Source organism: Cryptomeria japonica, chromosome 11 (genome assembly GCF_030272615.1).
Source record: "Cryptomeria japonica chromosome 11, Sugi_1.0, whole genome shotgun sequence".
NCBI lineage: Eukaryota > Viridiplantae > Streptophyta > Pinopsida > Cupressales > Cupressaceae > Cryptomeria > Cryptomeria japonica.
Window position 1 is genome coordinate 153,884,572 of NC_081415.1, and position 72,089 is coordinate 153,956,660.

Consider the following 72,089-nt stretch of genomic DNA (forward strand, 5'->3'; position numbering starts at 1 on the left):
GGTACTACAATGCTTATTTTTACTTTTTCTTTCACTTCTTCATAAGTTCCATATCTTAGTTCGGTAGCATGCCTTGGCAATGAAAGATAGGAATCAATTTGTTGTTGTGTGATATCATAGTCAATCTTATAACCCATTGGTGGCAAAGATTGAGTCCTTGGTTCAATAGCATTAATATAACAATAATCGATGTCTACCTCAAAACATATATCATCCTTATATTTCTCTACCAGCTGTGGTGGAATCCGATACCTATTGTGCATCTTCTCTTGAAATTTGTTGAAATAGTCATCCATGATATCATTAAAGTTATCTCCCAATTTCTTGATAAAATCATTGATTTGATGGGTGATAGGTCGGTGTAGCTCCCAAACTACTTTACCGACTGAGGGAAAGAACTTCTCAAAGTAGAAAAACATGCATACAAGAAGTGAACCAAACTTTAGTGTGTTTGCCAAGTTGTTCTTCTTCGGCTTCCTTATTGTGTTCACGTTCTCAAACAAGTTCTTCAGTAGCACTTCACATAAATCTACTTTCATTCCCTTTTTCACTATTTTGTAGGATAAGTCAACTATGGCACATGGTACACTGTTTTCCCTTGCAGATTGGAAGAAACAGTAACCAATTACTCTAATTGCAAACTTAAGTTCTCCATCAGTGACATTGTTTAATTTCAGTCCTCGATAATCAGATTCTACTCCAGTTACACTAATTAGCTTCTTCTGTGATATCATTTTTTGTGCTCGTGCATGATCATAGATAGGATACCCAGTGATCACATGAATGATTTCCTTAGTGATTTTGAATGGTTGCTCCTCTAGCCACATAAAATCATCATGAACTCTGCTTAAAACAAACTTAACCCACTGGGGTTTGAACACACAGGGATAGGATAGGGCTTCAGTTAATCCCTTGATTTTGATATTCTCGTACTTGCTATCCATTTTTCCATCGGTACAAATTTCATCATATGTGTCACTAATCTCAACATGACCGAGTTCTTCAACATGACATTTGGTGAAGAATCTAACATCTTCAACTAACAAGACTCGATCCGAGATGAGTGAAAATGCAGTTTTGTCACCCGGTTCAGAGGTGACTTTAGGAGTCAAAGAGTACTTCAGTGAGGGCTTCTCCACAATCTTGACAACTACGAGATCTTGGATCTTGGGTGCCATTGTAGATTTAAGGTAAAAACTTAGCAAACTATCCTTAGGGTTTGATGGTTTACAAACGACTGACGCTTCACACTTGGTAGATAATAGCAATTTGACAAGATCAGAAACCAGCTTAACAGTGTGATGAGATTTGATTAAATACCTTGAAATTCGCTCTGAATGAAGTTTGATCGCCTTGATTCGCTCTGCTCTGCTCTCTTGAAAACTTGGTGAATGAAAATGACTGCGAAAATACCTTTAAGTACTCAAAATACCTTATTGGACTTCGTGTGAGTTAGGTCAAAACATTAAATGCACTCAGTTCACCTTTAACCGATTTACTCCCTTTTTCATTTTAACCGAGTAACCAAATTTCCTTCATTTACTAACTTGACAGGCTTCCTGTATACACTGACTTGACAGGTTTCCTATAAAGTACTTTTGATAGAATATCAAACTTACTAATGCATCTTAACTATGCAGATTTTGAATTTTGTACATAATAGAATAGAGATTGTTATGATTTAACCTTTAGAGAATGCAGTCCCTTCATACCTTTTCTGATTAATTTGGAATAGGTGCACCTAACTCGGTAGGTAAGGTGCTTTCTTCATCTGACATGATTTCCTTCTTTTTCCAAATCATCTTAAATTTTTCTTTTATCTCTTTAGTGTCTCTTCTAGGTTGATCTCTGAAATCTCCAGCTAAATGTCCAACTTTGTGATAATGAAAACATGCCATACCAGGATTTCTCCATGATCTTCAGTTGTTCATTCCAAACCTTATAAAACAGTTGGCACTAATATGTCCATATCTTCCACAACATTTGTACCATATCCTTGTATTGGAATCCCATGGTATTGTTGCATATTGTCGATAAGGTTCTGTGTGAGTTTGGTAACCTCTAGTGTTTGCTCGGTGTGGACACCGCATATAGTTCTTTTGCTTAGACCAACACTTCTTGGTATTATGTTCATATCTATTGCAATTTCTACAAAACCCTTTGAATTTTACCTTCTGATAGTTGTTAAAAGACTTTGTCCTACATTTATTAGGTGTGTGACCATATTTATTGCAATTGTAACAATATCCATTGGACTTAGTGATATTCGGTTGCTTACCTTTTCTAATCTAGCATATGTCGGCAGTATGGCCTTGATTTCCATAGTAGTTGCAAATAGGCTTCTTCCTTTTGATGTTATTCCTGTTTCCAGCTTGCTTTGATGATTCTCGTCTCTCAGTAGTATGAATTCCTTTCTCGGTTAATTCTCTTCCTTTGTAACCGAGTCCTGCATCTTTCTTGGGTCTTCTTGTATTCAGTTTCTCATCCAACATCTTTGATGCATCATAACTCTTCTTCAATGTTTCTTTGGATTTCTTCTTTGTTTCAAGTTCACCAGTCAACCTTGATACTTCAAGCTTCAAGTTTTAACGCTTGATTTTCATCATTCTTTAGAATTGCTTCATGATGTGCATAACCTAGTTGATCTGTCATATTTTGTTGAATCCCAGTTAACCTTATGATTTCATCATTCTTATCAGATACTAAGACTTCAAGTTGTTGTTTCTCTCTTTGTGGATCTCTTGATTTATCCTCTATTGTCCTTAATGCATCTAGATTTTTAGTCATCTGTGTACTGAAATGTTCATGTTCTCTTTTCATTGCTTTTAGTTGATCAGCCAATGCTTTTTTCTTTTCTTTCAAAACTCCAATCATTTCTTCAGTTTCTTCAGGTATACTGTTCTCAGATGATGTCTCAATTTGTTCCACTAACTCTTGAGAATCCTACAAGTCATCAGATAATCTTCTTCTTACTTTCAAAGATTTTTGCATTTGCCTTTACATGTCTGCAATCACTTGATTTGCATGATCCAGCTCTTCTTGCAGATACACAATCCTCTGAGATTGTTTATAGCCTTCCATTGATAAGATCTTTCTCTTTAGGTAGTTAAACCCTTTTCCAAGATTCAAGCTCTGATACCAATTGTTAGGCCCAATATGGAAAGCTAATGTACTAAGAGGGGAGGGGTGAATCAGTATTTCAAAACCTTTCTTGAATAGCAACCTTACTGTTATGCATAAACAGAATGTACTTATCTCCCAGTAAGACACTCTTGATGACACCATGTCATCAACCTTCAATAGACTCCATCTTCATTTAGGCCACTTTCCTCTATTTGCATCTGCTCAGCCTTGCCTTCTTTTTTATCAGCTCAGACCATATCTCAGCTAGTTTGTCAAGTTGACAAAAGCACCACTCTTCACCTATCCTGGCAACTCAACATGTCATCTTTTTCGGTCCAGTGCATATCCATGATCTCATGCACTTGAGGCATTCCTTTGATTTACCGGTAAATCTGGTGTGAGCCTTCAACCACCTACCTTCACTTCTTCTTCCTTATCTCAAAGAACAATGATGCACACTATGCATAATAGGAGATAAGCTCCACTTACTAGTAGAGTGACACTTTGTCTTCTACATTCTACAATGCACTCATGTGACTTCCTTGTTTGTGTAGCACATCTTCAAATAGGCACATGTGATTGAGTGTTGGCACATTCATTGTCAGTCATCTTCTTTGCATGGTGATTGCATCTTCATCTGGTGGGAGTCCCACTACTCTGCAACCTCTTCATATACCGGCGACTAGTTCTTCCTTCTCTTCCTATGTTGATGTGATTTAGGTAACATTCTGCCTCTTCATCACAAACAACATCCAAGCATCTTGCTCATTGTCAACACTTCACTTATGAGTTGACATACACTTCTTACTAGTGATACACTGTACCGATAACCTCTCTATTTCATCCACACAAGTCAAACACTAACATGTGTATCAGTGACTCCAGTGGTCATTCATCTGAATGACATTCTCTTCCTTACCTTATCAGTGTTCTGCAACATAAGGTGATATCAAAGATACCTCATCCTGTACTTCTCCTTGATAGTGTTGCACATACATCTCTTATACTGGTTGAGATCAATGACAACACAATGCCAACAATCTCCCCCTTTGGCATTGATGTCAACTCATGTAGTATCCGGCATACTACATGATCTCTCTTCCCCTTTGTATGATCTAATGGATTCATAATCATGTAGTATGTGGTATACTACAAAATCTTTATCCCTCTTTGACAACAATGGCAAAGGGAACTGTCAGGATATCATTCCTCTTGTATTGACTAGTCAATGACAAAATTATTTCTCCCCCTTTATCTTGATTGGATGCATTTCCTCCTTTGATACCACTTGTTACACCTTCTCAAGTCATAGCACTTGAGATGGAGTACTCAACCATCAACTAACACCAATTGAGCATGCAAATTTGATACTATTTGTTAAAGCACTCAATTTCAGAAGGGTGTGTAAGTGAATACTACTCACCTTTTGATCAAACTACATCACTTCTTGTTTGATCCCAAATTCTTTAGAATCAAATGTGATTGTACAATGGATACAACCAAGCAAATGACAAGTAGATACCCATAACCATGAAATTCTCTCAGGTAATCCTACAACAATTTCCATCATCTCTTGTTTGAGAAATCAGTGCACTTACATGTTCAATTCCAAGCATGTCATCTTAGCTTTAAAAACACTTGAAATCCCTATGAGTCATACATCTCAGGTCCTCATATCTAGTCAGGTCCAATACTGAGACTCCAATCTTGACCATATATCGATTGAGCTAAGCAACTATGATCATCTAATGATCTTTCAATTCCATCATATCCACCATAGCCTATGACATGATCATGGATGTACATAATTCCATACAATGTCATCATCTTGTCAAGAGTAAAACCGGTTTCCCAAATAATGTGCATTCCTGCCAAATCAAAACTCGGGCCATTATATGTCATTAAGGTCTTCATCAACACCACCTAAGACATAACTTCCCAATTCCATGCTAATGGGGCTAATGCAATGATCACCAACCTTATTGTCTTACATAACCTATAAGTACTTGTTAGCATTCATATCAGTAACATCCTGCACATACCGGTTTCTTGTACTAGTCCATCATCACTACCAGAGCACCTTCCTGTGACTCCTGACATTTTGTGTCACTTGTCATCTAATTCTAATTGTCAACCTCCATCCATTGACACATGTAGTAGTGATCCAACTCTGATCTATAGGTGTGTAGACAAGGCAACCTCTACACACACTTGTCTTCTCATTTATTTCCTTCATGTCGATAGCAGCTTGTTCCTCCAAGTGTCCTTCTTCACTGAGGGGGTGAATGATCTAATCAATATGTTACTCCCCCTAAGGTCTTGTATCTACTTTAAGCCTTAGGAGATATCACCTATGCATTTAGTGTACAGTGTCGGTCCATGGTCTTCTTCCTCCACACCTACTTGGTCTCATTCTTCTTCTCATTTTTCAAGCTTGGGAGCAAGTCTTACAATCTTCTATTGATGGGTCTTTTCTTTTTCAAACTCTGCATCACAACTGAAAGTAGTGCTATAGTAGAACACAACATCCATCTCAACTTCATGATTGGGAAATCTCTTGACACACCGGTTTGATCGTCTACTTCTAGTCATGTTGTTGTGATTAACAACCGAAACCGATAGACCTCTTGCTTCTGCAAGAACATTTCTCCTTTGGTTCCAAGCAGGCTTCTGACTTCCATATGCTCTAGATCCATTTATCTGCAGAGCATAGTTTCTATACCAGCCTCCATATGACTGCAAGTTCCTCTTCCTGTATTCAACCCCTCTATGGCCAATTACATTACAGTTATAATATACAACATTTACATTATTAGGAATAGCAAATGGATTCTTTTTAGCATAACTGGGAGAGGGGTCATGCATGTATCTACTCCTGGGTACATTTTTCTCATATGCACAATGTCTATGAGATCCTAGATTATTCCTTATAGGTCTCTTTCTACATTCCTCTTCTCTATGGCTATAAGCATTATATGTAAAGCAATAACCGGTAAATGATGGCCTATGATTTACAAATTTATTCTACCATGCATGAGGAGATCTTACCGGTCTAGCACCTCCATTTCTCCTTCTTTGAGAATGAATCCTTGGTTGTCCATTTTGTGCATCTCTTACATTTGATCTCTTCTTTTCCCACACTTTCTTTGTCCTATGGGCAGTAGCATTCCTTTGACCTCTGCCATTTGGAGGTCCTCTTTGTTGTCTTCTCATGTTCTTGCTTCCAATTAAGTTGTCTTCTCCTATCTTCCCTTTTCCTTTGGGATAAATATTGTTCCTCCTTCTTGTAGCATCGACCTTTATTCTTGTCTACAAGTCTTCATTGGTTGTATTTAGGTCAACCTTCTTCCGAGGAGAATCGCTGACTGTGAAGGTTTGTCTCTTGTTTTCTCCATTTGAGGAGACAAATAGAATGTCATTGTGAGGGACATTCTTGCTAGTGGAACATTCACTGATTCCTAAACCTTCAGTATCCTTTGCATGCTTTTTCCTCTTCAACATCTTGTCCAAGGCATCACTACTATCATCAAACCGAATTCTTAACTTGAGCTCATCTTGACACTTCTCAAGGTAATTTTGGAGAACCTTCATTTCTCCAACCAGCTACAAATATTCTTTATCTCTAACTTCTAGCTCAAATGCTAGATCATTACACTGGCACTCCTTGGTATCTTCTTCTTGAGACTTCAACTATGAGATGCATTTATCCAATTCTTCAAGGTATTTGATCAACTGGTTTTGCTCCACCACAACAACATTCTTGAATAGCTTGTATTCATTTCTCACTCTACTCAGTTCTTCAAGTGCATTCACAAGCTCACCTTCAATATTAACTTTTGCTTCCTCTTCTTCTTTACCTTCACTGTCACAGCCAAACACATCTTGTTGGTAGGAGTGATCTGCATGATCATTCTCAGATGTGCACCTCTCATCTTCTAATTCTTGATGGTGTAGGAGCACCTAGAAGTTAGGCTATGTATTTTTCACAATTTTGGCTTGTACTGACCCTAGCCAAGTGAGTAGTGAATAAGGACTCCAGGAGGGTCCAAGAGTTAGTGTTTTGAGTCAATGTAGGCCTAGGTTGAGTTCATTCTTCTTAGGTTTGCATTTTTTGTGTAAATAGTGGGTTTGAGTAGGTAGTTGACCTTCTTGATGGTCAAAAGTGTCAAAAACTGGTATAGGCATTAGGGAGGGTTAAATTAGTCTTAGGAATGTTTTAAAAGTCATGTGTGATGACTTAGAATAGGTTTCAAAGGTTGGGAAGACCAAGAAGTAAAAAAAAAGTGCAAAGTTGTTAAAAGTTGTCATGACAACTTTTGTCCTGAATTGGTTAGCAATGGAGTTAGGGATTGTCCAACACCCTAGGATGACTCCACATGTAGGAAAACTATAAATAACCTCTCTTTCATGGTTACCAAGGTTGGAAAATGTGCTATGTAAGTTCAACAATCTGAAACTACTCATTTTCAGACTAGTTGGCAGCATTTTGGCTTGATTTTACTCATTTTGTAATTCAAAATGGATTGAGTCTCTCTAGTGTGTTATAGTATTGTTGGTTCAATTTCAAGTTTTTTAGATTGTTTTCATTAGTGTTTTCTTGTTCTTGTTTGCAAACATCCCATTTTGGCTTGTATTTAGCAGTTTTATGTAAAAATGGTTGCCCCATGAACTCCAGATGTGTTGCCATCATGAATTGTTGGGACATGAAGGGTAACCAATTTTATAGTGTATATATGCAAGGACAAGTGCTAGAGATGAGTTTAAATATGACTGTCCCCTTATTCTAGGCGAGTCCAGGAGCAACCCGGCTAGAGGAAATAAGGCAAAATTGAAGTGCTAAGTGCAGGGGTGAATTCCATATCACCATATAAGATTTTGGAGGGGTATATGGGGTTGGGAAAGAGTTTCCTATGCAAGGAGAAGCCTTGAAAAAGTCATTTGATGCCTAAATCCCAACTTTATCAGTCACTACTAGCTAGAAGGCCTGAAAATCCTTCAAAACCCTCATTTTGGGGTTAGCACATTGTACGATGAAACAAGAAGCCAAAACCACAAAACTTATTTGAGGTTAAGTGTATCTTTGAGGAAAATCCAAACTTACTAGGGGGTCTTTTGTACTATTTTCAGTCAAGCCCTAAAAAATCAGATTTTGGAGGCCTAATTGGGGCTCATTCCTTGTAGCCCTTTTCTAGGCAAGATTTTGAAATCGGTAAGAAACCTAATGATTGTTAACCTCAAATGGACCCTAAATGCATTTAAAAAATGTTAGAAGACACCTCCACACCTCTACATCATCTCACAACAATAGGACATCAAATTGATAACTTTAAGCCAAGAAGCCATAATTGAGCACATGGGAAGCAATGCGAATTGGTAGGGTTCCTAGCCAAAACACGTGAAGAAAACAACTTAGAATGGTTAAGAATAAAGCCCTAGAAGATATTGAGAAGGACTTGGAAGTCTAGAGTGCAACTAGGTCTGGTGAGTTGGTGGAATTGAGCAACACCAACTAGGTGAAGCATTGAGCAGACTAGGTGAACCCCATCAAATTGGTATAAAAGCCTATAAGATTTGGGCTAGAATAGTTTATGTCCTTAGTGGAATCTGTAGGAAACAATAGCATGGTGACCAATGCAGAGTTGGAAAGGAAAGTGGATGATCAGGAGGAATAGAATAGACTCATGAAAGAAAAGTTGGTTGAATTGGAGAGTAAGCTTGGTGCAATTGAAACCAAGGTTGATGAAGTGTTGGTAAACATTGAAGGAGAAAAAGGGAAGGGTAAAGAAGTGTTAGACATAGACAAAATGCCTGAACCAGATCCTCTCCTAGAGAAAGAACCTTTCCTGAAGGCGTTGAAAGCCTTGAGTGGTAAATCACTAGAAGGATTACCATTGTTCACTGGTAAGATGGAGGCAGAAGTGGTCCTAGAGTGGATAGAAGGTATGGAGAACCATTTTGAATGTGAAGGCATAACTGAAGCCCAGAGATTCAAAGTAGCCAAGTCTAGGATGAGAGGAGCTTCTCTCACATGGTGGCAATTTGGTGTAAGATGAGAGGAAGAAAATGGGCAAAGCACCCATCTCTTCTTGGAAAGGGATGTTAGTCAAAATCAAAGAAGTCTATCTCCCTAATGACTATAAATTACAAATTCATAGGAAGAAACAAAAATTAAGACAAAAAGACCTTGATGTCAGTAGCTATATGGAGGAGTTTCACAAACTTAGCCTTAGATCTCATGTGGTGGAAGAAGAGTCTCAAGGTTGCTAGGCATCTAAATGGTCTATGGTGGAACATCCAAGAAGAAATCAGTTTAATGAGCCCAAAAATATTCCATCAAACCTATCAACTTTCCCTTAAAGTAGAGGAAAAATTGAAAAGAAGACATGACTCAAGAAGCAATAGGGGAAAGGGTAGAGGAAAAGACAATACAGGCCATAGTGGAGGCTTTGGAGGAAGAAGTTCTGAACAAAGAACACAAGGTGAGTCCAAACTCACTGAGCAATAAGAGAGTGGCACTAGTAGAGGAGGATTCAATAAAGGAAGGGGATCAAACAGTGGTTCCAGAGGAAGATCTAGTGGACAAGGTATAGGTTCCTCATATTTTGCAACAATGAAGTCTTACCATTGTAACCAACTTGGTCATCCAGCGTATAGGTTTCTAGAGAAGGGATCATCATCACAAGGTAGTGAAAGAAGAGTGAACTACTTTCAAGAAGAAAGACCTTAGAGGTGGCCTTAGAGTCAGAAGTAGATGACAACTTGATGATAAGGAGAACTTTGATCAAAGAACCAGTTAGAGAAGAGCCTAGACAAAGAAGGTCCTTATTTAGAATCAAATGCAAGATTATGGACAAAGTGTGCAAAGTGATCATTGATTCAGGGTCTATAGAGAATATTGTGTCAAAAGAGGTAGTGAGTAAGCTCAAATTGCAAAGGATACCTCACAACAATCCTTATAGAGTCACTTGGTTAAACAAAGGCTAACATGTCCTAGTCAATGAGCAAGCATGGGTGGATTTTACCATTGGGAGGTATAAGGACAAAGTGTTATGTGATGTCCTACCCATGGATGCATGCCATATCCTATTAGCAAGACCATGGAAATTTTATAGACAAGCTATCCATGATGGAGCCAAGAATGCATACTCATTCAAGAAAGATGGAGTCACATTTAAGATTCAGTCTATCCGTGAGGAAGGTGAAAAAAGGGCACTAGGTCCTAATGTTCTTTTGGGAAGTGAAAAATAGTTCTTGAAGATGCTTGAGGAAGGTGAAGGTGTATGGTTTGCACTAGTGATGAAGCCTAAAGAGAAAGAAAAGAAAGAGCAGCCAGATTTGCCAATAGAGGTGCAAGATATGTTGAAGAAATCCAAAGGCATAGTAAGTGATGGACAACCAGTCACATCACCTCCTAAAAGAGCCATAAGCCATCAAATAGAATTCATTCCCAGAGAATCCTTGTCTAACAAGGTAGCTTATAAGATGACTCCCCAACAAAATGTTGAGATTGTCAAGCAAATCCAAGAGCTGTTAGACCAAGGCCTAATTAGAAAAAGCATCAGCCCTTGTGTTGTCCCTATCATGTTAGCCCCAAAGAAAGGTAGTACTTGGAGGTTGTGTATTGATTCTAGAGCCATAAATAGGATCACCATCAGATATAGGTTCCCTATTCCTAGAATAGAAGAACTCATGGATTTTTTAGGTGAAGCCAAGTATGTTACCAAGATTGACCTTAAAAGTGGATATCACCAAATTAGGATTAAGGAGGGTGATGAGTGGAAAACAACATTCAAGACAATAGAGGGTCTTTATGAGTGGCTTATGTGTGTGTGAAAAGTGGTATGAGAATCTGTATCTGCAAGACACAACACTTCAATTAACTCATTACATGCATGGTTAATCAGATATAATCAATGAATAAATAAACCATAACAAATCGACCCATTGCCTTCTAAAATATGCGAGTATAAGATTGCTCTCAGATTATAAGCAATACCAGTGACTAGACAACATCAAGACGAAGGATTTTATCTATATGAACATGATGAATGCTAGATGGATGCAATATTAATCTAACAACATTTTTACAATATTAAACTAAATGATTTAATTAATATGCAATATATCAATGAAATCCTAGAGCAAAAACAGTATAATAACAATATATTCTCTAGCCTCTCTTTGAATGAGAGATGAGCCTGAATTTATAGAAAATTCAGAAAGAAACCAACGGTTGAGATCAAATGATGATGAGCGGTCAAGATTTTCCAAGAGGAAGCACAATCCAGGTGAATTGATGTGATTGGATGCTTTTCTCAGTTTTAAAGGAAATTGAACTAAAAATAAGATTAAATCAAGAAAAAAATGATTTAAAGGAAATTGAACTAAAATTAAGATTAAAATCAGGAAAAAATTGATTTATTCTCTATTTCATTCAATTTTAATATTTAATTGTTTTAATTCTTTTCTTTGAGATTATCTATCAATTTTTTATTTGTTTTTTTCAAGATTATCTCCAATTGATTTCTTTTCTCAAATTTTAATTCTTTTTTTGTCAATTAATTCCTTTTTTGATTTATTTCCATTTTTGAAGATTTGTGCTCAATTGATTTATTTAATTTAAATTAATTCTTCTTTCTTGATTTGTTTCCTTTTTTTGAAGATTTATGGCAAATTGTTTTATTTAATTAAATGAATTCCTCTTTCTTGATGTGTTTCCTTTTTTGAAGATTTATGGCAAATTGCTTTATTTAATTAAATATGCTAGGATATTTAATTAAAATAAATAAGATAATTGTTTTAAAATGATTTACTTGGAATGATTTAATTAATTAAATAAATATTTAATTAATATTGAGTGATTGATTTGCCATGTGACATTTGATGATTTTAGAATTAATTGTGTGCTCAAGATTTATTTAATTGCCTTTGATTAGGACCTTGGTGATGTTGTCGAGATTAGGGGCCTATGGTTTAGATGACCATTTTTAGGGTATTACAGCTTGTAATGCCATTTGGCTTATCCAATGCTCCAACAACCTTCATGAGACTCATGAATGAGGTGATGAAGGACTTCATAGGTAAATTTGTGCTCATATATCTAGATGACATTCTCATTTTCAGTTAGGATAGGGCAGATCATATTACTCATTTGCAAGATGTATTACAAAGATTGTATGATGAAAAACTAACCATGAACTTGGATAAGTGTGAGTTTGTTAAGTAGGACCTAGTTTACCTTGGGTTTCTGTTGTCTCAAAGAAACCTCAAGATGAATCCCAGCAAGGTTGAAGCCATAGTAAATTGGCCTACTCGTAAGTTAGCAATAGAGGTGAGAAGCTTCCATGGATTAGCTCAGTATTACAAGAAGTTAATTAGGAATTTCAGTGCTATATGTGCACCAATGTTAGAAATGATTAGAGGTGGAATGAAGCAGCAAATAAAGGTTTTGAAACCTTGAAGGAGAAGATAGCTACTCAAGCGATGCTAGTGTTGCCTAGTTTTGAGAAACTTTTCATTGTGGAATGTGATGCAAGCAATGTTGCAGTAGGTGTTGTCCTAAGCCAAGAAGAAAGACCAGTAGCTTTCCATAGTGAGAAGCTAAGTGACACCAAGAGGAAATACTCCTCTTATGATCTTGAGTTATATGCTTTAGTGCAAGCTTTGAGGAAGTGGAGACACTATCTCCTCCCTAAATAATTTGTAGTCTATACGGATAACCAAGCATTGAGTTTCCTAAACTCACAAGAAAAACTTAGTCATAAGAACATGAAATGGGTGGAGTACATGCAGGCCTATACATTCACCATTAAGCACAATAAAGGGTAGTTAAACTGGGTAGCTGATGTACTAAGTAGGAGACTTTTGACAGTCCAATAAATTCAATTGAGAAGCATAGGTGTTGACAGTTTAAAAGGCTTATACCTGGAGGATGGACACTTCTCAAATGCCTACAAGGTGTGTAAGGAGTATCAAAATCACTTCCATAGTGAGTATTCTGATTTTACTTTACAAAATGGACTATTGTTTAAAGGTGGGCAGCTTTGTGTGCCTAGAGGCTCAATAAGGGAAAATCTCATACAAGAGAAGCATAATGGCAGCCTTATTGAACATTTTGGAGTCAACAAGACTCAAGAGTTGGTTGAAAGGTATTACTATTGGCCAAGGATGAATCAAGATATGAAGAAGTATGTGGAGACTTGCATAGTTTTCCAAAAGGCCAAAGGTACTTCTACAAATGCCAGTTTATACCAACCTCTTCCCATACCAAATAGACCATGGGAATGCATTACTATGGACTTTGTAGTGAAAGCATTTATGTCATTATGGACAGATTAGAAAAATGGCTCACTTTGTGCCTTGCAAGACTACTCATGATGCATGTCAAATAGCTCAATTGTTCTTCAAAGAGGTAGTGAGGATACATGGTTTACCCATGAGCATTGTTTCAGATAGAGACTCAAAGTTCATGAGTCATTTTTGGAAGACACTTTGGCAAAAGCTTGGCACCAACCTCTCTTTTGGATCAGCCTGCCATCCACAAATAGATGGACAGACCAAAGTGGTGAATATAAGCTTAGGAAACTTATTAAGGTGCCTTACTAAGGAATATGGTCAGACATGGGATCAAGTACTCTCACAAGATGAATATGCATATAATGACACCATGAATAGGACTACCAGCAAGAGTCCTTATGAATTGGTCTATGGAGTGCACCCAAGAGGTATTTTGGAGTTGAGAGACTTAGGTAGTGCAGCATTAAGAAGTGGATATGCAGAAGAATTTGCTCAATAAATGAAGGAAGTCCATGAATCAGTCAAGCAAGCATTGATGGAGAACACAAGCAAAATCAAGCACAAAGTTGATGAAAAGAGGAAAAACCTACAATTTCAAGTGGGAGATCTTGTCATGGTGCACCTGAAAAAAGAAAGGCTACAGAAAGGAGTGACCAACAAGTTACGAATGTGAAGGATAGGTCCATGTGCCATTCTATCCAAGTATGGAGAAAATGCATACAAGGTGGATCTACCTAGTGACATAGGATTGTCACCGATTTTCAACATAGAAGACTTAATTGCCTAAAAGGAACCAGTTCAAAGTTCAAATTCTAGTCACTCAGAGGTATCAGATGATGTGAACAACCTTCAGTTACTAGCCAAACCAAATCCAAAGGCTGAGAAGGTGTTGAGTTCAAGGATCGTCAAGAAGACAAGGCATCAAGCCTATTGGGAACACCTAATCAAATGGTAGGGTATGGATGACATTGAAGCTACATGGGTGCTTGAGATAGAATTTAAGAAGCTTGGAATTGATCAGAATCTAATTTTGAAGGAGGTGACATGATCTTCTTTTGTTTGGGAGAATGGTGCAGGAGCAGCTAGGACATAGGCTATCTAGTTTTCATAATTTTGGCTTGTAGTGACCCTAGCCAAGTCAGTAGTGAATAAGGACTCAAAAACAGTCCAAGAGTTAGTGTTTTGAGTCAATGTAGGCCTAGGTTGAGTTCATTCTTCTTAGGTTTGCATTTTTGTGTAAATAGTGGGTTTGAGTAGGTAGTTGACCTTCTTGATGGTCAAAAGTATCAAAACTTGGTATAGGCATTAGGGAGGGTTACATTAGTCTTAGGAATGTTTTAAAAGTCATGTGTGATGACTTAGAATAGGTTTCAAAGGTTGGGAAGACCAATAAGTAAAATGCAAAGTTGTAAAAGGTTGTCATGACAACTTTTGAAAGTTGTCATGACAAATTTTGTCCTAAATTGGTTAGTGATGGAGTTAGGGATTGTCCAACACCATAGGATGAATCCTCACATGGGAAAAATATAAATACCCTCTCTTTAATGGTTACCAAGGTTGGAGAATGTGATATGTAAGTTCAACAATCTGAAACTACTCATTTTCAGACTAGTTGGCAGCATTTTGGCTTGATTTTACTCATTTTGTAATTGAAAATGGATTGAATCCATTAATAAAAAAATAGATTGAGTCTCTCTAGTGTGTTACAGTATTTTTGGTTCAATCTCAAATTTTGTAGATATTTTTCATCAATGTTTTCTTGTTCTTGTTTGCAAACAGCCAGTTTTGGCTTGTATATAGCAGTTTTATGTAAAAATGGTTCCCCGTGAACTCCACACGTTCTGTCATCACAGCTTGCTGGGAAATGAAAATAAACCACTTTTATAGAGTACATATGTAGGGACAAGTTCTGGAGATTAGTTTCAATATGACTGTCACCTTATTCTAGGCGAGTCCAGGAGCAAGCCGACTAGAGGAAATAAGGTGAAATTGAAGTGCTAAGTGCAGGGGTGAATGCCATTTCACCATCTAAGACTTTGGAGGGGTCCATGGGGTTGGGACATAGTTTCCCATGCAAGTATATTCCTTGAAAAATTCTTTTGATGCCTAAACCCCAACTTGATCAGTCATTGCCGGCTAGAAGGCCAAAAATCCTTCAAAACCCTCATTTTGGGGTTAGCACATTGTACAGTGAAACAAGAAACCAAAACCACAAAAATAATTCGAGGTTAAGTGTACCTTTGATAAAAATCCAAACTTACTAGGGGGTCTTTTGTACCGTTTTCACTCAAGACCTGAAAAACCGGATTTTGGAGGCCTAATTGGGGCTCATTCCTTGTAGCCCTTTTCTAGGCAAGATTTTGAAATCGGTAAGAAAACTAATGATTTTTAACCTCAAATGGACCCTAATTGCATTAAAAACATGTTATAAGACACCTCCACACCTCTTCATCAACTCACAATAGCCAAACGTCAAATTGACAACTTTAAGCCAAGAAGCCATAATTGAGCACATAGGAAGCACTATGAATTGGTAGGGTTCCTAGCCAAAACACTTGAAGAAAACACCTTAGAATGGTAAAGAATCAAGCCCTAGAAGAGATTGAGAAGGACTTGGAGGCCTAGAGTACAACTAGGCCTGGTGAGTTAGTGGAATGAGCAACACCAACTAGGTGAAGTGTTGAGCAGACTAGGTGAACCCCATCACTTGAGCCATGAAGAGGTGGGTTCCTTCTTCATCAATGTTATGGCTACTAGTAGATCTACCTTCATCATCTATAGATAAATGATATTTATTTCTCATCTTGTCATCACAATCTAGTTCTACAGTAGTGGGCTCATTTCAAAAGAGCTTCTTCAATCTCTCCCATAAGTTTTTTGTCAATCTCCATCTGTCAACCTGTGAGGAGATATCATTTGTTAACCTATAGAGTATAGTCTTCATTTCTTCTTTCTTCGTCTAAATCAATGGGAGGACTAACTTTACTAGGGAATCCATTTACAACAGACATCTACACATCATACCCTAGAGAGGATAAGTGAACTTCCATTCTACAACTCCAAATGGAATAGTTTGAGCCATAAAAAACTTGAGCTAGGATGAACACTAAATAGACCATTGTGTGCTTAAGCTATAATCTACCCAAGTGAGAGAAAGCTTAATAAACATGGTACCTAGGCTCTAATACTAGTTGTTAGACACAATGCACCACTGAGAGGGGGGTGAATCAACAGTTCTCAAACTTTTCCCTTTAACTATCCCTATGAAAGTATACTGATTATCAGTTCTAGCTCAATGTAGACTTATCAATTAGTGAGGAGACTAAACACAAATATATTCACACAAAGGGACATCACATAATGCTAGTATGTACAAGGAAAACCCAAGATGGGAAAAACCTAGATGAGCAATGTTGCTGGAGTTTGCTTCTCCAATCCAGCCTCACAATGAATCTCTGTTATAATATTTAGGGCACCAACCCAAGGAGCTACAACCCATCACTTCTTTATAGGCTACAACTCAAAGGAGATACAACCCCTGACTTATTTATGGGCTACACTCCAAAGGACCTACAACCCCTGATTTAGGGCACCAACCCAAGGAGCACCAATCCCTAACTTGTTTATGGGTTACAACCCCTGCACTGAGCTACAACTCGATGATGACAAAGATAACTTCAAATATAAGATTAGTCATATTATTACAAGTGAATCTTGTAACCGTTTCATATACCTCAGTTTGTTGGTGAGACACCTTATCTCTCTTTTGTTGTTTCTTTATTTGTTCACATCTCTCTCAACTGGTTCTCACTTCTTTTAGTTGCTCTGCTACTCTGCACCAATACTACACTCAACTGGTTCTATGCCTGCCTTCTCTGCAGTTACCTTTTCTTACTCTCTGTCGGTATAAACACTACCAATTTTGCACTTCTACTAGTTGAACTCTTCAACCTAGTTTTGCCAAACACTTAGTCTCTTCTCTATCTCCTTGGTGAGTACTTGACTGATCTACTCTCACATGCAGCACTCAATCACTTCACAAAATCTCTATCTTCCTCTCTTTAGAAACACTTAACAATATATCGAGCCTGCATATTTATAGCCTTGTTTTCCTGCCAAAAGCCTATTCAAATTTTAGGTGATTAGGGTTTCCTCATCGACATCGAGGCAAACCAAATCCAATTGGATCTTATTCGATCTGATTGCCCACATAGTTGTTCGCTCATCACTATCATTAACATACTTTCCAATACACATTTTCTAGATATAGGAAACACAACCCTCTATCTCAACCTGCATCTGTCAAAATGCCATTAATATCTTTATTGTTTCCTTCTCAAGGTGATCTCACAATCTGATTTCCTTTCTTTGATCCAGGTTCCAACAACTCCCTGATTTTTCTATGTCGTTCATTCTTCCTTTAGATGCACTCCTCTGATCCAATCCACAAATTATGGAATCTATATTAAATGCACACTTGTAGAAATACCTATCTCTACACAACACTCCATCAACCTCTGCATGCTTGACACTTCATCTCTTAATGGCATCCATGTCAGCATCCATATCTACTTGAACAACTCTGTTACTATGGATTGGATCACCGGCTATCACTGTCAGGTTCATCTACCGATTTACTAACCCTGTTGATTAAACCCTCAAATTGGTCTATCATCAACCTTGCACTTGGATTATCTTTGAGTGGAGCTCTCACCTGGTCAGCACTCTTGCTAACCTACCTTACATGCACATCTTCATCAGATAGGGAGTCTTCTATATCTGCACCTTATCCATATTACTGGTGGACTTGCCTCCCAATAAGAAACTCTTGATGAAACCATGTCATCAACCTTAAACAGACTCCATCTTCAATTAGGAAACTTTTATCTGTTTGCATCTTCTCGGCCTTGCCTTCTCCTTCATCAGCTCGAACCATATCTCAGCCGGTTTGGCAATTTGACAAAACCATCACTCTTCACCTATCATGATAACTCAGCATGCCATCTCTGTTGGTCCAGTGCATATCACTAATCTCATGCAATTGAGGCATTCCTTTGATTCACAAGTAGATCTAGTTTGAGCCTTCAACCAGTTGCCTTCACTTCTTCTTCCTTATCTCATAGAACTATGATGCACACTATGCATAATAGGAGGTAAGCTCCACTTACCGGTAGAGTGACACCTTGTCTTCTACATTCTGTAATGCACTCATATGACTTCTCCATTTGTGAAACACATCTTCAAATAGGCACATGTGATCCGGTGTGGGCACATTCATTGTTAGTCATCATGTTCACATGGTAATTGCATCTTCATCTGGTGGGAGTCCTTCTACTCTGCAACCTCACAACATACTGGTGATTAGTTCATCCTTCTCCTCTTCCGTTGATATGACTTAGGTAACATTTTTCCCCTTCATCACAAGCAATATCGAAGCATCATGCTCATTGTCAACACTTCACTTATGAGTTGACATAATATTCTTACTAGTGATACATTGTATCGGTAACCTATCTATTTCACCCACACAAGTCAAACACTAACATTTGTACTAGTGACTGCAGTCATCATTCATCTGAATTACATTCTCTTCCTTACCTTACTGGTGTTCTACAACATAAGGTGATATCAAAGATATCTCATCCTTTACTTCTCCTTGACAATGTTGCACATACATCTCTTATACCGGTTGATAGCAATGACAACATAATTCCAACAAAAATAAGCTAGAATTGTTAATCATTTGTTAAAATTATAAAAAATATTGTTATAGCCATTAGGACTTAAAAAGTAAAGTCAATAAATATGAGAGGAAGATAGTAAAAAATGTAAATGTTTAAAGTTGTCTAATAGCTAAGAAATAAAAAAAATAAGTTTAATAAATTGAGCAAAGAAATATATGATTGTGTCTTTGAGAAAAACAGGAAGATTGCTAGTGAATTGCATATCATAAGCTAAATTTTAATGGGGTTTCATAATTTAAATAATTTTTTTTCATTTTTATCTAAACTTCATGTGGAAAGGGAAATTATTTTTTTAAGTTTTAAATTTTTTATTTGTTTTTATTGTTTGGGGTGGAAACTACCCATGTATAGCCTCATTTATGCTCTGAGATGAAGCCCAATTGCTAAGATAAGGTTTAGGAGAGGATTTTTATTTCAAAAAATAGTTTAGTGAACATTTATAAAATATTTCCATTGGTTGTAACCATTTGATTCAATTCAAGTATGTATATTTAAAGAGAGAAAGAGTGAAGGAGAAAGTGAAGAGAACAACATCAGAGAATAGAAATAAAAGTAGAGAGTACATTAAGGAAAGTGATAGGACATAATGTAGTAGATAAAAAATAGGACAAAGAGAGTAGGTGAGAATGTGATTTCAAGGAGACCAAGTGAACAATAGAAGGATCTCAAAATTTATCCAAACATTTTGAAATGAATGTAATTGTTGTATAAAAGACTATAAAAGGACTGTATTTTGGCCATATTGTTCTTCTAAATCTAATTTCTCTCCTAAAATATGTGTGCTCTTATGAATGTGATGTTTTATGAGTTGTGTTGCTTGAATAGGGAGTTGTTTTGTATGTGTGTGATCATTTTATATTCGATGAGTGGCTATTATATGGTAAAAACATCCACAATATGATTTGTGTTATTTTTGTAGTTTTTGGGAGTAGTAATGTAGTTGCAAATAGTTTTGTACAACATATCCTTTTATGCTCCTATAACTTCTACCAAATCTCTACACCTTGTTTTATTCTCTTGTAGCATGGATTAAGTGTCTATAGTATAAATCTATGTAACTGATGTATTTCTATATCCTTTGTAGCTTATTTTGTATTTTATGGCTAAACATTTGGCACTGTAGTAAAGATTTATAGATCTTTGTAACCTCTATTGGGCATTTTTGTGTGTAATATCAAAAATATCTATGAGACTTTGCCAAGATCAAGAGCTCAATAAAAAGCACAAAATAGAGACAAAATATTCATAGGAATAAACTATATTCTATCAAGATGAAAATATTGATCAACTGGATCATCAATCGATACATACAATGAATATGAGCCTGCTTATATGGATATGTGAGCACACAAAAATGACATGTGGCTCAATGAGAAAAAAGGGTAGGTAAGAAATAGGTCTGGTAGGTAGGAGAAACAATAAAATATTCCACATGAGGTGGATCACCCACCAAAGGTGGAATTATCATCCCAAAATAAGTGGATATGATAAAGTAATAACAAGATCAAACCATAAAAGGTGGAAATTATCCTACACACACTATCCCAATGTGGCATAAACACCCAAGTGTCTCATACCCAAACTACTATGAAATGTATGTACCAAAGTAAACTTAAGTAAAGTTTGATTATATCCAAGATGAATAATTAATTACACTAACACCCCTCTTTAAGTGCAACTTAGAGGAACGCACTTAAGTCTACAATGCAACTAAGCAATTCAAGATGGGTCCTAGCTACTAGGCCATGTTAGGGACCCGTGTACAAATGTAAATGCATGCAAACCAATGCAATGAAATCTCTCACAAAGCAGGGAAAGAGAGAAAAACCCAATGCGAAAAAACCCTCCCCGAAACGAGAGATGAAAACTACATACATAGAAATCTCAAAGAAGTATGTGACGAACAAAACCCGATGTGAGGAAAAAGTTCCCCCATATGAGAGAAGAAAAGAAGCTAGGTAGCCCCCCCTCAATGTAGAATCTGCACCAATAGTAGAGGCTCAAAGATGAATGAAGAAACTGCTCCATGAACTTTGAATAATGTTCCTCTCCTTAAGAAGAAACAAAACCAAAAGTATATCCATGAAGTCTCCCCAATCTTGAAGGGAAGATGTAGGAAAAATACTCATGATGAATGAAGTCTCTGAAAATTGCTCAAGTGTCAATGTGTCGATGATGAAAGATACCCCCTCCAAAGGAGGTGAATGGCTCCACACCGATGGAAAAGGTACTCCAAGATCTAGTGGAGATGAATGTAGAACAAGTCCCAAAGACTCACATGTCTCCTCAAAGGATAAAGAGACCTCCTCCAACTGTTGTACAAATGTATCCACAATCATGTCAACCTTGAAAAACTGATCATGTAGAGAATGCACAAGAGGGTCAGAGTGTTCCCTCGCAAAAATCAAAGAAGGATCATATTCATCAAAGAGAAGATGAATGTCATCAATGATGTCTCCCAAATCTGCAATGTAGGACTCCATAAACAAACCTGCAATGTTTGTCAAGTAGTCATCCCAATGAACTGAAGATGGAAGACATGTAATATCCCACTACGCTAAATCAAAAGAAGGCAAAAATATTGCACTAGCTGCATCATCAGGTGCAAGAGGTGATGTGATATCAATAGGAGGAGATGAAATGCAAGGCTCAAGAATAGGGTCACATGTGAGAATCCCCAAGTTAAAGTACCCAAAGTTTTCCTCAAAATTTGAATCATCAACATAGGAAGAAGCAACCTCATCAATAAAACCAAAATGTGAAAAAGAGTACAACCGAGATGCATGATCAAGAACCCTAGTCGCAATGATAGCTCTAGTCTCCAAGTCTCTAACAATAACTGAATCACGTGTGTGATGAATAATAATGAGAAACTTAGGTCCTAACTGGTACTGAGAGCGGGGGGTGAATCAGTAAGGCAAAAATTGTTGCTTCAACACTTTGATAAATCAAAACACGGTTAATTGGTTATCATCATCACTCAACTTAACTAAATCAATATCGGTTAACAAAAATGCTTCAAACAACAATCGATAGCTCTCAAATCATAAAGATAACTTCACAAATATAATCATGCATGAGTTGTATCAATAATATCATAGCCAAGTTAACATTGCATCCATATTAGACTTAATTTTGAATCACACAATCATCACATGAAAAACTCAAAGCCCATAACACAGATTTTTCACGTGGAAACCCAACTAGGAAAAACCATGGTGGGGATGAATACCCACAAGCTTATTTTGAACTCTTTTGAAGTCTGCTCTGTTAGGAGCCTAGTCTAGTTAAAGACTTTATAATAAGGTTTTGTTAGGAGCCGATCCTATTAGGGATCACCCGGTTAAGGGATGGCTATAAAATCTAGTTAAGGATTGAAACCCTATTAAGAGTTACGTTTCTAGAGGATTTAAATAACTCAATAAACTTGAGCCACCTAGTTAAAGGAATTACAACAAAGCCTACTAAAGCTTACCTAGTTAAGGGATTTTCCATCTATTGAAGTAGTTAGAAGACAATAGGTGAAACACCGATCTGAAGATAGCACACATTGCTACGGGAGATCCTTTCTAGTTCCTCTCTTCTCCAGTCACACTATGTAAATTTCTCACTTAGGTTTGGCAAGTATCCAATCTCCAATTATACGAACACACATACAACTTTTGCCAACGCCTACAAAATCAAAACTTATCGACCTTATAGACAATGACTTGGTCGATAGCATAAACCCTAAACCTAAATTTTATAAATATGGTTTGATCCTAATCATCTGCTTACAAGCAGTCCAATCCGAACCATCCAAACTCGTTGCAAAGAAAGAGATGATCTTAATCATATCGCAAATAATTCTGCATCTTTCAGGCTTTTCTGCATTTGCAAAATTAGATCACAAAACATTTTGCATCATTCAGGCTTTTTTGCATCTGCAAATTAATAACCCATCATGCACTCTTCACCTACTAAATCAGAGAAATGCACACTACCAAGGTGGGCAATTAATGTGTTCAATCTTTCACACAGCTGACGTGGTGTTTTATTCCTTACCTAATAGGTCATGAAACATTTTAAGTTGATCTGCATAAGCCAAACTGGTAACCCTAGAACTTAACTGAGACTATTAACTGGTAGTCACACTTAGTGAACCCCGATACTGGTCCACTCCATTATAGTTGTCCATAACCATTTCTGGTCTCCATACATACCGGTTCATATCCATTCCTTTTCTTGGACATAAAATGACAACATCTTCTGATCTTCATCCTTCTAGAGCACTTATTGACATCAATGACAACATACATTAACACTGCTTCATCATATGCCAACAATCTCCCCCTTTGGCATTGATGGTAATACCTAGTGTATCATTGCATAGTACCTACACCACTCTTAGTAACATATACCATTGTATCAATAACATACAAAACAATCTTCTCTAATCAATATATATCTTCTCCCCCTTTGACAACAATGCCAAATTGGAGACACAATGTTGCTCCCTTTTCCAATCTGCACTATGCTACTCTCCCTATGGAGTATCATCCTTCAACACATCAATCCTATAAGGTATGACAATGTAGTACCTGACTAATGTGGAGAAAACATCTTTAATTTACTTCATGTAGGGTTAGAACCCCTAATTCACCTCTCAAATAGGTGAATGTAGTCTTCGGTAAGGGCTTAGTGAATATGTCAGCTAGCTGCTCCTTCATAGAAATATGTTCTAACACCACTTCTTTATTTTGAACTATTTCTATCAAGAAATGATACTTAAGTTCAATGTGCTTGGTCCTAGCATGTAATACTAGATTTGTTGAAATATTTATTGCACTTGTATTATCATAAAATATACTCATCGGTTCAGATATAATCACTTTGAAGCCATTCAATACATGCTTCATCCAAATTGCTTGAGTGCAGTTCATAAATGCTGCCACATACTCTGCTTCATCTATAGACTGGGGAACATAGCTCTGCTTTTTGCTCATCCATGAGACTAGTCTCCCACCAAGGAAGAATGCTCCACCAGTTGGGCTCTTCTGGTTGTCCACATTACCTACCCAATCTGCATCAGTAAACACTTTGAGATAAAATTTACCATTATATGCATACCATAATCCATGGTCAACTATTCCTTTCAAGTATCTAAGAACCCTCTTGACTGCTACCAAGTGGGACTCTCTTGGACTTTTCTGAAAATGAGCCACAATGTCCACTGCATGAGCAATATCTAGTTTGTTGTGCACAACATAGTGCAGCGTATCGATCATTGACCGATACTCCTTCTCATCTACTAACATTGTATCATCCTCCTTTGTTAGTTTGCAATTGGTCACCATCGGTGTACCAACCGGTTTTCTCTCCTCCATTCCAAAGGTCTTCAATACTTCTTTGATATACTTGGACTGGGTAATGAAGATGCCCTCTTTCATCTACTGAATTTGTAGACCAATGAAAAACTTTATCTCTCCAATCAAAGACATCTCAAACTCCTTTTTCATCTCATCTATAAATGCATGACTCATATCATCATTTCCATAGAAGATTATATCATCTACAAATACTTCACATATCAAAATCTAATCACCTTCAAATTTCAATTAGATGTTGTTGTCCTCACTTGTTCTCTAAAATCCTATCTTTACAAGATGAGAGTGTAACCATTCATACCATGCTCTTGGTGCATGTTTCAATTCATATAGGACTTTGTGTAATCTGCACACCATATCACTATCTTCTGACAATGCAAACCCACCTGGTTGCTCAATATACACTTCTTCCTCCAAGATTCCATTTAAGAAGGCAGACTTAACATCCATCTAGTATACCTTAAATTCCTTAAATCCTACAAATGCAAGTAGCATTTGGACACCTTCCAGTCTAGCCACAAGGGAAAAGGTCTCTCCACAGTCTTCTCCTTCTTCCTGAGCATATCCTTTGCATACAAGTCTTGCATTGTTCCTTATCACTATGCTCTCTTCATTCATCTTAAATTCTTGAAGACCCGTTAGGTACCTATGACATTCTTATGTTTCGGTCTGAGTACCAAGGACCATGTTTTATTATTCTCTATCTGGTCCAACTCCTCTTCCATTGCCTTTATCCAGTCTTCATTTGTAAGTGCCTCTCTAGAGGTCTTAGGCTCAAATTCTGAAATCATGCAAGAGTTTTCTTTTATCTTTCTCCTTGTAAGTATTCCTCCATCTTTGTCTCATATGATCTTGTTGGGATCATGATGTAGTCTTACATACCTAGGGACGACTGTAGCAAGTTCCACTTGCTTTTCCTCTTCATTTTTAAGCTTCATCTTCTTATTCACCAACTGAAGCTTCTACCGGTATAGAAATATTGAGGTCTTTACTTGTTTCTTTCTTAACCAGTTCCCAGAAGGTAAAACCCAGTTCATCTTCTATTTGCTCACTATCGTTTTTCTCAAGCTTCTCAAGAAATTCATCAACCCTGACATTGATGCTCTCAATAATTTTCTGAGTATTGTTGTTGTAGCACTTGAGAACTTTGCTTTTTGTGGAAAATACCAAAAATATTCCTTCATCAAACTTAGCATCAAACTTGCTCAGATGCTCACCTCTCTTTATATAGCATTTACTCTAAGACACTTTGAAATAACTCACAGTGGGATTCTTCCTGGTCCAATACTCATAGGGGGTTTTTCTTTTACCTTTCTTGATGAGTACCCGGTTCATGGTATAGACTACAGTGCTCACAGGTTCTCTCCAAAATGTGTGAGAAAAATTTCCTTGGATTAACTTACTTCTTCCAGCTTCAACCATAGTCATGTTGTTTCTTTTTGCTATGTCATTTTGTTGTGGTGTCCTAGAGGTAGATAATTGCCTCTTAATACCGTTCTCCTCATAGTACTTGTTGAATTCATCAAAAGTTAATTCACCTCCCTGATTGGTTCTCAGGAATTTTATCCTTTGATCACTTTCCTTTTCCACCAGTTCTCTAAAGCCTTTGAACTTTCCAAATGCCTCTAATTTCTTTCAAGAATGTGACCCACATCATTCTTGAGTAGTCATCAGTAAGAATCATGAAGTATCGATCTCCCTGAATACTTCTAGTTTTCATCAGATCACACAGATGTGTGTGCACTAGATCAAGTTTGTTCTCCGAGGAAAAAGACTTACCTTTGAATGTTCAGGAATACATCTTCCCAAGTTGACATTCTCTGCAAAAATCATTCTTCGGTTTGTTCAGCAAAGGCAATCCTCTTACTACCTTGATCTTACTAACCTTTATAATATTGTCAAATTTACATGACAAAGTCTCCTATGCCATATCCAACTATCATTAAATTTTCCCTTCAAGAACTAACTGATTTTGGCATTCAGCTGAAATAGGTTTCCTCTGGTCTGCTTACTAGTGGCAATAAGCTCTCCCTTCTTTCCAATCATTCTGCAAACTCTACCTTTGAATTCCAATATAAGTCCTTTTTCATTTAGCTGGGCTACACTTAGGAGATTATTCCCAAGGCCTTCCACCCAGCAGACATCATCTATGCTGCTCTTTCCATTCAATGAGATGGATCCTTTTCCTTTCACCATGCATGTTGCATCATTGCCAAACCAGACAACACCACCATCATATTCTTCAACCAATAAAACCTTTCTCTAGTCATCGGTCATGTGATGAGAACACCCGCTATCAATGATCCACTTGTTAGAGTTATCAATATGTGATACAAGGGATTTCTGATCAGACAAATTCTCCTTGACAGCCACAAATACTATGCCCTCATTCTCTTCATCCTCAGACTCCTCATCAGTAGCACTTTCATCCACTGCAACAAGGCAATTTCTTCTCCCTCGTCCTTTATACTTCCTAAACCTCTCTAGTTTATCCTTGTTGTCATTGTTAGGATAGTTAACAGCTATATGTTCTATCTTATTGTAGGAAAAGAACTTCAAAGAAAGCTTACCTCTGTATTTTCTGGTGCCTTTTGGAAGTCTCTTGGCAAGAAGAGCTTCAAACTCCATCAGAATCTCCTCATCATGCATATCTTTGTTTGGCCTAGACTGAGTACTCGTACTGACCTCTTTTTCTTTCCTGGTCGGTGTAGAGTAAGCAGATACCCTAAAGGCTAACTCAGTCTTTTTGACACTTACATCATAGCTATTCAATTCATATGCAGTCAATTTTACAATAATAGAGTCTAAAGATACCTTGGTTTTGTCGATAGACCTTAGCTCCTAAAGAGAGGCAACCCTGATTGCATAGATCGGTAAGAGTGTCCTCAAAACTTTACTGACAACAGTAGCACCACTATCTTGATTATTATGCCATATTGTTAAATGGTCTCTCCATCAACCATCCTCATATCTTCAAACTTTCCTCTAAGGTTCTCTTCCTTAGCCTGCTTGACATGTTCATCACCACCATAAATAGATTCTAGTTTATCCCATACTTCTTTCAGATTGCCCTTGTCTTGTACATCAATGAACTCTACATCAAACAAGTTGCTAATAAGAGCTTCCATGACTTGCCCATTTTCTTATATTTGTCTTTTCTGATCATCAGTTAGAGTGTCAGTAGGGATTACATAAGCATTCTCAACATAACTATAGTGTTGAGCACCCAGACTCTTGATATATATCTTCATTCCGTCCTTCCATATTTTAAAGTACTCCCTATTTAACTTAGGACCTTCCCTCCTCATCATTGAGACAAGATCTTTTACCTCAAGTGGTTAATCTTATTCACTGAGGACCTAGATGTGCTCTGATACCAATTGATGGATACTGATGAGCAACTTAGGTCCTAACCGGTACTAAGAGGGAGGAGGTGAATCAGTACAGGCAAAAAATGTTGCTTCAACAGTTTGATAAATCAAAACATAGCCAACTGGTTATCATCATTGCTCAACTTAACTAAATAAATACCACTTACACAAAGATACTCTAAATAGATATATCGGTTAAAAGAAATGCTTTAGACACTAATCGATAGCTCTCAAATTATAAAGATTACTTCATAGATATAATCATGCATGAGTTGTATCAATAATTTCATAGCCAAGTTAACATTGCATGCATATTAGACTTAATCAAAATCACACAATCATCACATGAAAAACTCAAAGCCCATAACACACAAATTTTTCATGTGGAAACCCAACTGGGAAAAACCACGGTGGGCATGAATACCCACTAGCTTATTTTGAACTCTTTTGAAGTCTGCTCTGTTAGGAGCCTAGTCCAGTTAAAGACTTTATAGTAAGGTTCTCTTAGGAACCGATCATGTTAGGGATCACCCGGTTAAGAGATGGCTATAAAATCCAGTTAAGGATTGAAACCCTTTTAAGAGTTACCTCGCTAGAGGATTTAAATAACTTAATGAAATTGAGCCACCTAGTTAAAGGAATTATAATAAAGCTTGCTAAGGCTTACCTGATCAAGGGATTTTCCATCTATTGAAGTGGTTAGAAGACAACAGGTAAAACACTGATCTAAAGATAGCACACCTTGCTAGGGCAGATCCTTTTCAGTTCCTCTCTTCTATAATCACACTCAGCAGATTTATCACTCAGGTTTGGCAAGTATCCAATCTCCAATTATGTCAACACACATACAACTTTTGCCAACGCCTAAAAAATCAAAACTCATCAACCTTATAGACAACAACTTGGTCAATAACATAAGCCCCAAACCTAAATTTTATAAAAATAGTTCGATCCTGACCATCTGTTTACAAGCGGTCCAATCCTGACCATCCAAACCCGTTGCATAGAAAGAGATGATCTTAACTAGTTGGCAAATCATTATGCATCATTCAGGCTTTTCTGCATCTACAAAATCAAATCGCAAAACATTTTGCATCATTAAGGCTTTTCTGCATCTGCAAATTAATAACCCATGATGCGCGCTTCACTTACCAGATCAGATAAATGCACACTCCTGAGGTGGGCAATTAATGCATTCAATCTTTCACACAGTTGACATGGTGTTTTATTCCTTACTTAATAGGTCATGATACATCTTTGGTTGCTTTGCATAAGCCAAACTGGTAACCCTAGAATTGAACTAAGACTATCAACCAGTAGTCACACTTAGTGAACCCCGATACCAGTCCACTCCATTCTGGTTGTCCATAACTATTGTTGATCTCCATACATACCGGTTCATACTGGTTCCTTTGCTTGGACATTAATGATAATATCTTTTGATCTTCATCCTTCTAGAGAACTTATTGACATCAATGACAACATAAATTAACACCGCTTCATCATATGCCAATAGTGTGAACTCCATATTTTTCCTAGTTGCCCCATGTGTGATTTGATAGATAGAAAGAATATTATTTGTCAAATGGGGTACACATAACACATCATTGAAGGATTTATCACTAATGGAAATAGATCATTTCCCAATCGTATCCATGTATGTATGATTGTCCATCAAAATCCATGGCATGTGGCAAGGCCATATGATGAGAAGCCCTTGAATCTAGAAGCCATCTCCCTAAATCATAACTTGTAGTAGCACAAAGAGCTTGTCCCTTTCCTTTATCTGCCCCAAAAGAGTGATCCTTTCATTTATTATAGACATTCTAGAAGGTAGGTTGATTTTGTTCTTCTCAAGAAGATGCTTCAACTCATCAATATCATTCTTGTAACAATGTTGTTCATCATGTCTTGACTTCTTGTATTATGCACAAAAAATATTATCCTTATATGATTTCTTCTTAGGTGAGAATGTCGAATCACCTTGTTGTGGAGATGAGGATTGTGCTCCATCTTGTTCTAGTTTTGACATAGGTTGCTTTTGATTCTTTCCTTTTCCTTGATTGCTTTTATTCCCCTTCTTAGCCACCAAAGCTTGTTACTTTAAACATTTGAGAATCCCTATCTTGGTCAACTTAGATTGCTCAAGTATCAACATCTCCATGAAGGCATAGTTGTATGAGGAACATTAAGCTAACCTATGGGTGTGAAAGCTAGATACAAAGGTTGCATGCTTTCAAGGAAGATTGTCCAACAAGTTATAAACCAATTGAACATAATAGTCGGACTGCAAATTCAAAAAGCTCAATGAGAGGGGGTAAAAAAATTCAAATACTGTTCATGCAATGATGATGTCCATAAATGACGGGCTTAAATTTTATGCCCGTCTGGCTGTCATTAAAACTTCACCCCCTACATGGTTGTCTATACTGTACGACAGTAACATGTGGCGAAAAACGTGGTTCCATGTAGGTGACTAAGTTGCACACTTTGTGAAATGCATAGGAGCCACGTGTCCAATCTCCGCTGACAGGATATATCGCATGGACAACTGATGCGGTAGTCCAAGTAAATTAAATATCTTCACATGGCATGCATAGTGGGCAGGTGTGTCTGCATGGAAGCAGGTGTCGGCGATAGGAGGAAGTGGCCCCGACAAGAAGAATGACCGATGAAGTAGGCTGAAGCACATGCAGAGCGGACTGGAAGGAAGAGCGAGTGTTAGAGGAACTAGGTGGGGGTCAGTAGCAAGAGGTCACTGGAACACTAGGAGGTGGCTGAGAGCATGGAGGTAAGATGAGCTCGGATCTGCACCACGTGGTTGTTGGATGTCACCAGTGGGAGGAATCTGGGATAGAAGAAAAAGGTCACTGAGGAGAAGCAAAAGTGGTGCACGAGCGGGTCAGAAACCAGTGAGGCTGAACAGGAGTACGGAGCCCACAGAGGGAAAAGAGTGGTGGGGCCCATAATAAAAACCCTGCAAAAACATTTAAAGCCTATGTACGGTGCCGACGGGGATGGGGGTTACGACCAGCCCATGTAAAATTTAATTTTTGTTTTTAATAAAACAAAAAACTTTTACACAATTTTCCTTTAAAAAAATCTATGATTTTTTTAAAAATAATAATTGAAATAAAATATTTTCCGAATAATAATTTTTTATTTTTTTTTTAAATCCTTACAATATACCAGAATAGGCAAAAAAAATTCCTTCACCAAATATGGCCGAGCTTATACTCAAAATTCATGGAAACAACATTTCAGACTCCACTGGGATGTCCAAATCACTATACGACACACCAAAAATAACACCTCCCCAAATCCAAAAACTGAAGCCTCCAAAAGACTAATCAATGAAGCCCTTTAGGCTCTATACCATGTGAGATTTTCCCAAGATCAAGAGCTCAATGAAAATTAAAAAATAGAGAAAAAATATTGATAGGAATAAACTATATTCTATCAAGATGAAAATATTGATCAACTAGATCATCAATCGATATATACAATAAATATGAGTCTGCTTATATAGGCAAGGCTATACGGATATGTGAGAACACAAACATATACATGTTGCTCAATGAGAAATAGGAGTAGGTAGGAAATAGGTGTGGTAGGTAAGAGAAACAATAAAATATTCCACATGATGTGTATCACCCACTGAAGGTGGAATTATCATCACACAATAAGTGGATATGATAAAGTAATAACAACATCATACCATAAAGGTGGAAATTCTCCTACACGCACTATCCCAATGTGGCACAAACACCCAAGTGTCTCATACCCAAACTACTATGAAATGGATGTACCTAAGTAAACTTAGGTAAATTGTAATTATATCCAAGATGAATAATTAATTACGCCAACAATATCATCTCATCATTAATATGACAAATGACACTTTTCCTCAATGTCATCGGAGGTCAGGGTCCGCCATCATGTCCTTTCATCTACTTAGACCATCCTTGTCAGCTCTAGCTTAAGTGTTACCAACTCTGCCAATCTGTCACCTTTGGAGATGAAGGCATGGTGCAAAGACATCCGCGCAATACGATAGCATCCTGTGAATTTGATAGTCCATATATGGTCATTTGAGCATTACACTTGCACCTAGAAGGAATCGTAATGCCTATGTACCTACCTACCGACATCTAATTTTCTTCTTGGGTCTATATCTCTCACTTAGGAAGCATTTGGAGGGATCATTTTGGCAATTTATTAATTAGTTTTTGTAGGTTGAGCTCTTGGAGAAAATTGGAGGCCATCCTACCATTTTTGCAGCATTACCAAGCATTCCAAGCACACCATTCCAAGTGTTTTCAAGCATTCCAATCTATGCTCATGAGAAGGGAGTTATCTTAATCCTCTACCTCTTGCATACTTATTAGTTTAATTTCCATTCTCATATTGCATTGTTGTTCTCTTTCTTAGGTTGTCCGTGGAGGTGGAAACACCAAAACGGGGGTCTGACTTAGGCAGCCTCCAAAACACAATCCCAAAATTTTCCCTTCTTGCTTGTGTGTAGGTTTACAAAGGTGAGAGGATTATCATTTAGTGGGAGGCTTCAATCATGGACTGATTGTGATTATTTTTATCTTTCTCTCTTCTTTCTATTTTACTTCAGTTATTTAGCATCTTGCAACTTTTAGCTTAGTTTATTTTCTTTCTATGCTTTAGTGCATTTTTCTTGTGTTTGGAACTTTCTGTACATGCTATGTACTTTGTCCATATAGGATGACATAATGCCACACTGGTGTCCTAGGTCCGTGTGCTCGCTCATCCTTAGGACAAAGGCTTGATAGAACCATCTATGAGTCCTTAATTGTGAGTAATTTCCTTGGTTTGTTATTTTATCCCCTAGCTCATCTTAGCATTAGTTCGTAGAGGTAACTAGAAGGACAGTTTATCCTCACGGCTCCATCATTCTTGAGGTGCCCAATTCCCTTCATTACATTTTGGTGAGCCTAATGTGAAACAAACTTATCTTTGCATTACTTGCTTTTCAATTCAATTAGGTGCATTTAATATTTTATATTTTCAAAAGTTTAAAAATTTGAAAACTATCTAAAAAAAAGGGAGAGAAAAATTTTTAAAACAACAAATTTTTTTATCGGTATTTAGTTTAATTTTTTATATTTTTTGTTTATAATTTAAAACCAACTCTATCATTTGATGTCCCTATAGTGTGGTCCTAAACATCCTGTGGATTGTCAATGAGCTTTATGACTCAGACTACAACAAGAGCCATAGTTAGGAGGTCACCTAGGTGGAGTTTTCCCCCTAATCTTTAAAGTCCTCCTCTACCCAGCACAATGCAGGGTGGGCAGTCATTCAATCCCAATGAGTTATTGACCTCTCACAGTCTAAAATCTATACTAACTAGGGGATTTTTCCTTCCAATTCACAATGTAACTCTCCAAGTAATTCTACCTCGTCTTCCACTCTTGTGATCTATCATGATTTTACGATCAGTGTAGACTTTGAGAAGATCAATATTTTGGAGCAAAATATAAGAGATTTTGAGGGTTTCTTGAATAGAGAGAATGTCCTCCCCTAGGATGGGAATATTGTAGGTACCTTGAGAGACATGTTAATCTCCGACAAGAGAGGCTAGAGATTTTGAGGGCTTTGTCCATGATTTTTAAAAGCCATGTGCCCCTAGCAGATGCAACCCCTATGGATAATCAATATGATCCTTTTATTTCATAGGTTAGCATTAGTATTTTGGGCCTAGGAGTGCACATGATGGACTCCACCATACCTAGTGTTAGTGATTTACTCACTCATTTAGAATATACAGACGTGACTAGTAGCTCAACCTTCGTCAATGCTCAGGTTTCAGTAATCAATGCTAGCACTACATCTATGGATAGCGCTGGTCCTTCTGGAGGTATCGGCTCATCTTAGAGCTAGTTCACAGAGGTAATCAGAAGGACATACCTCCCTTGTCTTGGCCCCTTAACATGGCACATACATAGGTGGTACCTAGTGCAACTTTGTCTATCCCATCCACATTTCTACCACTCCAGCATCAAAGTTTTCCTAGGGTCCTTTTGCCTGCTATAGTTGATAGGAGGCCTGACACTCCTATCCCATGTAAATGCAAGTTTGAGCAGGTCCCTGTTCTGGAATTTTGATGACACAAGTCTTTGCAGGTATTGTTTTCATCTTTTCTTTTACCTATCTTAGTGCCTGCTGGTTTTCCTATTTCTTTTTATGTGATTGAGAAGGCCTTGCCTTCTCCTGAGTTTTTCATTGCCCTTCTTCTAGAGGTTAGCACTCTCGTTCTTCTTTCATCTTCTCCAAGTGAGTCACTTTCTTCCTCTAAGGAATCTTGCATGTTCAACTCCTTGCAAGACATACCGACCTTGTCTACAATCTTCACACGATCCTTGACCCTCACCTACTCTGAGTCTGTAGACAAAGGCATCGCTTTCATCTCATCTCTTAATTTCTCTATTAGTGAGGCACCCGATGTGGCCCTTATGATAGTCTATGTGCTTGCCCTCTTTTCCCCATGACATAGATTGGAAGGATGAGGCTCTTCTTGAGGATGATGATCTCCTATAGTATGCTCCCCTCCTCAGGGCTGATCGTTAGGACTTTTATCTTTCATCTAAATTTGCTTGCATGTGTGTGTCATTGTGTTCCCCCATACTTGATTTATCTATTTGTTCAAAAAAGGAGGACCTAGGTCACTTTGTTGGATATGGGAGGTTGACTGTTTTTATCTGTTATTCTCTCCTAAAGGACCTAATTTACTCCATAGGTGCTCAAATACAGGAATTTTTTTAGTCATACACATTCCTCTATTTGTATACCTCTTTCTTCTATTTGTCATATCTTGCTTTTTGAGATTTGGGGATGATGCAAATCATTGGGGCATTCTTTTCCTTCTTCAATGTTGACCCAAATTTTTATTTTTCTCTTTGTCTTCATGTGCTCTTCTTTAGATCTGAGAAATTTGGCACTATGATGATACACCAATCTCACAATGATCCTATATATCTTTTTGACATTGCTATGGGTTTTGATGCAACACTACCGGATCCCCCTGCCCCCTTGCATTGCATCTTTTGATGTTGTGGACATTTATTTTTCACTAACTATTGGTGGAATTCTATGGAAACATCTCATTGTATTGACGTGCCACAACTACTCTTCCCCTTAGAATGACATGTCTTCCATGCATATCATTCTAAGGAGGGGTCATCATATCTGCATTTTATCTTTTAGCTCTTGTATCAGTTTCCTTTGCCAAGTTTCTTTTTTTTCATGTTTGCCTAGGTGGGGGCCAAACCACTTAATCTTTTTCTTTTCCAAGATCGCCTAGGTGGGGCAAAAACCACTTGATCCAAAGATTGTCTACATGGTGCCAAACCATTATTAACTTATATCTCTCATGTTTACCTTGGTAGGGGCCAATCTACTATTTACCATTTTTTTTTGCCCTATCACATGGCTATCTAGCATGTCACTACCCATGCTGGTAAATCTATCTTTATCTGCCCAATCAAATGGCTATCTAGCATGTCGCTACCCATACTGACAAAAATCTATCTATCTCATTTCCCTATTGTATGGTTATCCATACCAATATATCACGCCCTATCATTTGGCCATCTAGCATAAAAAAACTTGCTACCCATACTATCATATCTTATACCAATGGTGTCCTCTTATCTCATATTTTTCTATAGCTAGGGGCTTTCCTATAGAGCGAGGTTTATTTATGTTATGTTATCTTTTTCATTTCTTTACCTTACCATCCATTAGGCTAATATGCAGCTAGCATGTTTGCAGTGTACCAATATGTATTCCGAATCTTAGCATCATCTCGTTGGGAGCAACCTTGTCTAATCAATGAAAATTTTCCTCCCTATCATGACTGTTCCTTTTCTATGTCTTCCTCTACTTTAGCTTCCCATACCTTAGCAAAGGCATACTAGCTAAAGTGGGGGAAAAATGTAATATAAAAAATATCATCTCTTTTAATTAGTGTGACAAATGGTGCTTTTCCTCCATGTCATCGGAGGTCAGGGTACACCATCATATCCTTCTATCCACTTAGACCATCCTTATCAACTCTAGTCGAAGCATTACCATCTTTTCCAATCTATTGTCACCTTTGGGGACAAAGGCACGACATGGAGATGTCCACACGATGTGCTAGTGTCCCGTGAATCTGACAGTCCGTAGGTAGTTGTTTGAGCATTATGACTGCACCTGAAAGGAATCATAATACCTATGTACGTGCCCACCAATATCCGAATTCCTTCCTGGGTCTATATCTCTCACTTGGGAAGAATTTGGAGGGATATTTTTAGTAATTTGGTAATTAGTTTTTGTAGATTGATCTCTTGTAGAAAATTTGAAGCCATCCCACCATTCTTGCAACATTATTTGTTGGCATTATTGGTATTAAGTTGTAATTAATGTCAACTGGCGTGGCATGGTCACTAGTGAGTAAGAAGTGGTGACCAGTATGGGAGAAGTAATGCATGATGATGTCAATCCATATGTGTGGAAGAAGATATAAGGTATGTTATCGGTAGACATGAAATGCATCATCTACTGATAAAGCAGGATCACCGGTAAGGCAAAGCAAGTAAACAAAAGAATAATTGAAGGATGTGAACCAAAATACATAGAGAAGTTTAATACTACCGGTAAATGGACTGAGATGTCAGACCAGATTTTTTGATGGAAGACCAAGTTGATCCACCAAAAAGAAGTGGTATGTAGGTATGAAGGCCCACCTGTGAAGTTAGATTATACCAGTAAGGTGAGATGAACCGGTAGTCATTCTTGGTCGGTGAAGGCTATCAAAACAACATAGAAAACCAAGCATAGATGGATGTTGAAAAGGATGACATGTGGAAGCCAGGTGGTGATCATGTAGAGGTTGGTGAAGTATTCATTGACATAACAGTTAGCGAATAGGTCAGCTTTTATGAAGAACCCACAAATCATAGAAGGATGGCACAAGGTTACAGCTTGAGGAAGACAAGGTGGCAAGTGATTGAACTGATCCTACAAGAAGATTTGACCTTCATACCCGTTTGCTAAAGGAAATGGTTGGGCCATTAATAGCATGTGACAAAGAAATACACAAAATCATAGTGCAAATATCTAAATATAGAAAATGCACATTGGAATGCGAGGTGTTGGCGGTGCTGATAGATGATATACAAATCATCACTCTAGAAAAGAAGGTCAGATCAAATCTAATACTGATCGAGTTGGTGAAGTAAAAACCTAACATGACACTATTTAAATGCTATTTTGGCGGGAACCCTAAAAGACAAATATGTTAGCTAGAAACTGAAATTAGTTGATGCTTGATGTAAAGTGTGAGAAAGAAGAGATCCCGAGGAAGGAGAAAGATTGTCTTCCTTAGAGTTTATTCTAAGAAAGTTGCATTGTGAGTTAGCAGGCGAACCGGTGAGAGGGTCTAACCAATAGAGATAGAGTAACTGGTAAACTGTTACAGTCTAACAGTCAAGCAAATTGGTGAGGAGTGATTGGTTAAGAAAGCATCCAAGGGTGACATGGTGTGGTGTGAGGCCGAGGGAGAAAGAAGAGAGGCTAAGAGTAACCGGTGAGTGATCAAAGAGAGTAATCTGATAACCGACGGTCTGAGAACTAGTTAAGAAGAGGAGGTTGTTAACTGGAAGAAATCCTCTGATCCGGTGTTGCAGAACTCATTTGCAACTAGGTGCTATAATTGTATGAAAATTGTATTTTATGTTGGATCTTGGTGTAGGGGTTGGTTCTCCTTGGGTTGGTATCCTAAATCATTGTAATATGTTATTTTATTGTGAGGCTAGATTTGAGCAGTACAATCCAACAATATTTTTGACTGAGGTTTTTTCTATATTGGGGTTTCCTCGTACATATAGTGCTGTGGGTTATGTATTTGTGTGTTTGCCTCTTCTTATATCCATATTTTTCATACTGTTTTGATTGTTTAGTGCTTAGCGTAAGAACAGGTATTCCGAGATTAGTTAAGAAGAAAAGATTTCAAGAACCATTGATTCACCCCTCTTAGTGGTACATTATGTTCAATAATTGGTATCAAAGCCTAGGTTTCCGGTTGATTAAAATATTTCTCTAGCTTGGGTAGATTCTAGTCAAAGAACACAATGACAAGAAATGAGTATGTCTCCTCAAAAGCTCCCATTTTTTATGGATCTTTAGAAGTATGCCTTCTGGAGAAGAAGAATGGAGACCTATATTTCCTCACTTGGTTTTGATGTGTGGATGTTTTTCAAGAATGCGTATATTATTCTTAAGGTTCCTCCCATTGATCTGGATGCTAAGAAGGAGTATGAGAATAATGCAAAGGCTAAATATGCTATCTTAAGCAGGTTGTCTAATAATGAGTTTGTCAAGGTCATGAACTATGCATCAACCAAGGAAACTGGGGATAAAATGAAAAGATTATTTGAAGGAGATGCCAAAGTCAAAGAGGACAAGTGATAATCACTAAAAGGTCAACTTGAAGGCATCAAGATGAAAGATGAAGAAAATATTGCAAACTACCTTCACAGAATAGATGAAAAAGTGAACACCATAAGAGGACTTGGAGAAGAAATTGCTGATGAGATTAGTGTCAATAAGGTACTTAGATGTCTCACATATAAGTATAATACTAAGGTTTCTACCATAGAGGAAGCCAAGGATCTTAAGACCTTCATAATGGATGAGCTATTTGGCTCTCTAATAACCTATGAAATGAGAACAACCGGTGAAGCATCCTCAAGGAAAGAGACAATGTTCAACTCCACCAAAAAGGGCAAGGAAGAGGTTTCTCACAAAGGATTTAGTGAGGAGTCGAATGCAGAGGTAGAAATTTTTTTCAGAAAGCTCAAGAGAGGATCTGACAAGTATAAAGGAAAGTTACCACTCAAATGCTTTAACTGTGGTAAAGTTGGACACTTTGCTACAAAATGTCCTTATAATGAAACTGATGGAGATGAGAAAAGAAGTTCTGGTAGATCTTTCCATAAAGACAAAGAAAGGAATGTCTACCAAAAAGGAAGAAGATCCTACCGGAAGCAAAACAACCTATATACTATTCAAGATGATGCCACAAATGAAGAAAGTGCATCAGAAGGCGACTACCATGAGAATGAAACAGAAGTTAATCTCTTTATGAAACTAGATAAACCAGTTGGAGAAGATGAGGAAGAAGAAGACATTGGAGCCAAAGTGGATCTAGAAGGTGAGCTCATAAGTTCTCTTGAGGAGTTAAGTAAGACAAGAAGAAAACTCAAGAAGGTCAATCTTATTGTAGCTGAAGAACAAGGTCTCTTGAAGCAATCAGTAGATGAGTCTAATCAAGTTATCCCTGACTTGAAACTATAGTTGGATGAAACCAAGAGGAAATGTGAAGTTACATCCTCTGATTTGATGAAGAAGGAAAATGAGCATTAAGATGTGGAAGTAGAAGTAGTGAAGCTCAAAAAGGAGCTTGAAAAGTGTAAGGATGAACTAAAAGTGAAAAGAAAGTATGGGGGTAGCAAAGAAGCCTTGGACAAGATGTTGAGAAAACAAAGGCAATCTAAAGATACCAATGGCTTAGGATTTGAAGAAGGACAAAGTTCAAACAACAAAGACACATCCACTAAGGAGATACAGTCCACTTCTTCAAGTGAAGGTGAAAAGTGTTGGCATTTGCAGTTTGATGGCATTTTGCATAAGAGATTGCATTAATGATATGTTTTCATTCATGTCAATTGAACCGGTAATGGTATTCATGTTATTTATGATATTATTGTTTTTGATATTGGCTAGTAACCGGTAAGAAGATCTTTGTGGAAGATGTAGTAAACCAGTATGTTAAGTTTCTGAGTTAAATCGGTAAACCGGTGTAAAGGGTTAAACATTTCTATGCATTGTAACCGGTAAACCCTATCATTTGTTAAACCCTAACCGATCAAGTTTGTTGGTTTATTATTCGATGAGCAGTAATGATGGACACATGTGTGATCATTGTATGAGGATAAGTTCAAATTGTTTTGGCGTGTTTGTTTATTGTCTAGGGAAGGACCAAAGTGGATTGCATCTAATGCACAACACATGATGAGTTACAAAGTCTGATGAAGCGGTGATCATGGAGCAGTTGGAATTTTCTTGAAGAATGTGAAGAGATTGTCATGATTTCTAACGGTCAAGACTATATCGACTTGTTTTTAATCTCGATGATGAGAATTAGGTTTTTGTTGTGTTATCGACCTAATTGATTTGTATTTAAGGTCAATGAAGTTATTTGTAAAAAGTTGTTGGCAAGATTGGCAGAAACCTATTGAGTATGTAGTTTCCTAACCAGTGAATGGATCAATACTTTGAGTGAAGGTAGATTGAATCTTAAAAGGATCTAATCAAGCAAATGTAGTGCTACTTAGATAGATCAAGAAAATCTTTTGTTTTCTAAGAATTGCAACAGAAGTTAAATCCCATAACCAGGTAAGCTCTAACAAGCTTGGTTACTCATTAAATCCTCTAACAAGGTGGTCCATTAAATTGGATTCTTAAATCCTCCAGTGAGGTTACTCCTAATAGGGTATTGTACTTTTCATCAAGGCATATTTGTAAATCCCTTAACTGGGTGATTCCTAACAGGAATTAGTTCCTAACATGACTTATTGTAGAGCTTTAACATGCTTGGATCCTTATAGGGAGAACTTCAGAAGAGTTCAGATAGTTATCCTTGTGAGTCTTATCTCACCGTGGTTTTTACCTCTTTGGGTTTTTCATGTATAAACATTTTTGTTAACTGGTGAATGCTTTTGTGGTTATGATATTTGATTAACTTTCGATAAGGAATGTTAACTGGAAGTATCAAGAGATGAATATTTTGAGTTATGATTAAGCATTGTTGATGTTTAAAATATTCAAGTTGTTTACTGTTAAGTTGTCATAACAGTTAAACTGGTTAATGTCAAGTACTCTTATGAATATTGATTAAATGAGATATGTTTACTTTGTGTGGTTGAATTTGAGTTTGGGAGCTTTGTATTAGTTTTTCAATATACTGATTCACCCCCACTCTCAGTATTCTACCAGATACTTATTCTTTCATCATAGCATCAATTGGTATCATAGCTTCTCAGGTCCTCTTAATCTAAAAGCCTAACATCTTGATGAAAAGATCTTGTAGATCATGATGAATAAAGAAGGTCCAATGTTCAACAAAGATAACTATAGAATATGGAGCGACATAATGAATATTTGCATTAAGATTCTTGGTAGTCAGTATTGGTATCATATAGAAATCAAGTTATATTACATCAACGTGAACCCTAATTGATGATTAAAAGAAAGAACAACAAGAAAATCACCAAGCATTAGAGGCTATTATCAGTTCCCTATCATATGTTGAATATGTAGATGTTCATGGTCTTGAAACTGCATATGAAGTGTGGAAAAAACTTGAAGATATTTATAGCAGTGATGAACATATTAAGATTGTCAAAGAGGAAAGTTTAAGAGGAATGTTTGATGATATGAGAATGTCTGAAGGTGAGAATATCTAGCAGTATGCTCAAAGGATTAAAGAGATAGTTGGTGAGATAAAGAGTGCAGGAGGGAAAGTGAAAGATGCCACTGTAATAAATAAGGTACTAAGAACCCTGCTACTAGTCTATGCTATCTGAGTTGTAGCTATTCAGGAGCTAAAATCCATTGACAAGACAAAGGTAACTCTTGAGTCTATTATTGGCAATCTTACTGATTTTGAACCAATTGGCTATGATGGTAGTGTACAGAAATCAGAATCTGCATTCATAGCTTCTGTCCCTAACACATTTGTGAGAAGAAGTAGAGATATTGGCCATAGCTATTAATCTAGATCCAGTAGAGATGTTGATGATGAAGACAACCTAGTGGAACTTGAAGCATTGTTGGCAAAATGACTGCCTAGAGGCACTAATAAATATAGAGGTAAGATACCTTTAAAATGTTTTGCATGCAACAAGATTGGTCATATAGTAGCTAATTGCCCTAATGGTGAAAATGAATACAAGAGAGACAAATTCAACAAGTATAATGGTAAAGGGAAGAGATATTATCTTGTATCTATCGATAGTGGTATTAGTGATGAAGAATCTGATGATGATGCTAGTGAAGATATTGTGTTTGTAGCTATTAAGGAAGAAATATCATATCAGAAGGCACTAGTATCAAGAATGGGTAACTCTGATGATTGGATCATTGATAGTGGTTGTTAACATCACATGATCGGTGATCAGAGCAAATTTATTTTCCTGAAAGAATTTGATAGCAGTGTTGTCAGATTTGGCAATGACTCACTTTATATGGTTAAAGGTAAGGGAGTTATTTCTCTTAATGGGAAGAGCAGTGCTGACGATGTCTATTGGGTTGAAGGTCTAAAGCACAATCTTTTGAGTGTGGCACAACGTAATGACAGAGGATACTCACTAGATTTTAGAAATGGTATGTGAAAAATATTTGACAATAAAGGTGAATTGATTGCAACTGGGAAACACACCAGAGGTAATCTAGTTCATCTCAATCCTAAAGTTATCTATTGTTTGATTACAAAAAAAGATGATAGCTAGCTTTGGCATAGGAGATTTTGTCATATAAATTTTGACAATATTATTAAAGTAAGCAAGTCTAAGATAGTAAGAGGTCTACCTCAGCTAGACAAACTGGTTAATGCTCTTTGTAAAGCATGTCAACTAGGAAAGATGACTTCTTCAACTTTCAAGAGAAAGTCCTTCTCAACACAAAACTTCTTAGATTTGGTTCATACAGATCTATGTGGAAAAATAAGAACAAAAAGGATTCAAGGTGACAGATATTTCATGATCTTCACTGATTATTGTTCAAGGATGATGTGGGTCACATTCTTGAAGGATAAGAATGAAGCTTTTAGTACCTTGGCTGAGAAAGAGAGTGGAAAAAAGATAAAAAGTTTGAGAACAGATCAAGGCGGTGAGTTCGCTAAGTATTGTGATGATAATGGTATCAAGTGGCAACTTTCTACACCAAGGACACCACAACAGAATGGTATAGTAGAGAGAAAAAACCGGTCAGTGGTTGAAGCCTCTAAGACTATGTTGATGCAAGGAGGTGTAGAAGTAAGTATAGTTGTCTACACAATGAACCAAGTTTAGGTAAAAAGAGGTAGGGACAACACCCCATATGAATACTGGTATGGGAGGTTGCCTGATGTTAGCTATTTTAATATATTTGGAAGCAAGTGTTTTATTAAAAGAGGTGACTAAATAAGCAAGTTTGTGTAGATGAATGCTTCAACAACCAGACACAAAAAATTGTTGAAAGTGCTAATGTTTGTGTAGATGAATGTCCTAAAGTTGTAGAAGGAACCTATTCTGAGAAGAAGGATGAAGATCCTTGCATTTTTCTTTTGGAACTTGAAACTGTTAAATCAGAAACTAGTAAAGAAAATCCTGATGTACTTGTTCAATGGGAACAAATAAATTTAGAAGAAGATGATAATGAAGAAGCTAAACCTGGAGAGAATGATCATGCTATTCCTAGGTATTTGAGAGTGAATCACAATCCTGAACAGATAATTGGGGATAATGATGCAAGTGTACTAACTAGAAGGAGAATAAGAGAGAACTCTTGCATGATCTCCAACTTTGAACCTATAAGTTCTAAGGAGGCATTTGGTGATGATCATTGGGTGAAACCTATGGAGGAGGAGTAGGATCGAATTGAGAAGAACAACATTTTGACCCTGGTACCCCGATCGGTAAACAAGAATGTTATTGGTACTAAATGGGTGTTCAGAAACAAATTAAATAAAGATGGTGTTGTAATTCGCAACAAGGCAAGATTAGTATGCAAAGGTTATGCTCAAGAACAAGGAGAAGATTATGGAGAAACTTTTGCACCAGTAGCAAGACTAGAAGGTGTCAGATTACTTGCATTGGCAGCTCATAAGAAGTTCAAGGTATACTGGAGATGGATGTCAAGTTTGCATTTTTGAATGGGATATTAGAAGAAGAGGTTTATATAGAGAAGCTTGATGGTTATGCATTGACAGATAAATAAGACATGGTATGCAAATTGCTTAAAGCTTTGTATGGATTAAAGAAGGCATCTAGAGCATGGTATGAACAACTTCATACTCATCTGACAAAGATAGGCTTTGCTAGAACTAGTGATGATAGCAACATTTATCTCAAGTCTAAAGGAGATGAAATATTAGTCAGTGAAGTATTTGTTGATGGTATTATATTTGGAGGTAATGATGACATGAGTAATTGCTTTGCAGATGAAATGAAGAATGAATTAGAGATGTCACTAGTAGGAGACATAAAAATTTTCATAGGCTTACAGATACATCGGATCAAGAATGGTATTTTCATTACTCAATCCAAGTATGTGAAAGAGGTTTTGAAGAGTTTCGGAATGAGTGACTGTAAACCAGTTGGAACCCCTATGGTTACAGGATGTAAATTGTCCAAGGAAGATGCATAGTTTGTGTAGTCACATAAATCTGTCCATTTTAATTAAATGAATATTTAGTATTTATTTGATTAAAAATCCACTAGCCATCAGTTAATTAAATTAATATTTAATTAATTCATCTTCAAATCATTCTCCTATTAATTAAATAAATTATTCAATTTATTTTAGTTAATTCATTCAACCAAATTCACACTCAATTAAATGAATAAATTCTATTTATTCAATTTAATCCCCTTTCCTCTTTTAAATAAATTAAATAAAACAATTATTTAAATCATAAATCCCCTCCCCACTTGCATTTTCCTACAAATGCAAGTTGCAACCACAAGTTTAAATAATTTTATTTTATTTTAATTAAAATCCTATTTTCCCTCACCCACCAAATCCACTTGCACTCCTAAACCCCCTTCAAGATTCTTCTAAACCCTTCCTAATTAACCTAATCCATCCCCTAATTATTGTCACATTCCTAAGCAACATGGATTCACTTCTCAAAGACTTGAAAGTCTTTGAAAAGCATTTAATGCTTTGTGTGTTCAATGATTTAACCTCTAAAGTCTTCCAAACAACTTATGGCTCTTACATGACCATTTATGGTTAACCCCTAACTCAACCCGCATATAACTCTTGTGTCTCCTCAAGCATTTATTTCTTTGACCATAGTTATCCCTTTTACCTTTGCAAAAGAGTTTATCCATTGGATAAAAGCTTTTATTCTTTGAATAAAGAATTTATTCACTCAACCCAACCTTGACCTTAACTCCCAAGTTAACCTTCAAGTCATGTCAAGCATTTAATGCTTATTCCCTCTCCTCTCAACCTATCTCACATTGACACTTGTCATCCTAGGATTGGGTTGAAAGTAATCACATGAATTTGATATCATTCAATCCTAAGCCTTATTGAGATTACTCAATCTTAACCATCCATTGCTCCATTTTTTCTATAAATAGAGCCCATTTCTTCATAATCCAGATCCTGAAAAACTTGTATGCATTTAATCTATAGTGAATTTTAGAGAGAGCATTTAGTATAAATCACATATATTGTCATTTTGGACTAAAATAAATCTTAGTTCATTTCATAGTATGTCTAATTAGTTTGTTTTACACGTCCATATCATAGTTAAAACATTTCAATCGTGAACCTCCATAAGCATCCATAGTGCAAAAAGTTGTTGAGAGCTACACTAATTTGGAACTTGGAGAGGAGAGGAACAAAGGAGAAGGAGCTAAGAGCATGTTAAAAGGCATTTGGAGATGTCTTGTGGTATTTACTTCCATAGTTAAATCCTTTATCATGTTTTTAATGTCTCTTTTGATATGCTTGCTTAGATTAGTTTTTGGTTGATTAACACTAACGGTTTCTTGTGTTTTTGTATGTTATATGACCACAGGTTTTAGTCTAACCATTGGGTATTTTGCAGTGCATCATTTGGTGAACCCGACATGAATCGAACACCCAACAACATTTTTTTTGTTTTCAAAACTAGCTTTTGACTCTTTAGCTTGACACACAGGTCACACTTTGGTGCTTTTGCTCGCATTTCAGCACTATTGCAATTTGATATTCTAGTGCTATTGTATTTACAATAGCGTTATTATCTCAAATTTAGTGCTATTATCCATATATTAGCGCTTTTGAGTCTTAAGTAGCCCATTTGTCCATGTTTTAGTGCATTTGTTTTTTTTGTTAACATTTTTAGTTTAGCGTTTTTGTCTACATTTTAGCATGTTTGTGTTAAGTAACGCTTTTTTTTTCATGCAGAGTAGCACTATTGTAACAAAACATTGTAAAAAAGGCCATGTAATCAATAAAAAAAAATTTCTTAGGCTTGTGGAAGCCCCCCATAGGGTCGGATTTTACTAACTTTTTGCTTCATGTGCAAGTTTTAAACTAACCCCGTTTGTTATTTAAAATCAAAAACTTTCATTTGGTGCTCTAAAATTGAACAACACAAATTTCATTCCTTGCAAGTTAGGATCCATTTTGTTTTGGTGCTCTAAAACTGAACAACATAAATTTCATTCCTTGCAAGTTAGGATCCATTTTGTTTGGTGCTCTAAAACTGAACAACACAAATTTGCTTTCATTGCAAGTTAGGGATACACTTTATTTTGGTGCTTAAACAAGACAAGACAAATTTTATTTCTTGCATCAAACTAAAATTCACAATCAAAACTTCATTCTGTGCAAGTTAAAAAGAATCCCAAATTTGTCAAAGTTATTTTAAAAACGATTTACTTCATGCAAACGTGTTTTTCATTAAGTTGGCCAGGATTTTAAAATTCTAGTTTACTCAAACATATTGCTTTTGAATTTAAAAAAAGAACATCATGATTGTTGGAGAAACATCTCCAATTAGATAGAAAATCATTGCCATGACAAGTTTAAAATAACAAGTGCATTTCATGTTTGGCACACTTGTGCAAAAGAGTTTGTCAAGTGGTACTACTTCTAACACATATTATCCTCTCCCTTGGCTTTCGTTGTCCTAGGTGCAAGAGAAAAGTGTTAGTAACACTCAAGTTTTATCTTTTTAAGAGAGGCCTACCAAGAGACACATCACTTTTCGAAACAACCTCGCGCGGTAAATCCTTCAAGCCGCTATAGAAATCAGGTGAGAGCGAAAGTTGTAGCCTTGGGTATAGTTGTTCCTACAGTGTAACTTGCCGAAAGGACAAATGGGCCCCACCACAAGTTACAAAGCTCTTAAGTGAGTCACTATAGAATGAACTTATGTCCAAAAACATCAAAAATTACTAAACACTTTTAAATAGTAGCCCACCTGTTCTATTGATTGAGGATATTTGTGATAAATTCAGTGCAAGAGCATACATGGTTTTGCTCCCAAGATACTCACCATACATATTTCCTTGAGTAGAAACATAGCTTTTTGAAAAGTCACTTGTGGCTTGATGAAAGTGGTGACTCCCCCATCATAGGGATCATCTATTTTTTATGCTCGTGCAAGACTTAGTATATCACATCCTTACCTACCACGATGGGATTCATAAGGTATATAGTACCAAAGTCGAAGAAATATCAAGATGTGGGCTGAAATTATCGCAACTGGCCATTTGACCTTAGGGATAAAGAGTGTTTGAAGTGTTTTCATTTGAGTCAAGACCAATGCAAATTGAGCCGACTTCAGGCTTTGGAAAAACACCTAAAATACATTTGAAGGAAAGGGTCATAAAAATTTCAAAGGATTGGGTTGATCTAGACCCACACCTACTTGTGCCTTTTGAGGCAACATTCTTGTGTTTGTGTGCTTGCTTTGTTTTCTTGTCAAAGAAACATCAAAAATTAGTTCGAAAAACAAGTATTCATCCAAACATAAACATTTTCAGAAACCAACAAAGATCAAAAACAAAGAGCAAGAGTATCAAATTATATGACCATTCTTCACATCTTGAGAAAGAAGAATCTTCATCAACATGTCAACTTGAAAAGAAGACCATTGAGCTCAAAGGCTTTAATCAAAAGGAGGAAATTATTCTATCTTAATAGAAAAATATTTGTCTCTCATAGGGTCTTTTGACACCATATGCGTCTTTATCTTCAAGGGAAATCAAACAAATCTGATCAAGAATCATTGAACCACAGAGATTTTATGCAATAGAGAGCTTTGAGTTATCACAAAAGAAAAGGAGGTAAGATCAATCCTGCCTTCTTTCCCAATGTTTGTATCACCTATAACTCAGCTAGGGTAGAACCACCAACCTCTGAGCAAGAAGACGAAGAGTTTGTTCCTTTTGTAACACAAAGTTTCTATTGAAGTTAAATAGTTCATCCGTTATCCCATTCACACATCATCAATACATTTCAACTCTCAAAACATCAAGAAGTTTTTATCCTAATTTCTCTTTAGATATTGCTTGAATCAAACACAATACATCACTTTTTAGAGTGTCTCTACATCTAGGTTAAGCTCATCCTAAAGAGGCATTTCTACAGAGGTTAAAACTAGTCTATGAGTGAATCCTCTCATTACTAGGTAGTTGAGTCTGTAACACATCTTAGATTTCTCTAAACCTTATCACATCACACTTTGTCAAAAACAACAAGCAATTCAAGAAAGAACTTTGGTAACATCTACCTTTAGTGCTAGGGATACGTATTCAAAACACTTTACCAAACATAAATCTTTCATTTCATCACCAACTCATCATCATTTTCATCAAACTTGAACAAAAACTTGTAAACAAAATGGCTCATACCAGATCAAGATCTGGACAACCAAAAATTGAAGACGAAGAGGAGGAAAATATCAATGAGTTCCAAGAAGCCCTTGGAGGAAATATAAATGATGAAAATCCAGACACTCCTACTCTAGCAGCAATAGAAAGGGCACAACACAACCCTCTCTTTAATAGAATTTTTGATGAAATACTCAAGAGCAATGTTGATGCTCACTTTTTAAGACTTGTTCAAGAAGGGGCTAAACTACCCTTTGACTTTGATGTAGCACAACTAAGACAAGTATCAGAATGCCAAAGTCGTAATGAGGATGAAAGAGGTCGAGAACACATCAAATACAACCTTCATCAAGGTAATCCCCCACCTCCTTCTCCTCTAAATGAAATAGACATGTTGTGACAACAAGTTGAAAATCTCGCCCAACAACTTCATAGTGGTGTAAAAACAAATCAATTTTCACTCAATGACATTTGTCCCTATCCCTTTGATAGGAATCTTCATATGCTTGAAACACCCAAGTTTGAAAAGTATAGGGGAAAAGGAGATCCTCGTGATCATGTTAGAGAATTCCATTCAGCTTGCCTCAAAGTGGCCTATGAGGACACATACATAATGCGAATTTTTCCCCAAAGCTTAGGAGGAACAACCACATCATGGTTTTCCCGATTACCAAGTGTCATTAGGACATTTAAAGAACTCATCCAGAAATTTTTGGCACATTACTCACACAACATTAAATGTGATATCACAATGGCTGATCTATGTAACTCTAAACAAAAACCAGGTGAGCTATTTTCAGTCTTTCTGCAATGATGGCGTCAAATGTCTAGCAAGCATTCTCTTTAGTTACCTGAACAAGAACTAGTAAAAATATTTATTTCCAACTTAAATGACGAAATGGAATTTCACCTAGACGTAAAAGACACAGACTCTTTCAATGATATGATCACCAAAGGCTTAAAATTTGAGCGGGCTCTCATTAAAAAAGGGCTTATCAAGATATATAATGAGCCAAAGGATGGCCCTCCCCCACGCTTCAATAGTGACAAGAATAACTTCTGGAACAAAAACAAAAACGTTGTCAACGACGGGGTTGTGGATGCAAGAACTATCAAAAGTGCACAACTTGTGGTTTGATTTGCAGGATAGAACCCCCCACCCAAGAATAACACAGTTGCTCCTCCAAGTCAAGGATGCAACACATCTCAAGAGGAACCCAGACAACGTCAACAAAATTTTAAACCAAAACGAACATACACTCCCTTAGGGGAACCCATCGAAACAATGTTACGACAGTTGGTTTCTCAAAATATGGTAACCTTACGCAAAACATCAAATTATGAACCTCAAGTCAAACCTTCATGGTGGAGGGATACTGAACATTGCAATTTCCATCAAGGGAAAGGACATAAGACATGAAATTGTCACAAATTGAAAGATCTTATTCAGGATCTTATTGACCGAGGTGAAATCAAAATCAAAGGACATGACCCAAAAACAACAAACAATGATCATCTCATGTTTAAAAATCCACTTCCATCATAAGATCAAAGGGGTCCTTCCACTTCAGTGAGAAACAAAGATACCACCAATTATATGCAAGCCACATATAATGATACTATGAATCACCTATATGATGCTAGTGAACAGATTGCAACTATAACCATAAAAAATCCCAGCTCCACTTGCAATGTTGTTACACATCGTAGCAAGATTACCATAAAAGCAGCTCCACAAGGCACCCCATCTATCCCAAAGCAATATAACCTTGTGGACCAATTAGACAAAATGCCCACACTAATATCTATCTTAGAGTTATTTCGTTTATCTCCATCCCATAAAACAATCTTGGATCAAGCTCTCCAAGAGGCGTCAGTCCCTGCAAACCTAAATATAGATCAGTTCCAAGCCATGGTTGGAAATCTAAGGTCATCACCTTGTCTCACTTTCTCTAAAAGTGACAACTCCTCCTTCCAGCAACCTCATAATGCCTCACTACACATTGAAGGGTTTATCAACCAACATAGGATTAAGTGAGTCTTGATTGATAATGGAGCAGGCCTAAATATCTGTACTCTACAATTAGTCATAGCTTTAGGATATGCAATTGAATCAGTAGATCTCTGCAAGAAGATCACAATCAAAGCCTATGATGATGCAAAGTGTTCATCCAAAGGAGCTGTTGTGCTACCAATCTAAGTGGGCCCTGTGGTGAAACACATCATCTATCAAGTTCTGGACCTTCCTCTACCATATAATTTATTGTTAGGAAGACCTTGGATACATGCCATGCAAGTCGTTCCATCTACCTACCATCAGTGTATCAAGTTCTCGCACAATGGTGTAGAAATCACAATCTTGGGCGATGCAAACCTCTTTGCATATTGTCATAATATAAGTCATCAACCAGAGATTATCATTCCCAACAATAGAGAATCCATCTCCTCCACATCATACGTAAGTCCAGCCTCACTTTCCAGCTCAAACAACACTATACCCAAGCAAGAGAAGCTCAAGATGAAAATAGCAGAGGAAGGTCCTGGGGAATACAATCTTAGCCAACTCTTTTATGTTGGACAAATGCCCACTTCTCCTAGAACACAAGGTAAACCTCAACATTTAGTTCAAAAACCATTGATCAAGCCAACATGTACTTTGACACCATTTACTCTTGGAAAGAGTCAAGAAGAAGAAACTAGAGATGAGGACTTAGCAGAATGGATCTATAAAGATCCTATCACCACAGAATTTCCACAAGCTAAGCTTCCCACATATCAGTATGGAAAAGGCCTTCTCATTATGCAAAGAATGGGTTATGATGGTCAAAGTGCTTTGGGACCTTGCAAGCAAGGAAGACATGAACCCTTGTAGCCGGAATTAAAGCCCAAGGATAATAAAGGCCTAGGCTTTCAAAAGGAGATCCTTCCTAAGCTGAGATTCAAAGGAAAACCTAGCCAACCACTATATCAGCCTATTACAAAGAGGTCGCCTTTGATTATAAAAGTTACACTGTGCACCATAGCAGCTGCCCCATCAAGGCTAAAAATCCTAGCAAAACCATCTACAACATCAATCATCCCACCAATCAAACCAGCAATCCCATCAGTAGCAACAATAACATCAATAGCCCCATTAGTAGCAGCAATTGTATCAAAACCCACAACAGTATCTATGACATCAGCAATTCCAGCAGAAGCAACAGAATCAACACTACCGATACTCCCCTTATCGGATTCATTGATCCCCATAATCCTTCTTGCAACACCCATCATACCTACAATGTTTAACTCAAAGGATATCCCAGTATGGTATAGTAATCGATTACTGGACAGTGAATTAGAAACTGACTCACATGAGTGGGAATTCAATTCCATACAGCTTAATACTTCAGATGAGGAAGACACATCACCACCTCCACTCCACAAAGACATCCCTATTTACGGAGAAGCACAGATAAAAACCTCTTGGGTTCCTCAGCTGGAAAATTCTTACACAGACCCTACGTCACATCCTATGCTTGATTCTGACAAGGAGAGTACCATCAATGACCTTCACCACAACGTCTAAACCCTCACTGACACATCTAACAAAATTAACCTAATCAATGAAATAATGCCCATTATCCATGTTGAACTCATCGAATGGAACCAACCTAATCCCCCATGCCTTGACCATTTCCAAAATGATGAGGCAATCATTGACTTTTTGGAACTACGGAATCACATACCAAGCGGGGATCACAAATCTAGATTCACCATTGAACTAATAGCGTAGTATACTTCAGGGCGGATGCCAAACCTTTCAGTTGCAAAAATATAACAATAAAACATGGATCTTCTAGTGAAAACCACAGTATGGCACTATTTGATCCTACAAAAGTAAAAAGAAAGAGCGTATCCAATGGTAAAAACCTCTCTAAGGCACCTAAGGATAAAAGGTTTGACATTATCCCCTCTAGTACACGACAGGAAAGATCAACAATTCTCATTGAAGAGACAAAATAATACAACGTGGAGAGTCCTGAAACACCTCACCACATACATCCGGCATCTCTTTTAACTCTAGAGGAACAACCTAAGTTTGTAGAGTTCTTCCAAAAGTGTCAGATCAACTTCACATGGTCATACGCAGACATGCCTAGGCTTGATCCTGATTTACTCATGCATCACCTCACCGTAGAAGAAGGAGCCAAACCTATCAAGAGAAGCTTCGCAAGATGCATCCTCAGATTGTAGTACTAGTCAAAGCAGAACTTAAGAAACTCCTAGATGTTGGTTTTATTAGACCAATTGATTATGCAGATTGGATATCCAATATTGTGCCTGTCAGCAAACCAAATGGGGGCATTCGTATTTGTACTAACTTCAGAGATCTGAACAAAGCATGTCCTAAAGATGACTTCCCTCTACCAAACATCGATATAATAGTGGACCTAACAATAGGACATGCCATACTTTCTCTCATGGATGACTTTTCAGGGTACAACCAGATAAAGATCACACCTAAGGATCAACATAAGATGGCCTTCACATGTCAATGGGGCACATACTGTTGGAATGTCATGCCTTTTGGTCTAAAGAATGTAGGAGCAACCTATCAAAAAGAAATTACCACCATCTTCCATAACATGATGCATACTATAATAGAAGATTATGTTGATGACTTACTGGTAAAATCACTCACAAGAGAAGGTCATCTAGAAATATTAGAGAAAATCTTTGATAGACTGGAACAATATCATGTTCGACTCAACCCAAAGAAATGTGTCTTTGGAGTAACCTTAGGGAAACTTCTAGGATACATTGTCTCAAGTAAAGGTATTGAGGTTGATCCTACAAAGGTCAAAGAAATCATAGACATGTCACCCCCAAAGAACATCAATCAGCTAAGGACATTACAAGGATGGCTAAAATTCATCTGAAGATTCATTGCACAACTGGTAAATAAGTGTCACCCATTTACACACCTGTTACACAAGAACATCCACTTTCAATGGGATACCAGATGCCAACAAGCATTCCAGATGCTTAAAGACTATCTCATGAATACACCATTGTTGATCTCACCAGATCTGATTAAGTCTCTACTACTCTCATGAAGGGAAAGAGTGTGTTGTTTACTACATCTCTTGCACACTGGTTGGCTATAAACTCAATGCCACACCTATTGAGCGAGCTTGCCTAGCAGTAATCTTGCCAGCCACTAAACTGAGACACTATATGTTAACACATAAAGTACAGCTAATTGCAAAGATTGATCCACTCAAATACTTACTCAGTAAAGTAGCATTGACAGGCCGCTTGGCCAAATGGGTGATAATTCTAAGTGAATTTGACATCGAGTATGTGGACCGTAAGGCTATCAAGGGTCAAGTTATTGCAGATCAATTGGCCGATGCACCACTCATAGGTGATCATCCCCTCATTTCCAATTTTCTAGATGAAGAGATATTCATGATCATAGTAGCACAACCATGGAAACTATACTTTGACGATTCATACACTAGGCATGGCTCGGGGGTAGGCATTTTGTTTATCACACCTTAAGGTGACAGCATCCTGAAGTCTTACAAGCTCACATTTCCATGCACAAACAACATAGCTAAATATGAGGCCTTGATCATAGGACCCAAGTTAGCTGCACACTAGAAGTTGCAAGAACTACAAGTATATGGCGACTCCCAACTGGTCATTCGACAAGCAACCGATGAATATCAGGCCAAGGATGACAAACTCATGCCATACAAACAAATGGTGGACAAATTAAAAACATCATTCACTACTATCACATTTGAGAAAATACCAAGAGATCAGAATCGAGCTGCCGACGCTATGGCTACTATTGCATCTCTCCTAGATCTTCCACAAAATTCAACATGCTACTAGTTCTTGGTCAAACAACTTTGGATTCCCGCTTATGATATCCCTGAATCTGAGATGATATGTCACCTTATCGATTCTAAATCCCCATGGTATGATGAGTTCTACACCTACCTCCGTGATCACACCCTTCCTCCTAACCAATCGAATAACCAACATAAAAAATTCATTTGCCAAACCGCTCGATATACCATTATTGTTGAAACCCTATACCGACGCAGTCTTGATGGTACTCTCCTTCGATGTCTAGAACAAGATGAGATAACAAAGGCCTTGGAAGAGGTACATGAAGGAATTTGTGGAACTCATGCAAGTGGCCTGTCACTAGCCAAGAAACTCATGCGCACTGGATAGTATTGGCCATCCATGGAAAAAGACTCCTATTACTTTGTTAGAAAGTGCAAGAAATGTCAAGTTCATGGAGATTTGATACATGCACCAGCACATGAATTGCAACCAATCACAACACCATGGCCTTTTTGTCAATGGGGCCTTGATCTTGTGGGTAAAATCCATCCATCTTCATCCAACGGCCACAAATTCATTATTACCGCCATCAAATATATCACAAAGTGGATCAAAGCTGTTCCACTTACCCAAGTCATCGGCAAGCAGATTGCCTCATTCATCCTTAATTACATCATCTGTCGGTATGGTGTACCCATGTCCATCATCACAGATAACGAACTTCCATTCAAGAATCAGGATGTTCATGAGCTCTTTGAGAAGTTTCAGATCCAACACCGTTTTTCCACTCCCTATTACCCACAAGGCAATGATCAGGCCAAAGCATCAAACAAGAACATATTAAGAAACCTCAAGAAGACAGTCAATGATGTTGGTCATGATTGGCATGTTCAATTGAATCCAGCACTATGGGCATACCACACTAGCATTTGAACCCCTACAGGCGCAACTCCCTACTCATTAGTCTATGGAGCAGAAGCTATCTTACCTATCAAAGTTGAAATACCATCACTATGGGTTTCCTTGCATAATCTCATTGATAATAAAGCATACCGAGTATCACGTCTTCAGGATTTAGAGCTACTTGATGAGAAGCGACAAGCTGCATACAATCACCTCAAGGCCTATCAACAGTGCATGAGTAGAAGCTATAATCATCAGGTTAGACCTCGTACATTCGAGGTAGGTGATCTTGTTCTTCAAGAAAATCCTCATAACCAGCCCAACCGAGAACATCAGGGAAAGTTTGAATCAAACTCGTTGGGTCCATATGTTATTACTGTTATATTTGGGTCTGAGGCATACCAGTTGGCTACTTCAGAAGGAGAACCACTAGCAGATCCAATCAACAACATGCACCTCAAACAGTTTTTTACATAAGCTACACAAAGCATCAGGCTCCCAGGCATACCGAAAAAATTCCAAAAACATTCAAAAAATGTCCTGAAGAAAATACAAAAACATCAAAATAGTAAACCAAAATCATGCATCCAAATGGTGAACAACCACTCCGGTGACACCTTGGGTAAGTGTGATGGTAAAAAATTGGCAAATAGGCGCCACTCGTAAAGGCTATGGCTCCATTGTCTTTTAGGCTTTTTGCAATCACATTCATTACATAAACACATCCATCCGTCCAAATCATGGCTTGTTATTGATCTACAATCAAGAAAAGTACTCCATACGTCTTGCATCCCACTTTTTCATAGTCATGCCTAAATTGGGGGCAACACTCTCAACCTATTGATGGAAGTAGATTTTGCATTACTTGTGATTCATTGGGATCTTCATTCAAAACTATCTCACAAAATACCAAAAACATTCAAAAATGTGTCACAAAACCCAAAAACATCAGAAAACATCGAAAATCACACAAAAACATGGCAACACCTTATGCATCCTCATCCGAGAAGATACCAAACAAACATTTTGAAAAATACTCACACGATGATCACTTCTCAAATCAACCAAACAATCAACAATCAACACACAAACTATCTTCAACAAGGAGGCATCCTTCCTTACCAAAACAAAGACATGGTACCATTTTCTTTGACAAGAATATTTTGTTTAAGCTATCAAATACTTGGTTGATTTGTGGGTTATTTATTCATATCAGGTTCCTACAACATTATTTGTGTATCTTCTGTGAATTATTCCGATGAAATTATGGGGCATGTACTAATGGTGTCTACATGGGAAGTTCACTAAGCTACGTGATCATAGGCAAAATATAGTCATAGATCACTACGGCTTGTGACTATAGCGTATACCTCAACCATATGAGCATGAACCATTCTCGAGGATCCATATTGTTTATTCATTATATATGTTTTTTTCTTACAGATATAATGTTCCATCTTTGGTTCCTACTGCCTCATCCAAACTTGATGATGGTTTATCTCTAATTATGGTATGAACTTGTCTCGGGATATGATCGACAAAAGATCCAGGAGGACGTTCCAAGTCATGCATAAAAAGAGATAATCCTTGTCTGTTCCGCAAGCAATACTCAAGTCAACTTGATCCATTATATCAAGTTGCTTGTATTAACTTGCTATATCAAAATCCATGTAAGGAATACTCAGGTTCTTGAATCATTATGTCAAGTTGCTTGTATTTTCTTACAATATTTTTTAAGCTCAGTGATGAAAATAAAGCACTATGGATCATCATTCCATCTCATCTATTTATATTGCATCCTGTTCCATCTCGCCCATCCATTTACTCATTCATTATTCATATACATGGTTTTGTATGCAAGTGCGAACAAAGTTAATATAAGAAGTTATGTGAAAATTGAGCTGGTCTTGGATACAATCGCGATAGAGTACTCCGATACATCATCAGTGCATCATGCAAAATCTAAACAACCTTGCATTCATCTATCATTATCATATCATCATCATTACATTTAGTTGCATTTACATCAAGTGCATTTCATATCATTTAGATGCATAAAGTTACATATAGTTCATTATCATTTATTGACATTAGTCTTATTATATCATTTCATCATTGCATAATCATGACATTTAGATTCATTCATATGATACAAATGTCCTTGATTGTAGTAGCCATTACTACGCATTCATTTAGTATCAAGTTACCAATCATCATTTATCATCATTTATCATCATTTATCGTGGCATACATCTATTTATCTATCCATTAGTTAAGTGAATTCATTTATCCATTTAGTACATTTTTATACTCATTCAATGCTTTTTATTTAGGATTCATTGCAAACATGCATTCATTTTTTAATTGCATTAAGGTGCAGTTATTCATGAGTTGCATTATCATTTCACATCATCATATTTTTTTCACAATTTAGATTCATAAACAAAACCATTTGTTTCCACATAGGTTCATATACATTATCCATATATGTTCATTTAGATATCATCATTTCAACATTTTGTACTTTACATTTGTGGCATTCAACATCTAGATGCATTTACATATATAAATCATTCATTCATCACATTAAATCCTAAAAAAATTGCATATCATTTGTCTCATCACAAATCCAAAACAAAAAAAATGTCATAATCATCATGTATACATAATCATCATGGCATTACATACATAAGGCATTACATCACCAATGTTGGCATATGGACACTCCAATGAGACATTGTATGTGATTGAAGGTTTGTGTCATTGATGGCAACCTTGCAATCCTATGGCACCAGCAAGACATCATACCGGCAAAGCACTACACAGGCAACCTTGCAATCCTATGACACCGGCAAGACATCATACCGGCAAAGCACTACACAGGCAACCTTGCAATCCTATGGCACCAGCAAGACATCATACCGGCAAAGCATTACATAGGAAAGATAGTGCACCGGCATCAACAGATCACTCTACACCAGCACCGGCACTGAGGCCGATAGGATTTTTGTTATGTAATATTTTGTTTATTATTGTAAGCTGACCTGGCAAATTGTAAAATGACTCTTGTATATAAAGGAGATCATTGTAGACATTTGTAGAAGTGATGTAAGAAGCATAAAAGAAAATTATTAGGTAGACATAATGTGCTAATTATAGGTCAAGGGTATATGTAAAGAACAAAGCAGGAACCGGTACTGAATCTGGCATTGGAGATGCTATTGTAAAGCACTACAAGTTATTGGATTAGTATAATCCTTATTGTAAGTCAGTGTGACTTCCCATTGAGTAGTGAGCTCTAGGCAGTTGGCCTTCATGCATGTGCAGGCCCCTATTGTAAGTAATATTCTCTTATTGGCCAGTGAGTGAATATTGTGGGTCACAAATCCCACCGAGGTTTTTCCCACACTGGGTTTCCTCGCTAAACATCATGTGTTATGGTGTACTTTTCATGTGGATATTCTTGATTCTATTTATTGCATTATTTCTTGCATACCGGTACACTGTTATATTATGTTCTGCATGTTTTAACTTAAGAAATTCTTACTACCGGTTAGATACTGATTCACCCCCCCCTCTCAGTATTTGTGGGACCCCTAACAACCAAAACATCATGCACACATATATACACCTGCATATACATATTAGCATCACGTTATACAATATGCATATAGACATCATGTAGGCATAAATAATCATAAAAACATGCATATAGGAATCATCTCATAAAAACACATATATATAGCAAGTATAAAGTATCAATCTGAGCATAAAATCATAAAATCATCATCCTATATAAACATCCATATATGTCATCAAAATGCATATCCTCATATATCATATCATATCGCCAAAAATATACATGTATCAGAGTACAATGAAGTCCAAAACATCGACTACTAAGAGCCATCCAAGACACAGTCCAAAATGACAATATTAATACATGCATACAAAATGCTCTCTCAGATACCACTCTGACCAGATGCTGCACACCCACCGGTCAATGTTCAAAATGCAACAAAGTTGGTCATAACTCTGAAAACTGCAGAATGAATGTGAGATGTTATGTTTGTGGAAGATTTGGACATTTATCAAATCAATGCAGAACACAAACCGGCATAGGTTATGGGAAAGCTATTCAGAAGAATAATGTAATTTGTTATGCATGTAACAAGATTGGGCATATTGCTAAATTTTGTAGAAGTAAAGGAACACTGGTAGACTACAAAAGTGCTAGCTTGAAAAGTAAAAAAAGTTGAAGAGGTTAAGCAAGAATTCTCAAAGCAATGGATTAGAAAAGCTTATCTAAATATTGGGAATACTTCTCCACCGGTAGAACCAACCAATGCTTCACCAGTAGGACAGAATGATGCTTCACCGACAGGACAGAGCAGTGCTCCACCGACAGGAAGTTCTTCATCTAATTGAAGAAAATTTCCTTGAGGGTTTGGCAATAAAATGACACAAGTGTTAATTATTCCCTCGGTTAGAGATAAGAAGTTGAAAATCACTTATTACCGGCAGACAATGTTAATCGGCATGCAATAAATGTGGTAGATGGTGAAAAGGCATTATAAAAATAAGGTTTTGGCTCCATTTCATTTCACTGTGATTTCAAATTTTCAGAGAGCGCAAAGATTCCGAGCTAAGGCATTCCGAGCAAGAAGGAAGCACACTCCAAGCAATCATCCACCCAAGGCAAAAAAAAAGGTATTTAATCATGGCATCCACCTCTACAATTGAATACATAGCAAACCCTATTGTTGTTGAAGTAATTAAAAGACCTAGGCCCGTATTTCAGTTAGTCCCTGAGATAGCAAAGAAGGATGATACCTTAGGTGCTTTTTCTCAAATCCCTAAAGGTGTTGTATATGCTAAAGACCCTAGAATGTACATCCACTGCAACATTAAAGAGTTAGGAGATGAGGAAATTAAAACCATGTATAAAACCATGATATGTGATGATACCAGCAATGTTAAAACTGAACACAAGATTATTGAAACCCTAGGATTCACAGAAATCCTTAGCATTCTTGAATTTCCAAAGGTTGTGATTAGGATAGTGTTAAGCAGAGTTCATGGAGAATTTTTTTGGCTAGATGCAATCCATAAGATCACCAAGGAAGCTGTGAAAGTTGTCACAGGGTTACGGACCACCATTAAGAGACTAGACAAAACCAAGAAGGTTCCAAATGACCTAGTTACAAAACTAACAGGTGCAACATTTGATAAGAGATCTCTAAGGCTTAATGATGTAAAAGATATCAATGTGAGATTCATCAGTATGATATTAGGATAAAAGGCCACTCATGCTAATAGACTTAACTCGGTTTCAAGTTTATGCATTAAGAGTGCTTATGATATGGTAAAAGACAATGCAAAAATTGACATCTGTGAATGGTTAAAGGATGAACTAATAGACAACCTTGGAAAAATAAAAAAGGACAAGAAAGGAACTTTCAGATTTGGAAATCTGTTAGTATGCCTAATGCTACACATAACAAAATAGGTTCCCGATATAGGTTATAAAGAACTTGGATATGACATACCGGTAGGAAAGCAATTGACAAAACTGTTCAATACCATGGGTGAGAACAAGGAGAACAATATTCATGACTTTTTTCAAGCATTGAATACCAAAATGAAGTAAAGAATAAGGTTATCCCAGAAAATAGTAGACAAATACAAAGATGATATATGCTTTGTTATTAAGAAAGATGAAATCTGGATGGAAGCGGTCATCCCAAGGACAATTTGGGTAACCGAGATGGGCTATGAGACAGATGATCACATAGTTGAAACTTATGCTAAAACACTTCTGGAAGCCCCCAATGAACCTAAGGAAGAAGTATTTGGTAGTGTTGAGACCATACAAAGCCATATACAATCAAAGAAAAGAGTAAAGAAGGTTGAGGCATTTGTGAGGAAAGGATCCAGGCAAGAAAAGGCCATTAAGGAAGATGTACTAAAGAAAACTGGCATAACAGAAGATGAGTTGGCAGCTCCACAACCTGAAACTCACCTATCACCGGTAGGTACTTCTTCGGAAGGTGACATGCTAGCAACTTTTAAAAGAGTTGTTAGGAAAAGAGATCCCTCACCGGAAACCACTCCTCCACCTAGAAGAACAAGACAAAAGCAACAAGTAGTGAGATCTCTAGTTAGAAAGGCCATGCCCAAGAAAAAGCTGACACCAAAGAAAAAGAAAATAACAAACAGCGACTTGGCACCTCTTGATATATTGTTAAATGAAATCACAGAGGAAGGAACTAAAAAACATAGAGAAAATTTATGACACTCTATCTGCTGATGAGAGAGAACAAGTTGAGAAATTTATGACACTCTAGTGTTATACTGCATGTGGACATGTATAAGAAATTTTTGATGGAAGTAGCAAATGAAATTCCTGATGATTTATTCAAAAGACTTAAGGCCAGAAGGAAAGCAGTGATTGAATTAGATAAGAAGCTAAAAATAGAGAAACTACTTGTTGTATATCCAGTAAACTCTCCCAAGGAAATTGATGATTTGATTGCTTAGGCAAACCGGTCAGTATTCTCTACTGCACACCGACATATTTCATTAATGGTAGGAAGAGTCAATGAAGTTACAAAGGAAACAGAAGATGGTTGGGATATACTCCTGGTTGACAAAGAGAAACAAGAGGAATACATGAACCCTAAACCTATAAAGGTATATTAGAAGGACAGAGACAAGGGGAAAGGCAAAATTGGTGCACCACCAAGCATAAAAGTTAAAGACAACCTACCCCCACTGCACACCGACATATTTCATTAATGGTAGGAAGAGTCAATGAAGTTACAAAGGAAACAGAAGATGGTTGGGATATACTCCTGGTTGACAAAGAGAAACAAGAGGAATACATGAACCCTAAACCTATAAAGGTATATCAGAAGGACAGAGACAAGGGGAAAGGCAAAATTGGTGCACCACCAAGCATAAAAGTTAAAGACAACCTACCCCCACTGCACACCGACATATTTCATTAATGGTAGGAAGAGTCAATGAAGTTACAAAGGAAACAGAAGATGGTTGGGATATACTCCTGGTTGACAAAGAGAAACAAGAGGAATACATGAACCCTAAACCTATAAAGGTATATCAGAAGGACAGAGACAAGGGGAAAGGCAAAATTGGTGCACCACCAAGCATAAAAGTTAAAGACAACCTACCCCCACCGGTGAAAATTACAACTACTGAAAATCAACCGGTAGTAGAAAGTATGGATGTAGAGGATAAAAATCCTAATTCTGAAGCTATATACTATAAATGTTGATACCCAAAAGATCAACATAATAGTTGATAAAGATACAACTGACAAGTCAGATATGGCTAATGAGCCTCCGGTAGCAGGGGAAATAGAGAAACCAGCACAAGATACAGAGAAAAAGGTAGAATCTGAGGCATAGACAGAGAGAACACAACATTCAGAGAAACCATCAGAGCTAAAGGCTTTGGAACAGGTACATAAGGAAACAGTGCCACCGGTAAGTAGTGAAGTAGGAAAACCAGTGCTAAAAGAAATGCAGACACAAACTGACTTGCCAGAGGTCAATACAAGCATGGTTACTTCCACCGGCACTCAGATTGTTGGATCATCATCAACATTCAAGTCAACAAATGTGACTAGGGTATTACTTGATTCTATTAAGAAAATAACTGACTGCAGTTCATAGGCTTATAAGGCAATTGATGATTCTATACCAATTTTGAAGGCAATAGCTCCAAACTATAATATAGATAATAAAGGTTCTTTAGGATAATTGGATACATTGTGTAAATATATTTCTGAAAACATTGAGAAAATAAAGGAAGAATCAGTAAAGGATAAGGTAGAAAAAGAAAAAGAAAAATTCTTTGATGAGGAAATAAAGAAGTGTAACAGAGATTTTGACACACTTCTATTGGAACTATGTAGTTTGTTGAAAGAATACAAAAATCTATATAAAGATACATGTAAAACGAACTTTTTGACTGTAGATATTGACAAGAAAATAAGCAAGGCACGGGATGAGATAAATAAGCTTGCAGACAATTTTGTAAACTCACCGGATTCACTATCAGTTTTTGAAGAGAAGATAGCAAATTTTGAGGAAGAATTGCTCAAACTAGAAAGAGAAAAAGAAAGATAATAAACAAGGAAAAACATCTGAGGTCTAAACTAAGTCCAAGATTGGACTATTTAGCATCTTTGCAGAAGGAAATTTCAGAGGCACTAACACAAGGAAGCAAAACATCAGCAGAGCATTTGCAGCATCTCACTAGTACAGTAAAGAGGACTGAAACAGCAATAAAAGATAGTAAAAAGTTTATGGATAGTATAAACTTTATTTTGGGAGATCTTTTTCAAATAATAACTACCCAACTACAAGGTTGAGGATATGGATAGATGAACCTACAAACTCTACTGACATCTTGACAACCTTTGTCATTGATGCCAAAGGGGGAGTAGTGGGATGAGAAAGTTCAAAACACAGGAATCATATGCTCAAGGGGAGCTCTCATATTTTTGGTAAACATTTTTGGTAACATTTTTGGACTACACATTTTGGATACTTTTTGGAATTTCTTATGAGTGTTGCCATCAATGCCAAAGGGGGAGATTGTTGGCATATGGACACTCCAATGAGACATTGTATGTGATTGAAGGTTTTGTCATTGATGGCAACCTTACAATCCTATGGCACCGGCAAGACATCATACCAGCAAAGTACTACACAAGTAACCTTGCAATCCTATGGCACCGGCAAGACATCATACCGGCAAAGCACTACACAGGCAACCTTGCAATCCTATGGCACCGACAAGACATCATATTGGCAAAGCATTACATAGGCAAGACAGTGCACCGGCATCAACACTCTACATCGGCACTGGCACAGAAGAAAACATGTATACCGGCATTGAGGCCGATAGGATTTTTGTTATGTAATATTTTGTTTATTATTGTAAGCCGACTTGGCAAATTGTAAAATGACTCTTGTATATAAAGGAGATCATTGTAGACATTTGTAGAAGTGATGTAAGAAGCATAAAAGAAAATTATTAGGCAGACCTAATGTACGAATTATAGGTCAAGGGTATATGTAAAGAACAAAGCAGGAACCAATACTGAATCTGGTATTGGAGATGCTATTGTAAAGTAGTACAAGTCATTGGATTAGTATAATCCTTATTGTAATTCAGTGTGACTTCCCATTGAGCAGTGAGCTCTAAGTAGTTGGCCTTCTTGCATGTGCAGGCCCCTATTGTAAGTAATATTCTCTTATTGGGTAGTGAGTGAATATTGTGGGTCACAAATCCCACCGAGGTTTTTCCCACACCGGGTTTCCTCGTTAAACATCTTGTGTTATGGTGTACTTTTCATGTGGATATTCTTGATTCTGTTTATTGCATTATTTCTTGCATACCAGTACACTGTTATATTATGTTCTGCATGTTTTAACTTAAGAAATTCTTACTACCGGTTAGATACTGATTCACCCCCCCCCTCTCAGTATCTGTGGGACCCCTAACAACCAAAACATCATGCACACATATATACACCTGCATATACATATTAGCATCACGTTATACAATATGCATATAGACATCATATAGGCATAAATAATCATAAAAACATGCATATAGGAATCATCTCATAAAAACACATACATATAGCAAGTATAAAGTATCAATCTGAGCATAAAATCATAAAATCATCATCCTGTATAAACATCCATATATGTCATCAAAATGCATATCCTCATATATCATATCATATCACCAAAAATATACATGTATCAGAGTACAATGAAGTCCAAAACATCGACTACTAAAAGCCATCCAAGACACAGTCCAAAATGATAATATTAATACATGCATACAAAATGCTCTCTTAGATACCACTCTGACTAGATGCTGCACACCCATCTCTACCTGCTCCCCCGCTAGCCCCTGCACCACCTGATCTATCTCTCCAAGGAGGACCCATCACACCACCACTGCTCTGCATCCTCTGAGACCACTCTGATCTCTCCCGATGCATCTGTGAATAACTCAGTGCCTGTCGACTAGATGGCTCCTCCTACTCATATAGGCCCCACCAGTAATCCACCTCTACACCTGCTCTCCATACCTCCCTCACCAAAGCCTCCATAGATGACCCCTATCCTGGTACTCCCTCAAAGGCCTACACTCTCTCCTGCAACTGGATCACCCTGTCCACGACTCGATCTCTCTCCTGCAACACCATAGTCAGCTCTGACTCTCGGGCAAACAACTAAACATCTCTAGCGGCTACCTCTGGCTCCAAATCCTCTACACGAGTCTGCAAGTATCCTATCATATGATCTCACAGATCTCCTCCTATAGCTCCCTCCCCCATATCCATAGGTGTCTCCCCAATGGCTCCCTCTCTCGTCACTCCCTCCTTTGTATCCATAGGTTCTTGTCCCTCACCTGCATTCCTGCCACCTTATCTCATACCTCCCTGCATCAACAGTCTCTAAGATAGCCGCAATGACTGCCCACCTCCCCCTCTCTGCTATAATCGCCCACCACCTCCACCCCCACCTCTGAATCCTCCTCCTCCAAAACCACCACCCCCTCCTCCTCCTCCTCCATCCCCACCACCATCATCCCCTCTCCCTCATCCACCTACTACTTTGCGACCTCTCCTCCTCCATATTTGTCCCCTCTCCTCCTCAAAATCTAGAATCGGCTCTGTCGGATCTGATATCCGAGGAATTGGATGCACCACAATATACTGCGTATACTCCTCTGACACCCCAACTTCCACCATCCTCGGCCTCATATGCCATGGTCTCGCCTATAGCATGTGAAACTCTACTAATTCTTGATCATACGATAATACTGGCCCCCATAAGTACCTCTCTCAGACCACCTTAGCATACTCTCCTAACCCACTAGGCAATTCCTGCCTCTGCCCAAACTGTCTCAACACCTAGCCCAGAAACTGTCTCTCCATATTGTAGGTTGTCCTACCAATGAGGAATCAAGTCATAAAAACATAGGGCAATGCCTCCGCATCATCCTTGCATGGCTTACATTCAATGTACAGTCTCTAGATCATTGTATCCAGATCATCCAGTGCCCACCGCCACCACTCTAACTTCCCTAGGTGGGGTTGACTCATCATCCCTCCATACATATATACATAGGGCTGATCCACTACTCAAAATCTCAAACTGACTGGTCGGGCAACAGGTAAATGCTCCCATGCCCAAATATGTAGTAGTGTGGTACCCACTCCCAAGGAGCCCATCCCTCGATATGCTACCTCATGTAACTCCTGATATAAGTGCGATAGCATGCATGATCCCCATGCAAACTGGGTCCCCTTTGTAATCATTTGCTTGATCACCTAACCCCAACCAATGGCTAGTCCATGTGATCGTCGATCTGGGCATAGTAGTCCCCCAATAATACTTGATAGCACTGCTGGTAATGGCTCATACAACGTGACTATGTCCTCCTAGGCTATCGAGCCATCATCAATATAGACATCCTCCTCAAAAAATCTTTGCACTTCTAGGGTCCCCCATGCTCTCCTCAGATAGGAATGTGCAAGATGCGCCATACATCTTCCAAAGTCACTGTCATCTCTCCCTGTGCTAAGTGAAACATACATGTCTCACTATGCCACCGCTCTGCCAATGTTGTAATCAAACCATGATTCATCTGAATCATGGGCATGTACATCACATCATATAGGCCTGTAGCTGCAACATAATCCACCTCAGCCTTTGTCAACTGATCGCGCAACACCTATGTGGCGGGATGCCTATCACGCAACTGTAAGACACAAAGATCCTCCTGCACATGTACATCAACCATCATCATCAGTTATTTTGTTTCAAACTTTCTTAAGTTTAAACCTAAACTATCAATAGATACTTTGATCAGGTATCTTCGAGTCTCAACAGGTAAGCAATCATGACACACCTAGACTTCAATAGGCATTTATCTTAATGACCTAAGTTTCATCAGGACTACTATGGTTCAAAACAACTCTCACCTCATCTCTCCATCCATCCATCATTGACATGGGGAGATTTTTTTTTTCAAACACATAGGGGTATCTATTTTTCTACACAAAAGCGCTATCTTGCACACAACAGCACTAATATCCTGACAAAAGCTCTCACTCAACTTTGCAATAGCGCTAAACTAACACTAGTGCTACTTTGACTATGTCATAGCGCTACTTCATAGCAAAAGTGCCCAATCAACTAGGCAATAGCGCTCAAACAACAAAAATGTCATATTGACTATGCAATAGCACTAACTAACCACAAACATGCTCAATCAATCATGCAATAGTGCTCAATAAGCAAAAGCGCTAAAATAGCTATGCAATAGCGCTAACCCTGACAACAGTGCTAGAACTACTACGCAATAGTGCCATAGCGGCACAAAAGCACCAATTTGGCTGACAATAACGCTATTGTCTTGACTCAACTTGGACCTAGCTAAAAACATATAAAAAATGCACAAAAATCAAAAATTCAAAATTCACATACCACTTGTCCGTAGTCATCTGGCCACTGGAATCGACAGACTCTCTCTAAACGGTGCTCTGCTATGGGAACCAACATCTTGACTACTGCTTGCTCCTCCAAAAAGTCAAAACCAGAGCTCAGATTTCACTATGGTCGCGAATACAAATGAGCCTGTTTTCACCCCTTTCTCCCCATATAAACCCTTCACCGTAACCCTAATTTTCCCCTGCTCACCACTGTGGTCCATGTGAACTTCCCGCGCCTCCCATTTCCCTTTTTTTCCTCTAATTTCTTCTATTTTTCACCAGCATTGCTAACTTCTTCTCTTCTGCCTCCCCTCCACTTCTCATTCTTTTTCGAGAGATTGCTCAATTTTTTGAAGAAAAAAAATTTGGTCCATCTCTCAAGGGGGCATACCACCCATTAAATTAACATTTAATGGGGCATTTCTTCTCACCTATGTTTCTTTTTTTGAAACAACATGAAAAATGGCACCATCTCAAAGAGGGGAAAATGTAGTCACATAAATCTGTACATTTTAATTAAATGAATATTTTGTATTTATTTGATTAAAAATCCACTAGCCATCAACTAATTAAATTAATATTTAATTAATTCATCTTCAAATCATTCTCCTATTAATTAAATAAATTATTCAATTTATTTTAGTTAATTCATTCAACCAAATTCACACTCAATTAAATGAATAAATTCTATTTATTCAATTTAATCCCCTTTCCTCTTTTAAATAAATTAAATAAAACAATTATTTAAATCATAAATCCCCTCCCCACTTGCATTTTCCTACAAATGCAAGTTGCAACCACAAGTTGAAATAAATTAATTTTATTTTAATTAAAATCCTATTTTCCCTCACCCACCAAATCCACTTGCACTCCTAAACCCCCTTCAAGATTCTTCTAAACCCTTCCTAATTAACCTAATCCATCCCCTAATTATTGTCACATTCCTAAGCAACTTGGAGTCACTTCTCAAAGATTTCAAAGTCTTTGAAAAACATTTAATGTTTTGTGTGTTCAACAATTTAACCTCTAAAGTCTTCCAAACCACTTATGGCGCTTACATGACCATTTATGGTTAACCCCTAACTCAACCCTCATATGACTCATGTGTCTCCTCAAGCATTTATTGCTTTGACCATGGTTATCCCTTTTACCTTTGCACAAGAGTTTATAGATGAAAAGGAATACAGATCAAGGACTGGCAAATTACACTATGTTGTTCACAATTGACCGGATATTGCCCATGCAGTTGGTATTGTTGCTAGATTTCAGAAGAATCCAAAGGAGGCACATATGATGGCAACCAAGAGAATTTTTAGATATTTGAAAGGTACTATTGACTATGGGTTATGGTATCCATATGGTGGAAATTTGGATTTGAAAGCATACACAGATGTTGATTGGGCAGGTAATATTGATGAGCAGAAGAGTACTATCGGTCAAGCATTCTTTCTAGGAGGAAGGCTAGTCTTATGGAGTAGCAAAAAGAAGAGCCGTACTTCACAATCTACTGCTGAAGCTGAGTATGTAGCAACTTATATGAACTGCACACAAGCTATGTGGATGAGGCACATTTTGGAAGGTTTGAAGATGGAAATATCAGAACCAATAAAGATTTTGTGTGATAATACAAGTGCAATAAACATTTCAAAAAATATCGTTTTGCACGCAAGGACTAAGCGCATTGAATTGAAGTATCACATCTTGAGGGAAAAAGTTCAAATTAAAGATGTTATCTTGGAGCGTGTCTCAGCTTGTAGATTTCTTTACCAAACCTCTACCTAAGACCACTTTCAAGTATCTTAGAAGTCAATTAGGGTTTATCCCTCTTCATGAAGTTAGTTGAGCATGATGTTGATTGCATCGGTCCCTAAATTATTTGTAGAATCTTACATGGATTGATGAAGAAGTGGATGTATTCCCCAAGGGGGAGCATCAAGTTGAAGTATGATGTTGATGCTCAGTGAGAGCAGAATTACATGTTTTTAATTTCACTTTTGCATTGTTGTCAAAGCGGGAGAAGAATTATGTGATTGAGGAAAAGAATTATGTGTCTGATTAGGTGAACTAGCGGCAAGCTGAAGACATACAAAGCAAGGTGAATATTTGGTAATGTAAACCAGAATTCCTATTCACCAATCTTAGTAGAAATCAGAGGCGTTGATGTTTGTATTGCCATCAATGCCAAAGGGGGATATTGTTGGTATTTGCATTTTTTTGGCATTTTACATAAGATATTGCATTAAATGATATGTTGTCATTGATGTCAATTGAACCGGTAATGGTATTCATGTTATTGTTGATATTGTTGTTTTTGATATTGGCTAGTAATCGATAAGAAGAGCTTTATGGAAGATGTAGTAAACTAGTATGTTAAGTTTGTGAGTTAAACCGATAAACCAGTGAAAAGGGTTAAACCTTTCTATGCATTGTAACTAGTAAACACTATCAGTTGTTAAACCCTAACCGATCAATTTTGTTGGTTTATTATCTGATGAGTGGTAATGATGGAGACACGTGTGATCATTGTATAAGGATAAGTTCAAAGTGTTTTGGTGCATTTGTTTATTGTCTAGGGAAGGACCAAAGTGGATTGCATCTAATGCACAGTGTGTGATGAGTTACAAAGTTCGATGAAGTAGTGATCATGGAGCAGTCAGAATTTTCTTTAAGAATGTGAAGAGATTGTCATGATTTCTAACGATCAAGATTGTACCGACTTGTTTGTAATCTCAATGATGAGAATTAGGTTTTTGTTGTGTTATCGACCTAATTGATTTGTATTTAAGGTTGATGAAGTTGTTTGTAAAAAGTTGTTGGTAAGATTGGTAGAAACCTATTGAGTGTGTATTTGCCTAACTAGTGAATGGATTTGCACTTTAAGTGAAGGCAAATTGAATCTTAAAAGGATCTGATCAAGAAAATATAGTGCTACTTAGATAGATCAAGAAAACCTTTTGTTTTCTAACAATTACAGTAGAAATTAAATCTCTTAACCGAGTAAGCTCTAACAAGCTTGGTTACTCATTAAATCCTCTAACAAGGTGGTTCATTAGCTTGGATTATCAAATCCTCCAGCAAGGTTACTCCTAATAGGGTATTGTGCTTTTCGTCAAGACATATTTGTAAATCCCTTAATCAGGTGATTCCTAACTGGAAATAGTTCCTAACAGGATTTATCATAAAGATTTAATAGGCTTGGCTCATAATAGGGGGAACTTCAGAAGAGTTCAGATAGCTATCCTTGTGAGTCTCATCTCACCGTGGTTTTTACCTATTTGGGTTTTCCACATATAAACATTTGTGTCAAGTAGTGAATGGTTTTGTGGTTCTGATATTATTTGTTGATTTGATTAACTTCTGATAAGGCATGTTAACTGGAAGTATTGAGAGATGAATATGTTGAGTTATGATTAAGCATTGTTGATGTTTAAAAGATTGAAGTTGTTTACTATTAAGTTGTCATAAGAGTTAAATTGGTTAATGTCAAGTATTCTTATGAATATTAATCTTGACTAAGATATGTTTACTTTGTGTGTTTGAATTTGAGTTTAGGAACTTTGTATCAATTTTTCAATATATTGATTCACCCCCTTCTCAATATTCTATCAGATACTTATTCTTTTATCATACCATCAACGAGAAGAAGACATTCATGATAAGCATGGATAATGGTAAGAAAACTTATGTAGAAGATGTTAGAAACCGCCACACAAACTAGTATACACAATCAATGAACTGAAGGCCATAGTCAATGTACCGAAATGCTAATATTAAGAGAAATACAAGAGTTGATCATGAATGATTCACTAGAGTTAGCAGCATGAAACTAAGACCCTCAATAAGACAGTAATTTGTAGGACCAAGGCAACCTAGCCGGTGTAACAAATTTGGACATAGGTTAGCTGACTGTAGATTAACCAATAAGCCCACTATGAGTTATGAAAGTAGAAATCCATTTAATGCACTCTGGGATATGAATTTTGTATGTTATGAGTGCAATGGATTTGGTCATAGGAGGTTTGAATGTAGGAAGACTAAACCGATAAAGTACAATAGTTTCAAATATTCATCTTTTAATGTAAGTGTGAAATGTTATAACTATCAAGAGTTTGGACATATAGAAAAGTTTTGTAAGAATGGGAAAATCAAGCAGAAGAGGACAAATCCTGATCAAGAACCGGTAGCCAAGTTGGAGCACATAATTGCAGCTGGTA